A 72,089-nucleotide genomic window follows, 5' to 3' on the forward strand; every position below is an offset into this window, starting at 1 on the left:
ACATGTTATTAGATTGGAACTCTTCTCCTAATCTTCATTTCCAGGACAATTTTATCTAACATACTCCTAGTGTCTCCAAGCATTTGAATACCTCTGGTGCTAGTGATAAGAACTGAATTATCTTACACTCCCGCCTGGTGGCTCACACCTATAATCCTAGCTACTCAGGAGGCAGAGATCTGAGGATCATGGTTCAAAGCCAGCCCAGGCAGGAAAAGTCTGTGAGACTCTTATCTCCAATAAACCACTAGAAAACCAGAAGTGGCACTGTCACTCAAGTGGTAGTGCGCTAGTCTTGAGCTGAAGAGCTGAGGGACAGCGCTCGGGTCCAGAGTTAAGCCCCATGACCGACCAAAAAAAAAAAATTATTTGATTATTTGAAACAAATTATCTCTGCGTTCACAGCTCAGTTCTACCATCCTTTGTGAAAAAATAGTTTCCTACTGGGATTTTCTTTCCATGAGAAATCTGGTGCAGGTAATGTTGCTATGAGAGGAAGGGTGAGTATATCTAATTTGGAGATGCATTTACAAAGCCAGTGTATCTCTAAAGCTAAACTGCATCGTCCAACCTATGTTTGTAAGTCATACATTAGATTTTTGCCTGCCTTCAGGTGATATATTTCCTCTGTCTTTACTTCCTCTAAATTTCCCAAATTGATCAGAAAATGGATAGAAAAGAAAGGTATAATTCTCACATTTACAGAATATACATAATTTGTCGTTCATTACTGAAATATTTTGCATAAGTTATCAAATTTCCTTCCGACACAACTTCTGAGGCAAACACTGATATTAGCAGTGTTTAGTAGATAAGAATACCAAGACACAGAGAGGTTAAGTAACCAGCTCAAGGTCTCACAACTTAGAAATGACAGAGCTTCGATTCATCTCCAGGCCTTTGTCACTTCAAAGCCTGGGCTTCCAAACATCCTGCATAAGGCCCTTCTTCCTGGAGGGCACAAAGTTGAATGGATGCTGATGATGATTTCCCCCCGCCCAAAAAGGAAATGCCATGTTTCCCAGTATCCAACTTAGCTTGACTTCTTCCTAAGAAAACTGCAAGATATACAGCTCAATCAAACAATACACACCATAGTTCACAACAGCTTTGCTCAGTACACCAACTTAAATGCTATGAATTGTCCAACTCACTTATAACTTGCTTCTCACATTAACACAGCCTAGACTTGTTTACAAAACCAAAACTGCTTTCAAAAGATTTCACCTCTTAAAATACAGTCCCCTCAAAATCCTTTTGTCTCCACCGGTATGGAACTCTCCTCACTTAACCAGAAACTGCCTAACAGGTAATCACAAAAATGGATGCCTACGGCTGACAATTAAGAGGTCAGACTTTCATCTTATTTAGCCAGTTTTATTTTACTTTCGATTCCACAACTTCCCTGTTTTCTTCCCCTCCAAGCAGTGGGCCATATATTTTCTGCTTCACCAAGGATTTAATAGGTGGTCACAATTCTCCAGCTGGGCATCCTACAAAGCAACACTCCATGACAAATTTCAGCCATTTTTGACCCTCAGCTTTCCTTCGAGAGCCGTATCAGGTATATTGATAAGACCTCATATTACCATCTCAGAAGTATAACAAGGTTAAGATGATTGCTGTCTCAGCAACATGCTAAGCTTTTGATTCATGCTTTTATAAACAACAAGGCAGATTACCACAATTTGTGGCTGGCATCCCTCCCAGAATGCTTGGTGCTTTGACTTGATTCTATAGAAGACTCAGCCATCAAGGTATTCAACAACTAATACAGAAATGCTTTCACAGGCCACATCAGTGCCACAAACACGCTGGAATATAGAACTGGCTTGAAAAATTGTAAGTACAGGTCTATCCTGCTTTTAACCCTCTAAAATACAGAGAACCCTTTCTTCTTAAAATGAAGATGGCATTTATAATTCTGGGACAGAACTGGCTATGGCTCAAGGAGTCTAAGCAACTTTAAGAGAATGTCACACTTCACTTGAACTATAGCTCTAGTAGAAATCTGAGGGAAATCTCTCTCTTGGAGAACCTAATGGGCTTATTACCAATTCCTGCTTGCTCATACACTAACTATATCGTGTCAGAAGACACATTCATTTTAAAGTGATATATATATATATATATAATTTTATAGTCTACATAAATGCATTAGAGGATCTCCAATCACACAATGCCCCAGTATCTTAAGTCTCATTGGAAAGTATTTGTGCTTCTTATAACTTGATAAAGCCTCTTACTATTTCCCATTCTAGTACTACCTGTTATCATTATATAGTGACATCCTCTCAAAATTCATATGCTGGAAGCTAATACCCAATGTGACGGCCTTGAGAAGTGAGGCCTTGGTGAACTAAGTAAGTCAGAAGAACATTACTGCCATGCGTGGGATAAGAATCCTTATAAAGTGAACTCTCTCGCCCTCTACCATATAAGGATACAGAAATAGGGCACCATCTCTAAGAAGAGAAGATCTCACCAGACACACTAAGTTTGCTGGTGTCTTCACCTCCAACTTCCTAGCCTTCAGAACTCTAGACAATAAAATTTCAATATGTTTAAGTTAATATATTTAAGGTATTTTGTAGTAGCAAAGGACTAAGATAATATCACAGTATGCTCCAGGAACCAACCACCTCAAAAATGACCTAGGATATCTTTAAAAAGAGATATCAGGGCTCTCCTTCTAGATCACTAACAAGCTTCCTAGGCCATTATAATATAGACTAAAAATTGGGAACAATTGTAGTAGACACTATCAGCCATAGGTGTGGATATTGCTAAGTTGTTTTGCTAACTTTGAGTGCTATCTGCCCCAGGTAGATGAAAGGTTGCCATGATTTCTATGCACATTATGTGAATAAATCAGTTGATGGATCTTTACAGGGACTTAAGACTCACCAATGCAAGATAGTTTGTCTATTTGCTCCTGTGATCTGCTCAGCACATCAGACATGATGGAGAAGAGCTGTGAGCTGTAACAGAAACAAAACCAGATTCCCAGTTAAATCAGAATTTCAGATTAAAACAAATAATTGTGACAGTATTGACAAATCTAGTCCCAAACCATATACTCCTAAGATGATCCAGTATCTTCTGCTGGCCCATGCTCCTTCTCAACCACAAAGGGAGCAGAAATATGTCTGTGGACATATTTTATGTGTCAGAGTTCTATTACTTTAATCATTGACTTAGCACTGTCACTATTATCAACATTCCCCATATGCACATGCATGCCCATGTGCTCACTTTTACACACACCTATGCATAAACATGTGCATGTACACGCATTCTACTTGTGATCCAGAGACAGGATTGACACAATGTAGCTTTGAGGTTAAGAAGCAGATGGCATTCACAGCAAGTGCTCAAATTCCATCTCTGCTATTCATATTTTCTATGTGAAACTGGCAATCTACTCAAGGTCTTTGTACCTGAGTTTCCCCATTTGCAAAATGTTGACTAAAAATTTCTACTTTATCACTTGCTGTAAGGATTAAATATTTTGAACACAACCATTCACTCACAACAGTGCCTGATCATGGAGACCTTCTATGTATATTGGTTATTATTATTATAGTGATCAATGTTACCATTACCATTTTCTCAAATGCAAATGATTTCTTCATTACTAGTAATTTGATTGTCCAGGAATTAATTTCCCAAGGTATTTCTCTCTCCTAGATCTGAAAAGGCCTACAAAATCCCCAATTTTCTACTTACTAGGGCATGGGGGGAATAGCTAAATGATGGCTTCAATAAATTAATTTCTAACTTCTGCAAGTATCTAATGTATTCATGTCATTGTAATTTTTGTACTTTATTTTTATTTTAATAAGCATATATTAACAATGCAAGGCTGCTTCATTATAATTCCACACATTTGAACAAGTTCACCTCTATTTTAACATTTCCACTCCTACTCCTACTCTCTTCCTTCTCCCATTTTCAACTGTATTTGTAGGTTTCTTGATACTGACTTCATTCATATATGTATATAAAATATTATATAGTGTGCATATATAATACATAATGATATATGTACATACATACATATATTACTTTGATTCTCTTCTTTTGATATGATCCTCTTCTCCTTCCATATCTTTTCCTATCCCCCACATTCTATTTCTGATCACTGTCTCCCTTTTACATTTATGTTCCAATATTATATTTATCACCATTATCAAAACCATAGTCATCAGTTTAGAGCTAGGTTTCACAAATGAGCAGGAACATTCTGTATTTGGATCATGAGGGAATACTCTGAAAATACTCAGTCCATAGTCCAAAATAAAAAAGAAATTATAGACCAATCTCTTTAATGAACATAGATGATAATTTCTTGCTTGCCCAGGTCCTGGTGTTTGAATCAAGGGCCTGGATCCTGTCCCTGAGCTTTGTCTTCTCAAAGCAAAAATTCTACCACTTGAGCCATGTTCTGCCTCCAGCTTTTTGTTAGTTACTTGGAGAGAGTCTCATGGACTTTCCTGACTATACTGGTTTCAAACAGTGATCCTCAAATGTCAGCCTCCCAAGTAACTAGGATTACAGGCATGAGCTATCAGAGCCCCACTGATATTTTTAATTAGTATAGAGAAACAGTCAAGAGTTCGTATTTTGGTAATAGTCCTTTGACTAAAAAAGCTTGTCATTGAAAATAGTCTAGAGATCAAAATACAAAACAAAATACTTTAAATGTCTCATTTAAATACACAGAATCAAAATGTATCCTTGCTTTAAAAAGGATGAGTTTCTCGCTTTCACTACCAATATATACTTTTCAAAGGAATATTAATTACTCTTCCTAATTGTCTCTTACTATATTTCCCAATGCCTTTGTCCCAGAACAAATTCAGCATTATGTACATAGAGTATAAATGTGGCATGGGTTTTGTATATTGATTCATCTACTTATAAAGATTATGTGTCCTTTTATATGAAGAAATGAAGATTACAACAAATAACTGGTCATGGAATAGTCTATGGAAGGAATTAGAAAAAGGGGGGAAATATATCAAATGTCATTTGTTGAAAAATTCTGTAAAGATTGTCTCATGGTTTTATTTTTTATTGTTTTGTTTCTGCAATACTGAGGATTGAACTTGACCTTGTGCTAACTAGACCGACTCCTAGACCCAATCCTCCAGCACTTTTTTGCCTTGGCTATTTTCAATGTAGTAGTATGGTTTTTTTGCTTGGGCTGGTCTGGGATAAAAAAAAAATCCTCCTACTTGCTTTTCATTGTGTTGCTAGGGATGACAGGTACCACCTCTCAAAGCCTGAAATGGGGTCCCATTTCTATACTCAGGGTGGCCTGAAGCTGCAATTCCCAACCTTTGCTTCTCCAGAAGCCATGCCTAGCTTTGCAAAGATTAACTTAATTCCTTGGTACTGTTAAAACAAAATTCCTAAACCTGAGTATTTTTTAGATAATAGAAATGTTATTTCTCATAACTCTAGAGGCTGGAAATCTAAGCTCAAGGCCCTGGCAGTTCCATTATCTGTGCCTTTTACTCTGTGTCCTCAGATGATATAAGAGTAAAATTCATGATGCCTCTCAAGCCTTTTCACAGTAACCCTAACGCCATCCATGAAGTCTCTACCCCATGACTTGATTACTCCCTAAAATCTCAGGTCTTAACATTACTATATTGATCACTACGTTCTAATGCATAAATTTTGGAGGCCACATACCACAACCACAAGAAGCCAGAACGAGGATATGATGTGCAGGAAACTCTTTTGTGTAAAGTGCAAACAGCATACTGATATTTAAATAGAAACCCACAAAGGGTAACAGAATGAGTCCTGCAGATACCTAAAGACAAAAGTCAGCAACACAAATACCTAAGCATAGGAACATACCCGGAGTACTCAGCCAAGATGAAAGCTATCAGTATGACTAGAATGAAGAGAATCTGTGTCCAAGAGGAGCTAGATTACAGACGTTGTAAATAATTGTATTTATATTTTATTTATTCAACAACTGAAATGTGAAGCTACTAGTGGTTTTACGGTTGGTTGGTTCGTTGGTTTTTGTTGGCTGAGCACTGTCCCTGAGCTTTTGTGCTCCAGGCTAGTGCATAACCACTTTGAACCACAGCTCTACTTTCAGTTTTTGGTGGTTAATTGGAGGTAAGAGTCTCATGGACTTTTCTGCCTGGGCTGGCTTCAAACCATAATCCTCAGATCTCAACCTCCTGAGTAGCTAGGATTACAGGGATGAGCCAGCAGTGCCTATTTTATTAGAGGGTTTTGAACAGAAGAAAAAGAGTACCTGGCTTATCTTTCAGGGGACTGCACTTGTTTCTTAAGTAGAATGGCCATGCTGGGGCAGGAAAATAAATACAAGGAGACATATACGGAGTAATGACAGCAATCCACAGAGATAACATCATGGACATTATTAGATGATGTTGGAATAATTACTGGTAATAAAAAGTAGTCACATTCACAATATATTTTGAAGGTAACAAAGAATGTGATATATGCCACCCAACAATCTAAGCATGTACATAAGAGTAGTAACACAAAACAAATGGAATCATATTTGAATTTTTCTTAAAGTTTGAATCCACTGTAATATCCACAGATATCTGACTGAAGTTCTGGGGATGTTGTGAGGCCAGACTGGAAAAGTTGTCAAGAAAGAGGAAGCCATTGTTGGGGAGGAGGGAGAGCTGGGTAAATGAAAGAAAATGAAAGTAGATAAGGAAGTGTATTTTTGTCAAATATACTATGTACTTTTACTCTTCTCGATTTAATTCTGAAATAATACTGTATTCCTGTAAATGTCTTGTGAGAACAAAATACTAATTTGTGTGCACCACCTCAAACTGTACAAAAGTCAAATGGTACTATTTCCCAGCTCTGGGTCACAGTGAATCAAAAACCCATGTGTGCCTCTAACCCACACCACTGGTGAGCAACCTCCATGCACACACTTGCAGCATATGCTTGAGTGTTCAAGAAACTTTGGTTGAATTGAACTCTATGTCATCGGATTAATAATTTCAAAAGTATGGAAGAAATACCAGTGTTTAAGGAAAAATTCATGTAGGAAAAATTCATGTAGCTGCTGGGTGTTCTACTATACAATATCACCATTTTAGTAGCATTTACTTAGTTAATTTGTTTACATTTCTGCTTAAGTCCTTGTTCAATTGATGACATTTAAGACTACTGAAAACCAAAAATTGTTTGCAACGTTATTTTGATTTATTTTTGCAAAATAAATGTGTGTGGTAGCATTTTAAAATGATACTGTGGGACATTTACCTCCTTGGCATTCACTACAAGTGACATTTATAAAATATGATAAGATTATAGAGTGATGACTGTTCTACAAAACAAATGGCTAAGAGTCCTCTTACAGTCAGACGTGAATGACAGGAAGTAAAAACATCAATTCCAAATGAGAAGCCTGGTTTTCCAGGTTCCTGAGGAAGATGGCTGCTGGGGAGATGGGGGCAAGAAATGACTGGGAACAAAAGCACATAAGAATATCAGTCTGGCTCAGATATTTGGCCTCCTGAGACTATCCAAGGACATTGCTAGAACCTCCTTAAACCTAGGAAAATATCAGGATTCATTTAAAATCCAAAGACATCTGTTCATTTGTTGGGTTTTTTCCCCATCTCTCTTAAAAGATTCTTCTTGTTAAAACAAATCAAACAAAGCAAACACAATCAAATTCAGACACTAAATAACTTCTAAAAACCCTAGATTAAATCAAGCCATCTAGAGCATCTGCTGAGGGCCATTTGGCACCCACATTCCAGAATTATCTACCAGGTTGCCATTACTGATTCTGCAGTTCTGCTATAAAACTAGAGTGAAAATTCCATGACTTGCTGAGCTGCTTAGAAATCTAAGTCTCCCTGGATGTGCTACCACCATTCTGCTGGGACGTTTGCCAGTGTCTCCTACAGTTATTCCAGGGGACAAAACTGAGCTACAAGGAAAAGTGTCAGTTACACTGAGAGAGAAGGTGGAGGTAAGCTTCTCTTGGTCCTTTCTGAAAAAAACTAAGTTCAATGGTGACCATGAAGTGCAAAATTACACATTTTTTATCAGTGTCTGAGTCATTATATTTATATTTTACTTCTTAAATTGGTTTTAAACAACAGCATCAACAACAAAAACCCACACATAGCACTGGGACACTTTCATGGAAAAAGAACATTTTCATTTCATGGTTGAAATTTTTCTGTCACAGAGAAGGCAGTGACATAGTTGACAAGGTTCCATTTTCTCCTCTTCTGCTACAAGTGCAGACGTGCATGTCCACATGCCTTATAACCACACATGAATATTCAGCAACCATAAAATCAAGCTGTAAAGGCGGCTTCTGGTCTGAATAATATTTATTGCAATTGTCTCTTAGGTAGACAGCCAATCTGACTTTACTAGCTGCTGGAAAAGCACTGGCCTAATAACTAAAAAAATCCTATGTGATTTTTAGCTTAGATACTACTTTCTCAGTGTACAAATGATGTCATTACTGTCTGTTTTGTCTGAGTTAAAAAGTACATAGAATTTTAAATCAAATCAGGATCTTAAATTTAAGAATCCAACAACAGCTGGGCACCAGTAGCTCACACCTGTAATCCTAGCTACTCAGGAAGATGAAATCTGAAGATCAGGATTCAAAGACAGCCTAGGCTGAAAAAGTCTGTGAGACTCTTAGTTCCAATTAACGATCAGAAAACTAGACATAGACCTGTGGCTCAAAGTGGTAGAGACCTATCCTCAAGCAAAGAAGTTCAGGGATAGTGCCTAGGGCCTGAATACAAACCTCACAACTGACCAAAACAAGAATCCAACAACTTAGGAAGTTGATAATAGAATGATGGTTAGTTGAGAGAGGTGTGGGGAACAGAAGAGATGGAAGGACAGGAAAAGGTTTATTTTTGTTCACTAACTTACAGCTATATAGAAGTACCAAGTTCTGGCATGTTATTACCCAGTAGAGTGACTATAAATGACAGTAATGAACTGTTAACTTTGAAAATCTGAGAAGTATATTAAAAGTTTCACAATAAATGAATAATGTTTTAAAGATAGATACATTTAACCTGATTTGATCATTAGATAATATAGAACTGTATCAAACTATTACACAGATGTGTTCAGTTTTTTTAGGTTTTGGGGTTTCAGCTAAAACTTAGAATCAGGACAGGATTCCAGGTCCACCTCTTTTTATTTGAGAAATATAAAGGAAGGCAAATATTTTCAGTATCTCAATTTATTTATCTAAAAATAGAAAATCTCTCTCTAAAGTAAAATCAAACGGCAATCTACAGGAAAGCATTACCAAAACTGTAAGGTATCATTTAAACATTAGAGATAGAAGCATATATATTTTTCAACCGGCACAGTGTATAAAAGAAAATCCAGCTTGGTAAGCTGAATGAGGTAAAGAAAATAAAAAGAGGAAAATGGAGAGAAATGTCTAGAACAGTAAGGAATGTAGGGGTGGCAGCACAAGGCAGCTACTGAGTAGTAAAAAGGATATCTAGAGTCAAGAAGAAGGAATACCCTAAGCCAAAGAAACAGGACACTAGAGTCAGGCAGAGGGAACACCCAGAGTCAGGCAGAGGGGACACCCAGAGTCAGGCAGAGGGAACACCCAGAGTCAGGCAGAGGGAACACACAGAGTCAGGCAGAGGGAACACACAGAGTCACGCAGAGGGAACACACAGAGTCACGCAGAGGGAACACCCAGAGTCAGGCAGAGGGAACACCCAGAGTAACGAAGAGGGAACACACAGAGTCAGGCAGAGGGAACACCCAGAGTCAGGCAGCGGGAACACCCAGAGTCAGGCAGAGGGAACACCCAGAGTCACGCAGAGGGAACACCCAGAGTTACACAGAGGGAACACTCAGAGTCAGGCAGAGGGAACACCCAGAGTCAGGCAGAGGGAACACCCAGAGTCACGCAGAGGGAAAACCCAGAGTCAGGCAGAGGGAACACCTAGAGTCATGCAGAGGGAACACCCAGAGTCAGGCAGAGGGAACACCCAGAGTCAGGCAGAGGGAACACCCAGAGTCACACAGAGGGAACACCCAGAGTCAGGCAGAGGGAACACCCAGAGTAACGAAGAGGAAACACCCAGAGTCAGGCAGATGGAACACCCAGAGTCACGAAGAGGGAACACCCAGAATCACGCAGAGGGAACACCCAGAGTTACGTTGAGGGAACACCCAGAGTCAGGCAGAGGGAACACCCAGAGTCAGGCAGAGGGAACACTCAGAGTCACGCAGAGGGAACACTCAGAGTCACGCAGAGGGAACACCCAGAGTCAGTCACGCAGAGGGAACACCCAGAGTCAGTCACGCAGAGGGAACACCCAGAGTCAGTAACGTAGAGGGAACACCCAGAGTCAGGCAGAGGGAACACCCAGATTCACATAGAGGGAAAACCCAGAGTCATGCAGAGGGAACACCCAGAGTCACGCAGAGGGAACACCCAGAGTCACGCAGAGGGAACACCCAGAGTCACGCAGAGGGAACACCCAGAGTCACGCAGAGGGAACACCCAGAGTCAGGCAGAAGGAACACCCTGAGTCACGAAGAGGGAACACCCAGAGTCAGGCAGAGGGAACACCCGGAGTCAAGCAGAGGGAACACCCAGAGTAACGAAGAGGGAACACCCAGAGTCAGGCAGATGGAACACCCAGAGTCAGGCAGAGGGAATCCCCAGAGTCACGCAGAGGGAAGAGAAGAAAGAAGAAAGCCATGCCAAGCAAGCTATGCTTCTTGTTTCTATGACTATGAGTCATAACCTAAACTATGCCAAAATATTTCTTGTCACAAATTCCCAATTAGCTGCTGCTAAGTCTATTCTGAAACTCAGAGGCCCTTTTCTCTTATCCACTCCTTGAACAATAGATTTTTCTCTTTGGTTAATAAAGGAACTCAATTGAAGCTCAACTAATTTGGGTAATACAAATTTATATGAAATAGAAAACGTCATACTGGAAGTAATATCTATCTGGAAGAAAATAATATATTGGCAAATTTGGATTCCCTCATTCTTTGAGCAAATGTGCAATGAAATCAAGCTCTGATTGCCATATAGTTAGTACTCACTGCGCAAAAATAAAATAAGCATTGCTCCTAGTTGCTTGCAACTTAGCCTAGGTAAATAAACAAAATGTAAGTAATGTAAGAGATTAACTAATGTATTTGCATGCTGTGGAGGCAGAGAGAAATGACTGCCCTGGCAGAATGTTGGAAAGGAGTCATGGAGAAAATATTTGAGGCAGTTGTGAAGGAGCAGGGACTTGAGGAAAAGGAAAGGTCGGTTGTCCAGAAATAAAAGCCATGAACAAAGTCACACAAATCCAAAAGTTGACTAGCTGGTGGCTCAGTGTAACTAAAGCATGAAATGTCCAGCCAGTACAAGATTGATTAAGGAAATGATTTAATGGCCTTGTATGTTTGGATCTTTGAGTGAAGAAAATAAATGAAGAGAATGCTTTCATAAGAAGAGAACATGGTCAGAATGCTAGCTCTACAAGAATGACACCAGTAGAATTCAACCTGGACATACAGCACACAAAAACAGGGATGGTGAGAAAAAATAAAACATTACTTAAGATAATTTTAGGATACAAGTTCTACAAGCTTTGCCTGACTGAGCTTAGAAAATAGAGGAAGTTACTCAGTGAATCTCAGGTTTCTAACTTTGAAAACAGTAATGGTATCAAGGTTTAGAAGAAGAAATTATCTAGATATCGCCTGAGTTATTACTCGAATATTTCAAGCGGCAGCAAAATAAATAAATTTGGAGACCAGGAGAGATTACTATGAGAGAGAAAGAGAGAGATTCAAATTTGAGGATAGAGTTCTAGTTAAAGATATGTAAATAATGTAATATCCTTACCTAGCACATAGTATAAAACAATCTATAAATCAATGAATTGGGTTATAGAGTAAATTCAGGCTTAAATACCTAGGTAGAGTGCCTGTCATCCTGATTTGTAATCAAGTAGTGTCTTCTGGGTGTCCTAAAGCGCCTTTATATCTGCATACTTAGCTTGGTAAGTGATCCGTGGCAAAATCTCATGGAGAACTCAAAACAAATTATATAGCACCTCATCCTTTAACAACAGATAATGTCTAGTTTTCAATTAATATTCATTCAATAAATGAAGGAAGTAAGAAAGACAAAAAGAGGGAGGAAGGCAGAGAGGGAAACAGAAAGAAAAGAGAATGTGGGAATTAGGAAAGTTCAATACTAAATGGGAAAATTGACTGGGGCAGAGAGATTTTACTTGGAATAAAAAGAAAACAGAAGTTACAAATTCATAGGGCATGGGCCAACACTGATAATAATAAATGTTGAAATAAAGAAATAAAAGAGACAAATCTTTAAGAAAAATTCCACATTATTTATGCATACATAAAAAATTCATATGACATCCAGAGATTTAAAGAGACAGTGCCTCTAAGATAAAGGGAAAGAATAGGATTAATTATGTTGTAAACACACACACACACACACATATATATATATATTTATCCTGGACTATACTACTTGCTGCATATAATAGAAAGTAAAAAGGGAAAAACAGTATTTTTGCAGCAGAAAACTATGACAACCACCTTAACCAAATGACCAGTCTTCATATCAGCAGAATGCCACTCTGGTCTCAGACTCCCCTGACATAATGTCATTGACTATGATCTTGTCATAAGAAAAACATCAGACAAATTGAAACTGAGGGGCATTCTACAGAATAACAAATCAGTACTCCACAAAATGTCAAGGCCATGAAAAGCAAAGACTGAGAAACTGTTACGTACATGGAAGACTAAGGGGATGCCGTGACAAAATGCACTGTGGTAGTCGACATTGAATCCCAGGCCAAAAAGTAATGATAAAAACCAGGAATTTTCAAATACACTCAGGATTAGTTAATAGCAAAGTGACAATGTTGATTTGTTAATTTTGACAGCTGTTTCATGGCCAGATGTAAACATTGGATAAGTAACCATAATGATGAGCTATACCTTGATTTCCTGTTCAGAGACCCCATTTTGAAATGCAATTCACATTTACAGGTACAGAGGCAGGTTCTTAGACACACTTTTGGAGCTGGAGCTGCTATTTAAGCTATGGTAGGGGTAAAATGGGAAAGCTCTGTAATTCCTCTGTCACAAGAAAGTTATTCCAGAATAAAATGCTCATTCATAAATGAGAAAAGACAGTGCTTAAGTGAAAGCAGTATAATGCAGGTATAACATTAGGTATTAACAGAGACAGTACCTCTGTGACCAAGAGAAAGAAAGGACAAATAGGATTAATTATGTTCCAGGCACATAGACAGAATGTTAATGTTGTTTATAGCAGATGAGATGGACTGGAACTTTAAAAGTCAAAAGGAAAAAAGGTTGAAGAGATAGATCAAAATCTCTGAGGGAAGGAAAGATATAGTTTTAGAAATTGAAAAAGAAGAATCAAACGTCCTTAGGGTCTGTCCAAGGTCATAAAATGTGAGTAAGCAATGGTCCCAAACCAGTTAGATCATTCACCATAAAACTCTTAGCAGCTGGAGCGCAGTGACAGAAACAAAGTGCAGTGTGAGTGTTCCAAAGAGACAGCTACCTAAGACACAGTGACCAAGAAATATGCTGGTGAAAATCAACTAAGTTCTTGACCCAGAGATGAGGAAGCAAGCGTGCAGAGAAGACAGTCAGCGAGTGCAGTCCTTTCCAAACCTGTCTGTGCCGACTGAGCACCTGAGTATTTTGTGAAATGGCAGACCAGGAGAGGATTGAGAGGATGCTACATTTCCAGCCAGCTTTCCAGTGAGGCCAGTGCCCTTACTGCTGATCCTCAGAACTAATTGTGAGCAGTAAGAGGCTAAAGAACATAGATATTAAAAAAAAGAACATAGATATTTAAAAAAGAACACAAATATTGCAAAGACAAATGTGATATAATAAGGGCACAGAAGCTGCGTGTCAGTGGTTTACAACTGCATTCCTATTCGGGAGACTAAGAAGGCAGGATCACAGTTCAAGACCATCTGACGCAGAAACATTTGCAAAGCATCTTTTCAACTCATAGCTGGGTACAGCAGCACATGCCTATCATACTAAACTACATGGGAGGTTGAGATTAGGAGGATTGCAGTCCCAGGCTAGCTTGGACAGAATAGGCCTTAAGTCTCCATCTGCATGGAGGGAAACTGGATGCACAGTGGGGTGGAAGTCTAAAATAAGTGGATCATAGTTGAGATGTATACCTGAACATGAAGCATGGCATGAGCTCAAAAGCAACCAGCAAAAATTTAGGGCTAGGAGCATGGATTCATGGTAGATCCCCACCCTAGCAAGCATGAGTCCCTGAGTTCAAACCCCAGTACCACCTAAATAAATGAATGAGTTAATACACAGGAAGGTAGGAAGAAAACAATATCTTGGGAATCCTAGAATCAGATTTTGAGACAGATTAAGGAGTCAACATTCATTGAGTAAAATAAGGAAAAAGTGGCAGAAGTCATCTGGAGGTCATGGAAAGACATTGGAGGGTTTGATGGGTGATTCCTATAAACATGTGAGCTACAACAGGTTGAGCACAGAGGAAAATAGCACATCAAGTTCCTTATTCTTTATACCTACCAACTATGAAAGGTGATATAACTGACGGAGTCTAATAGCAGATGAATTTGTGTTCAACTGGAAACTATAAAAGGTACTTAAAGCATATGACTCACACTGGAGACACAGCGAAGTAGGAGAATATGTAATGTGGGGGGAAGCTTTTCACATTAGCCTCGCTAACTATTCCCAGTTACTAATACCTTCCAAATATCCAAAGGTTGTCAAGCAATCTGAGGGTGCCATGTGAAAGTCTGGAAGGATGTCAACACAGGGTGTTAGGAGTGGAGATGGTGGGGGCCAAAAGTGGATTGCATCTTACTGGAATTTACCCTGAGAATGAAGACTAGGGAAACTTGAAAGAGAGAGAGAGACAGACAGAGAGACAGAGACAGAGAGAGACAGAGAGACAAAGAGAGACAGAGAGGGAGAAAGAGAGAGAAACAGAGAGAGAAAGAGAGTTGAGAGCCAGAGTTGGAGGTAGTCAATATCAAATCAGGTTGCCTATAAGCCTCAGACCTATAAATCCTAACATCAAGAGACTGAGATCTGAGGATTGCAGGTGGAAGCCAGCCCAATCAGAAAAGTCTGTGAGACTCTTGTTTTCAAGTGACCAGCAAAAATCCAGAAGTGCAAGGGTGGCTCAAATACTAGAGCACCAGTCTTAAGTAAAAAAGCTAAACAAGAATGACAGGTCCTTTGATTAAGCCCCAGTACCAGTACACACACACACACACACACACACACACACACACACAAATAAATGTGAAGTTGAAAAATAAATACAACTATACATGATTTTTAAATGCATAAAATAAAGTCAATATCATTCCATAATGCATGAGAAATTGATACTTCTCTCTGAAATATACTATTTCCAAATGTGCAAATGTCTGTAAACAAGAAAGTCAGAGTGTTTTTTTGACTGATAATCTCTCCATGCTAAGGAAGATGGTATCTGTACAGTGGCAATGGATTGAGGGCTTTGCAACCTATAATTATCAGATTTATTTCAAGTTCTGATATGTAAAAAGGTGGCTTTGATACCTCCTACAGTGGGATGCTGTGCCTTAGGTGCTTATCATAGACCTGGGGTGCTGTAGCTTGGGGCCCTGCAGTGGCTGACAAGAAAGCTAACACTGGATATAATCCAGTAGGGCGGATTAGAGATGAAATTTTGGAAGTTCTCCTGCATTCTAATTAGCTGATAGTCATGACAGATGTAAGCCTCAGACATTGACATTGTCACTTCTGGCAAGGACAAAAGTCATCTAATTTATATTAATATGAGAAAAGTTGAAATCAGCCCATTTAGGATGAGAGACTCTAGGCAACCTTTCATTAGCTCTCCTGGCTGGTAAATGAAATGATACAAGGTTATAAAAGACACATCATTTATTCTATAAATTACAGAGACTGAAAATCATTTTATGGTAAATCACCTCTTTTATCAGCAAATATATCTCTGGATTAGAACAAAAACTGGAATATTTTATTAACATCTTAAAAATCATACTCTTGTCATTTTTAGAGCCAGTTATGTTATTGCCCTTGCTCATGAATTACCATTAACACTGGTGGAGAGTTGTGAAATCTGGAGATATAAGTGAAGATAATCAGGTCCTCAAAAATATACTTTGTTAATATTTTACTCCCCATATTTAGTAACGTTTTATTGTAACATAGTATTGTAAGTATATAGTACCTATGTAAAATACTTCTTATATATACATTTATTTTTTGGGTCCGGTCGTGGGGCCTGAACTCTGGGCCTGGGCGCTGTTCCTCAGCTCTTCAGCTCAAGGCTAGCGCTCTACCACTTGAGCCACAGCGCCACTTCCGGCTTTTTCTTTTTGCTTATGTGGTATTGAGGAATTGAACCCAGGGCCTCAGGCATGCAAGGCAAGCGCTCTACCACTGAGCCACCTTCCCAGCCCAAATACTTCTTATATGTTAAATAAAGGTATTTTGCTTCAATCTATAAAGTTTATTACAAGTACATTAATAGTTTTAAACTCCTTTACCTAATCTCTTTTAATTTTATCATACCCCTGACTGTAGTGGTTTAAAGACTTAATATCAAATTTTAAGTTTAATCAAAGTAAATCTTACAGCCTTTTCCTACTTAAATGGCAGTGCTGTTATCTAGTTCATGAGTTATTATAGTGAAAGTTTCTAGAAGACTGGAGGCCTAGAGGGCTCTCATGTAGTAGAGATCTTGCACACAAAATCCTAAATTCCATCCTCAGTACTCACAAAAGTAATACAATAAGAAAAGGAGGAAGAGGTTTCAATGGCAAGGAAATCATTGCTATCTTGTAGCAAAAAAACATCCAAAATGGAAATTTATGGCAGAAGATACAGTAATCAAAAGATAACCAGCAAGGTAGTTTGTAATTAAATGAGAGAAAATAATTTTTATGGCTAAGCATTCAAACCATTTTTCTCAAACACTTTAGAATTACCAGCAAATATTTTGCCTTTAGAAAATCCCAATTTGGGTAGGGGTAACATTGATCAAGGAGCATTATGCTCATAAACTAATACATTAAGTTGAAATCCCTTTATACAAATACAAAGGTATATACTAATAAAAACTAAAAATCCTAATCTACTCTAGGGTAAATTTTTAACTATGGTTTCACTTTGTCAATGAGCCATTTCTTTTAGTATTTGGCACATAGTCAGAATCTAGCAAACTATTAGATAAACAAGTCAACCAGGAAAGAAAATGTAAAATTTATAATATTTCTCGGGACTTTCTTTTTCATCTGAATATATGACACAACTTAGATTAAATGATGATCCTACATTAAATCTAAGTTTAACCAAGGTTTGTTAACCAGACACAAATACATTCAACTAAATCCTGCCAAATTTCTTTAAAAGTAATAACGTTCTCTACATTTATTACTTGTTATATCAACACTAGTATCTACAGAAAAAAATTAGAACCAATTTTATCAGTAATGTTGTCTTGGATGTATGCCTTCCTCTCATTTTTCATTATTACCTCATTTTTTACAGAAACTATTTGCAAGAATCTGAAGCACACCATTAGTATCCTGTATCTATTGATGGCTGAACTCAACTGCAATATTTCCATCCTTGAGGCCAAATTTCCTCTTTAATCTTTCAGTGTTCTCACAGGACACAGACCTTGTCCTTGATAATCTCCTTCAAATATAACAATATTATGTTCTAAGTCAATCATCACAAAAATCTGTTTCTTTTAAAGTTTAACTCCTTTTACATTTTACATGACTTTTAATATTCCTATTACTGCAAACAAAACAAAGGATAGAAATTAAATTATGAAAAAATCCTTATAGAATGGGAATAGTGGCTTGAGACCGCAATCTTGGCTACTTTGGCAGTAGAGATAATTGAGAGATAGTTATTTAGGGTCAGCCTGGGGAACAAGTTCCTGAGACCCCATTTCAACCAATGGCTGGGTGTAGTGGTGTCACAGCTATATAGTGAAAGCACAAATATGAAAATTGTGGTTCCAGATCAGCAGAGAATAAAGCAAAGCCCTATCTCAAAAAATAACATGTAAAAAGATTAGTGGAGTTGCTCAAGTGATCAAGCATCTGCCTGGCAAGTGCAGGTCTCCAAATTCTAACCCCAGTGTTTAAAAAGAAATCTGATAGTTCAACTAAGTGATATCTCTACTTGCTGGTTTTTTTCCCACCCACTTGTCCTCAAGGGTTAAGTTGGGGTAACTGTACTTTTTTTTATTTCTTTACCTACCAGAGGAATTTACAAAAGTAAATTTCAATGAACAACTGAAATAAGGCTAACTATATTTTTTCTATAATACATATTAGGAAGCCTGAAAAATATCCAGTGAGCATCTTATTATTATTCACAGTATTGTCAATTAAACTCAGAGCCTATTGATTGCTAAGCTGATGCTCTACCACTTGAGCCATGCCTCCGCTCTGCTTTTTATTTTTGAGATAGGGTCTCATGAACTTTCTTCTCAGACTGGCCTGAAACCATGATCCTTCCAGTCTCAGTCTCAAGTAGCTGAGGCATTAGGTATGAGCCCCAGTGCCCACCTATATTACTATTTTCATCAATTAAAAAAACATAGGAAATAAACCTCTAAAGAGGCTGAAGAGGGAAAAAAATGATAATGACAGAACCTAGAAACCAGATTACTGAAAGGAGTTCAAGGAAAGAAGTTGAAATATTCAGAAGGTAATAAAAGTAATGATTACCACAAAAGCCACAAATACACTATGGTACTCAGCAGTTGATAGCTATACCCACATAGAATTAATATTATCTTATATGTTCTTTATTGAAAAAAAAGAAGAGTACTTCCTTTAGGCTTTACCTCTTCTATTAAATACCCCTCTGTACACTATTTTTACAATAAAAATGTATTTAAAAAATAAATAAGTGATGAAGTACTTGTAAATTGAATTAACTTAATAACTACTTATTTGTATGGTCATTCATCAGAAATAAAACATACTAATTGGTAAAAGAATGTAATTGACTTTTAGAGGATTTCACTCTTTATGATCCCAATAATAATGTTCTCTGTAAGGAAAATCCATAATGTTCAAATCAAGTATTTTATAAGATTTTATGATGTTGCAGTCTCCTTCCTATTGTGACTATCATTTTTATCTGTTCTTCATATTCCAGGCATGTTCTTAGGAGTCAAAAACAATATTACCAAAGCCAGTGAATAAGTAGATGCTGTGCAATTTGCTATTTTTGTGTTGTCTATTTTACTCTAAAGGGAGCCAGGGATACATGGACGGTGAGTTGCCCAGGACAAAGACTGGGCCTTGATTCACTGTGAAATCCCACTACAAGGTACTAAGAATAGTATGCCAATTAGGTCAGAAATGCCTTGGCAATTAGTGCACTAATTGCCTGTGTCTTCAGGGGTATCTTGTGTATCTTCCCTAAGTCATTATTCAGTATTTAAGGAACAGTATATTTATAAAAAATGGATAACAAACTTAATACAAGGAACATTATATTCATATAACATGATATGAACAATGAAAACAATTTGGAATGTCATAAGCAATTATAACACAGACATGTAGTATCTTTCCACAATCTCAAATTTTATTTATTTTTTTGGTGGTTAAATGGAGATAAAAGGCTTATGGACATTCGTGTCCAAGGTAGCTTTGAACTGCAATTCTCAGATTTTAGCCTCCTTAGTAGATGGTTACAATCATGAGGCATGTTTACCTGGCTCAAAATGTAATGAGTAACAGCAAATTTACAAACTACATCAATTTCATTGGCATTAATTCACCAAATACTCTTGATGCATGATAGCCTGAGTTGTTGAAAACGCAAGCTTTGTAATCCAAATCTTAACTACTAATATTAATCCAAATATCACACATTACACTTCACAATAATATAAAGGTTACAGGATTGCTAAGCAAAACTTATATGACTGTTGCATATTGACAGTCAGAATGCAAAACACCATTAGCAGTTAACTCCAACACTCACAGTATTCAGCTTCCACCTTTAAGGTCAAGAAACAAATACCTAAGCCTTTTCATCTATTGGGTCTGATTTCTAGGCAGGAAAAAGGAGGGGAAGTGGCAGGTGATGGTGAAAAAATATGCATACTGGCTCCCTGTCCACTCTTGTATTTTTTCAAGAAGTGCCACACATAGACTCTCATTTGTGTCTAACTGGCCATGTTATCTGCAAGGAATTCTGAGAAATGAAGTCTTTTGTCTTGTAGATAGTTACCTGTAATAAAATAGCAATTCATTTCTGAAGAAAAACAGAAAAGGCACTGAGTTAGGGAGTATTCTGTGTATAAAATGCTTTCCTCCCTTAACAGAAAAAAAATATAGTATTTCAATGATTACTATAGCTTTCTTTGAGATTGTATACTGTATCTAGATTTATGATTACTCAAAACAACATAGTATCAGCATTATCTTACTCTAGAATAATTAAACAAATTTTAAACAGCAGAGAAAGACAGCGCATTAAATTATCTACATTTTCCTGCAAGGATGTTGGGCATTGTTCTTTAAGCTATTAAAGGAGTTTGGAAAACTCCCACCATTTTCCCCTCTGGGGGCAAGCATAGATATTTATTTAAGGGTGTGATACACTAAACTTTTTCATCAACTCACAAGATGTGAACCTTTCCCAGAGAACAAAACAGCAAACTCCTATTGTCTTTCATTTCCAAGTACCAGAGGGGAATTGCTTTTAATAAATACTTTTACACCGCACTTCACTCGAATTGCTATCATGTGAAAACAGGCCTGAGGAGAATAACACATTGCCAAATTTCTTCCAGTGAGTACAAAATAATACTGTGGTTTCTGGCAGAGAAATAAAGTGGAAATCTGATTACCTTGTTTTATTCAGTGTGGAGATAATGTTTGAACACATTTAAATGCATAATTCAACATATTTTTACTATGGCCCTAGATGATGATCTAACCTAACCTTGTAAAATGAGAACGGCATTTAGAACTTAACAACTAAAAAGAAAGTTGATGGAATTACATTTTATTTTATTTTCTGCAGAGCTAAGCAAATCTGTTTATTTCATTCTTAATGCTAACAACCACCATAAATTTGAGGGAACTAACCCTATGCAGAGAAGGCCATACATACTAATAAAGCTGAACAACTGTCTCCTTGCTATAGTTGGACACATTCAACAAGGGAGTAAAAAATAAATAAAATGTGGAGATCATTTCCATGGGTCAAATTACAGTAAGTGACTTACAGTCAAAATAGATTTATGGTAACTTACTATATAATTATACAAAATACACAATAAATGCAAATAGCTACTTTCGAAACAAATATAGAATGGTTTTAGGAAAATGCAGTTGAGAAAAAGTTCACGAAGTCACTAGTAAGATATTAGGTATTCTTCAGTACTGTAGAAAAGCAATATTATCTTAGACTGGAAAACAATTATAATTGCCATAACTTTAAAATAATAATTTTGAAAAATAAGTTCTGCTATTTTAGGTATTTCACTTACCTTATTGGCAACAAGTATAAGCTGTCCTATTAACTGTTTTCAATTCCAACATTACCATTCAGCATTGGACAGAGCAGATGATGCCTTACCAGTAAGTTTCCAGAATCCCAGGGACCAGGGACATCAATGAAATGCTATGAATGCTATGCATGCGAAGAGGCAACTCATTTCACCAGCCATTTAAAAATATATTTTATTATCTTTAAATAGTTGCACAAAGGGGTTTCAACATAACAGGAGCACAGTGCATCTTGATCAGTGTCACCTCTTCCATCATTTTATTATCTTTAAATAGTTGCACAAAGGGCTTTCAACATAACAGGAGCACAGTGCATCTTGATCAGTGTCACCTCTTCCATCACTCGCCCCACCATCATATTACACTCTGTCATTGGAATCAAGCTAACCAGTTCCATTTTTTTAATAGAGGAAAAATGAGTATAATGAATGTATTTACCTACCATTCATCTCTCTATTGATTCACTTCTTCCCCTTAAAATCCACCGCCTTCAAAGAAGACTTGCTTCAGCTTCAATTAACTGTCAATTAATTATTCAAATGAGTTACACTATTAGAATTCTCCCTTGCATATACCATATGTTAGTCAGTTTGATTGTGTATGAAAGATATGGCCCTATATGTGTTTTCATATACATTTATATTTCATGTATTCCCACATACAAGAGAAAACATGCAACTCTTTGTCTCTCTAAACCTGATTTTTTCCAAGTCTAACCATTTCCTTACAAATAAAAAGTTACAATATCATTCTTCCTAATAAAACCCCATTGTAGATAAATAGGTAGGTAGATAGGTAGATAGATAGATGATAGACAGACAGACAGACAGACAGACAGACAGACAGACAGACAGACAGATAGATAGATAGATAGATAGATAGATAGATAGATAGATAGATAGATAGATAGATAGATAGATAGATAGATAGATAGATAGATGCATAGTAGATAGGTGGTAGGGCACTGGGCTCACCGGCCTTATTTGTCACTTTGACTTTGTTACTTATGGCCTTGGAAACACACTTCTCACAAAACATGAGAGGCATAGAAATTGATAGTTTAAGAGGCCTAAATGGTCCCTCTACTTTCACTTCTTTACCTGAATGATATTTTAGCAAGGAAACTCTTTCATAAGGGTATGAATTATAAACTAATATAATGGCATAGAAGAACTAAATTCAGCTTTACTAGAATTGAACATTAATAGGTTATGGGTGACAGGACATATTTGCATTGAATGCCAAGCTTCTCCTCACTTTCTTCTAATCCTAAGTGAAATAGATGTCTTTAGCATTTTCAGCTTTTGAGTACCAGAACCTTTCTTTTGTTGTTTATATTATTTCCTTCGGCTTATAGTGTCGATTTAACAGTATTTATCAATTTAAATGTCTTTGAAATGTCTCTAGCACCACAGTGGCTGTAGGTTTCCATGTGAATTCACTTAATTCCAACTTGTAATCTATGTAACTGTCTGCCTTAATTACTACTGCTTCCATTGTTTCTACTATCCTGCTACCACTACTTTTCATATTGTTTCTACCTCTTGTCTCTTTTTTTCCTCCTGTCTCTTTATAATTATGTAAACTAGAACGGAATTGCAGGAGTAGTTGGAGATGCTTATGTCTGGTAGGAAAATTCCTTGCTTATTTAATCTGCTATGTTTGGTGCTTGGAAGGGTTTGGCTTCCAGGAGATCAGGGACTTCATCGGACAACCCACATAGAAGGTACATGAGCTTCTTTCCCTTGGTAGTGTTAAGAGAACCAAGATCTAAGAGGCCATAACTTCTTTTCAACCTCTAGGATAATGAGTGTGTCCCCCCATGGTTATCCCTTGTCCTTATGTTAGAAGGTCATTTTCTCACTAGTTCTTCCATCCTTTTATGGAAGTTTCTCACTTTATTTTTAATAATTTCAGCACTATTTAGAGAATTTCATACTAAACCCTCTGGACCATCCTGTAGCCTCTCTTGATCTTGTGGTTCTCTTCATTTTCTTATCACACACAAATAAGCAAAACTCTTGGAAATTTGGGGCCTTAAGGTTTCAAACATACACAAACCTCAAGGTGCAGAACAACCTATTGTCCCAGATCTTTTCTCAGCATTTCCATCCTTCTCTTCTCTATAAATATTATTCTCTCACATTGAGTATGGAAGACATCAAACACAATGCTTAAGTCGAATGGTTTCATTTGCTACAGTCCTTGAAAACTGCCTTTTATAGTGTGTTTGGCTGTTTTGTTGTAACAAAAGAAAGCATATAAAAGATACAAGAGATTGTTATATAGATTAAATAATTTATAAAGAATAGCATTTCATTTGGCTCATTGTTCTGGAAGCTTAATTGGGGGTTAAGTTTTCTATTAATAAACTTTTGGAGGGCCTCCTGAAATGATAGCATGTAGCAGTTCTTGCAAGACCACATATCTGTGAATAAATCAGGATAAAATTGATTTAATGACCTGTCTTATATCTCAATATACTAGAGCCTATTTGGACTCATGTATACCCTATATCTGCAAGAATTGAGAATTTTTAAAGATTTAAAATTATAATAAGATCTATTACAACTTACAGAAATAGAAATGCAGCAAGCCACTAAATATAAAAAAGCACCTTTAATGTCTTTTACAGTAAGATGCTAATTAAATATCAGATTAATTTTTAACCATGAAAACATTCAATAATGTGAAACACTTCATTACGCTTGTTAGAAAAAATAATCTTTTAGGAAGGTGATACGAAATAATTGTCTACAAGTTGTGAGAATTCTACTCATTTAGTTTATTCAGCTAAAAATGGGATAATAGTAATTCGAACTTAAAATGTGTGATACAAAAGAAGTTAGCATTTTCCAATTAATTAGAATTGCACCTAACACAAAGTTCTAAATTAAGTGTCACCAGTTTTTCTGAGTTCTGGTAGTTCACACGTATAATACTAGCTACTCAGGAGGCTGAGATCTAAGGAATGAGGCTTGAAGCCTGGACAGACAATTCCTCAAGATTCTTATTGCTAACTATCCAGCAAAAACTAGAAGTGGAGTCATGGCCCAAGTGGTAAGGTGCTAGCCATGAGTAAAAAGGCTAAGAGAGACTATGAGAACCTGAGTTCAAGACCAAATACCAGCACAAAAATGAATTGTATGTACTATCAATATGTAAACTAAGCAGATATTTGACTTAACTCTTCACTTAGAACTTGTCCTAGAATTTGATGAAAGGAATGAACAGTAGAGCCCTCTGAAGTCATTTTTTTTGGGGGGGTCTGGTCATGGGGCCTGAACTCTGGGCCTGGGCGCTATCCCTCAGCTCTTCAGCTCAAAGCTAGTGCTCTACCACTTGAGCCACAGCACCACTTCTAGCTTTTTTCTTTTTGCTTATGTGGTGCTGAGGAATCGAACCCAGGGCCTCAGGCATGCAAGGCAAGGGCTCTACCACTGAGCCACCTTCCCAGCTCTGAATTCACTTTTTGAACCATCATAATATGCTGCCTGTTATTATTTCTGTCTTCCCTGTTTTTGACAGTATAAGCCATGCTGCAATGGGAAGCCTTTAATGGTATCCTTAGCTACCCCAGCTGCAGCAGCCAGCAACAATACCATGTCCACAGATGTGAGCTCATGTACTTTTTCTGGATATCAGTTCTAGCCTTTCCAGCTTTCTCCAGACAGCAGTGACAAGATACTGACACTGCTCTTTTCAAATTCCAGACCTCCAAGGTTGGAAGCTTTAAAGACCAGTTATTTGATGCCATTATGATTTGTGCTAATTGTTACACAGTAGCTAGATAAGACAATAGATAAGTGGAATCACATGTACATATTTTCCCCTGATCTGAACATTTTATTTGCTCTAAACCAATGGCAATGTCTTAGTATAACATATGTAAAATCTGAGTGCCTGCAGGGAAAATGGAGTTAACAAAGACTACAGTTATGAGCTGAGTAAGATCTGTATCTCCTAATTATATCGCATTATATATCTAATTGTATCTATCTAATAGATATCTATGGATAGATTATGTTATAAATATATAGATATATAGATATAGACATTTTATCTTGCTGTCCTCTTCTAATTATATCATATTACATTTAATTATATCTATTTCCTAATTATATCTATGTAATTATTAAACCTTTAATAATTAATTTAACAAATTAAATCTATCATAATCAACAAAGCTTTATGGGTGACAGTGATAGATCCATCACAAAGTGAGTAAATTCTCCTTGGTGTTCAAAATGCAAGTTTGAGGTTGCAAAAGGGGATTGAACTATTAACAAAAGAAATTAAGAAAGATGAAAGAAAGCAAGATGATTCATATCTTATGTAGGGCCTGAACATTATAAGGACATAGTAAACACTGTGTATTCTAGAAAAATCGAACAATACTCATATAAACAATTTGAAACTCAGAGTAACAGTGTCCAGAGGTATTATATCATTCTGGAAATTAAGTGAACATGAAAAATAAATAGCTCATGTATACCACAAGAAATGTTCCTCCTTCGGAGAGGATCACAAAGATGCAATACTTATGTGTCTTGGATCATATAAAAAAATTATCAAAATGAACTCCAGAAAATGGGAACAAGGTTTATTTTTTAATTTGTGGCAGTATTTTTTCCTTTTGTCTTGTTTGTTTTTCTTAATCTGTCTTTGGGAGGGCCAAGGGAGTCACAGACATGGTGGGACAAAGGGTGAACCAATGCAGCAGTGATACTCACTACACACCATGTTGAAAATGAAGTACACAATTTATGGTTCTTATGGGATGGGGAAATTGGGAAAGAATGAGGGAAGGGATGACATTGTTCAAAATGAAATGTACACTTTATCAGAAGTAGGTAACTATAACTTCTCTATGTATCACCGTTGCAATAAAAGTAAAGAAATTTTTGGAAAAAAAGAAATGTTCCTCCATGTAGATGTTGTATTGTGTTGTGTTTGTCTATGTTTATGCTGATTCATGAAGAACTTCTTCTAGGAACCCAAGTGCACAAATGAACAATGTATGGGTCTTTGTATGTATGTATTGTTTTCTTGCATTCCCTCTTGCAGCCATTGAAAATGCTAAGAAGCATGAGTGAGACATTTGCAATAATAGTAATGGCTTCTGGAGTGTGAGAGAGAGCAGGATTGGGGAAACAGGCTGTGTGAAGACTGGGGAAACTACACTTCTTGTTTTTGTAAGAAGAACATAATGCTTATACAGTGTATATTAAAAGCCAATTTTCAATAAATGAATCTAACTAAAGCACAGGATTTCTAACTTCCCTTCTTGGCTCTCAGGCAGTTACCACTGTAGTTTGTTTACTTCTGGCAAATTTTCTTTGAAAACGCCAATACTAGGTAGTAAGTCATAAGTATTCATTTTCAACATGGAATGGTCATAAAATGGCAAACTCTTTCATTTTTCCCTTATATTATTTAGTTCTACAGATTTTCAGGTCCTAAAAACAAGGTAAACTTTTCTTCTGAGTTTATGTGCCTTTGACATATTTTAAGCATGTGGCAGTCATTTGTAAAGGAGGTGTCTAAAAGTGGACATCAAAACTGTGTTTGTGATAATCATTTTTCTTCTCCCTCTATCTCAGAGCAATCCCAGGAAATGCTCTTTCATGACCAAAGCAAATCGACACCGGGAAAAATGCACTATTTTCAGTTAACTCTGCTACCAGCAAGTGCCAAATGCATTTGAAGACAGAATGTTTCACACTAGAGAAAGTTAAGTACAGCACTAAAAGGCAGCCATGAGATTATCAAGACAATCTACACAAAGAAACGGGTGGGCAGACTGTACGTGTTTATTTAGGGCAAAACGACGAACCATGCATAGAACTTAGCTTTATATATCTCACAACATGCCCTGGAGAATAACTAAGACTCAAAAAAGACAGAAGGAAATATGTATGGCTCTCAACTGTCAAAACAGGCAGTTGGGGCAACTATATTAATCATGATTTAGAAGCATGTAACATATTCTCTTTCAATGGTTTTCCACCCTTCCACCACCACCCTCCCCCGCAACAGGAAGGAAGAGAGTTCCTTGGGATGGCAGGGGGAAAACAAAGGAGGAGGCAATACTGCTCAATAGGAAACGTACTCATTACCTTGCTCATGTAACTGTAACCCCTCTGTACAGCATTTTTACAATTAAAAAATACACTAAAAACCCCAGAAAATTTATAGTTGAACAACCTTTTTGTGTTAAAGAAAATAGATACCACTGCATTACTATCTCAGTGGATACAAATTTTTGGTGATGGATGTTGTGAATCTATAGGAAGTAAGGGGTATAAACACAAACTCACAGAGTAGCTTATGCTTGAGAGAAAATGGTAATGATGAGCTCTTCCTTTCTGCTTTTCCCACCTGAATTAAGATCAACTAAATCAGTACTAGGAAGTCACCATCTTCATTATTTGAAGGGAAAGTGAAGGAAGGGAAACATCTATTTGACCACTGTTTTAGGGTGGCAAAGTAATTATGACTCTAAAAAGTGACCTCTCATTTGCCATGACAACTTGTCCCTGTTCATATGTTGTGAGAGTACTATTTTTTTTACTAGAGTTTGGTAAGAAAATATTGAACTTTCATTTACTTTACTCCAGAAATGCGAAAAGGAATTGAGCTTTACTAATATTTAGTGGTGAAAGAACCCTGATTCCTGCCTGCCCCACCAGTGCCACATGCCCCATGTGCTATGTAGAGGACACACAGGAAGGGGCAGGATTTCTCCAACTCCCACTTTTCGTTGATTCCTTAGCTCTCAACAGATGACACTGAATTTTAGATTGACCTATTTAACAACACAGAGTTACACAGTTTTTTCATGCTAACGCTTGAACCCAGGGCCTTATACAACGTACTATTTTTACATCAAACTAAAGCTTCTCTAAATGATCAAAGAGCCCTACAGAAATCTCAGCAAAGAAATCCAGATTGAAGATAAAATTAACAATGTGTGTTTAAGCAAGAAAAAAATGGCAAAGTAAACACTTCTATTATTAGTATGAGTTCATGGTCTTGTAAATAAATGTAATGATCTAAAGAGTCACTGGTGGCCCTATGTCAGTTTTTCAAATATGAAATTGTCAAAAGTTTCTATCCAGCTGGGTATGTGGCTTAGTGGTAGAGTGCCAGCCTAGCATGCATGAATCCCTGGGTTCAATTCCTCAGTACCACATAAACAAAAAAAAGTCTGAAGTGGCACTTGTAGCTCAAGTAGTAGAGTGCTATCCTTGAGCAAAAGAAGCTCAGTACCCAGGTCCTGAGTTCAAGTTCCAGGGCTGGCATAAAAAGAGTTTCTATCTACTTTTTCTAGGGAATTAACTTATTCCTAATTGTATAATATTCCTTGAGATAGTAGAAGAGCTGGCTTGTGGTTGAGCCTGGGCACAATTTAACAAATAAATCTGTTAAATGTGTATATTTTTAAATATGCCATGCTGCTTAAAGAAAAGAAAAAAACAGAACAAGGACGAAGAGAAAACAGATTAAAAAAAGAGCATTTTAATATGTGGTTGATTTGCTCTGAAATGCAGACTAAACTCACTTTCTAAAAAGAAACATTAATTCAAACACACACGCATTAAAAACATTTTTTACACTCCCTTATTTTGCCCATCTACCTCCAGCGCCATTTCCTTGTAGTGATTAAGGAACTTATGATGATACACTAGATTTCAAGTGAAAATAAATCATTAAATGCAAACATTTGATTTTATGTTTTGCTTCTATCTTCTCTTGGGAGAAATATGCATACTATCTGAAAATGGAAATGGAAAAGATTCTTTAGTATATTCATGTATCCTAACAAGGGAAACTTTGCTTCCCTCTGTTCTTCTTCCTGTTCTATCACGGGAAGAGGTATCAGAAATCAACATGACAGCCTCCTCATTTCACATAGGGAAAACTCAGCCATCCCAAGACGGAGCTACATGAGCAGATTCACAGATCCTTAACCATACCAGCCAGGATCACTTCCTGACGTATGGACTAATCATTCTCCAACCTAAGGGGACTCAAGCAAAGGCACCCTGACATCCTTAGCAAGCATTTTACTCAATAGTTAATTCACATACAATGGCTTTCCTCAAAGGACTGCCAGCAAGGGAAGTGAAGAGGAGAGGAGGGGAAGAGGAGGGAGAGAAAGGGAGAAAAGTAGAGAGGAAGGAAGGGAGGGAGGGAGAAAGAGATGGAGGGAGCTAGGAAGTACAGAAGGAAAGAAGGAATATAGAACAGCTTTATAAAGTAAGGCTGCCTTTGAATGAGGTTTTTAGTGATGGTACACAATTGACTCATTTACCAGGAATGCAGAACATTTGCAAAGGTATTCTCTGGGAAATGCTGGAAGATATTGAAATGTGTTTATGACAGTTTTATCCAGTACAAATCGTGTAGAGTACTCCATTTGTACTTAATATACTAAAGGAAACTAGATTTTCCTTGACTAGGGTGACCCAGTGACTTTGTACGGAGAGCAGGAAAAAAAATCTATATCTTCTCTAGTAAGAACTATTTTTTTGTCTTCAAAATACATTTGATATTTGTGAAGAAAAGAATAAAAACAATGTATTTTCCAAGAACTGAGTTAGCATTAAATATTTGATTACATAAAATACTTGCCAATTCTTCACCAACTCAAGTTAACTTTACAAAAACATATTTCCGATTTACTAAGCCTGAGAAGCAGCATCATATACAAAAATCTCTGTAGCTGATATAAAACACCCTTTCAACAATATCACATATTAAAATTTTAAAAGTTTAAAATTAAAATTTAAAGTTTAAAATTAAAATTTTAAAGTTTGAGCAAATAGGGGTTCAGGAACTAGACAGCATTAAATTGCAAGTAGTTTCAAGCTCTGAGGAAGAGCTAGAAGGGAAGGATTTGATGTGGTCAGTGTGAAGAAAAAAATTGATTATTTTTTAATTTAATTTATTATAAAGGTGATGTACAAAGGGGATACAGTTAAAATTTGGTTACTTAAAGTTTGACCAGCTGCCTTATTTGAATTATCCTAATAGAAAAATCCCTGAAAATATATCAATGATCAGTTGGGCATTTAGTATTGGAAAATCTTATATTTCATATCATGTATGTAAGAACATAGGATGTTTGAGCCATTAGGGCCCACTGGCCTCTACTCAAGCTACTTTATCCTCCTTGGCACACATTTATTTACGACACAGTGTCTCATAATTTGGCAAGTAGAATGCTTATGTAATGCATTGTGTTTTATCTGTTTGATGTGGATCAATCATCTACTTACTTAAATGAATTTTCCAGTTTGCCATCACAGTTACAAAGGTGGTTTTTAAATATCTCAGTCAGATTACTTCAAGTCTTACTTAACCAAATCTGAGTTTGAAACAGATTTTTTTTCCAGTAGTCAAGAATAACAAAATTTTCATAGGCATCCAATGAAGAAAGTATTTTCTCTTATAGGTAAATCTATCACAGAAGTTGTCTTAATATTGACATGGTCAACTGTCAATTAATAATTAAGCTAAATCTCCCATTATACTTCTGATCACATTCAAAATTCCTAACAAGTCCTCTTGTTCTCTAAATGCCTTCAAAATGTTACATGTAAGAATAAACTTAACCTACTAATAATCAATTTATAAAGACTGACTTATGGGAGGGAGGAAAAAGCGTTAATAAAAATGCTTCCTACTGATGGCCTAGACTGGATTCTATGCTTTGTCCTACATTCAGCAATTAGATTCCTAGACTCAAGAGAAACATGGGGAAACTGAGATCAATAGAGTATAAAAAGGAGAAATAAAGAGAGGAAAAACCTACCCGAGAAAAACTAGAGTTACTTCACCATTTTGAGATTGGGGTCAGATTTGTAAGTCACAGACCAAAATTTAAAAAAAAAAAAATCTAAGCTCAACAGTAGCTGTGTGATCTTTTAAATGACTTCTATAAATGTCAGTTCCCCAACTCTAAAATGGGGTAATAATTCCTACCAAGGGACCGATATGCTTTAATTAGATGGGTATATAAAGTTTGTAAAATATGTTTCCTCTCTTCCTCTTCCTTTCCCCATGTATGCTTTAGAGAAGGAAAGAGGAAAGTGGGAGGCAGTTGCAAATCAGTTACTGAGCTTTCTTACAAGTATGGATGTCTTGAAAAAAATCTGTAGTAATTTTCAGGGAAAGATAGTTGTTATTCCATGAATATGAACTCAATATATCTCTCATTTTCTATCATTTCACTATGCTTATAGAAAATGTTGATATCAACATATAATATATAACATATTATGCATCCTTAGGAAATATACAAAGACAAGAGTAACTTGGGGTTTTTTTGTTATACTTGGAACTAGGAAAAATAAAAAGAAATATAAAACATAGTTTATGCACTACAGGAGTTAAAAATTAATTACAGGTTCAACTCAAGTGCAAAGTTTTAGAACCATAAAAAATTAAACAACAGCTCAAGATATAATAGGAAAGATGTCATGAGGCAGTTCATGATTAATTTCCAAATGAATTGTGCTGATAATTGTTATGTGACTTTAGAAGGGAAAGAAATTGGCCCTGCATTCACAGAGAGGAATGGCTGAAGTATATTTTAGAAACTGGGTTCCATGTGTAGAAATCAACCTGCAGGCACACTGAATAGGAAAATTCTTCATGGTTTTGTTGAGGGGGGAGTGTTTTGTTTTGTTTCATTTTTAAAGTAAGTTGACATCATTAAATATAGGGAGAATAATGCTTGTTGTCCAAGGAAAGCCTATCCAGACTAAATTGGTTATCTTGGGAATTTGAAGGAAGGACAAAAAAGAAAACCCAATTACAGTCCTCCTCTTCATTAGTTCATTGCCTTGTGCAGGAAACCTTGATTCTGTCTGGACATGTCTAACATTGAAATATATTCTCTGCCTTTCCTGCTGTCAAAAATTCTTGCTAACAACAACTTGAAAGAGACTTACCACTTCTTGATTCCCCTCTCATAATTAAAACCATCAGGGTAAACCCCAGCAGGTAGTCTTCTTCCTCCTCCTAGGTGATTTATCACTTTAGATCTTGCTTCACAGACTGACCACTTCATAATAAAGTGAACAGGCAGGCAATTAAATCCTCAGCTCTGGAAGAACCCAAGGTGACTAAATGCCACAAACAGGTCTGAGACATTTTGAGAACCAGGCAAAGGAATAAACAGATAACCTAGATTGGATTACAGCATGTACCCTGACCACAAAGCAGTAAACATAAAAGATTTGTTCACAGCTTCTGTCTTTCTGCTTAATGACACTATATTGGTAGAACAGTGAAATATTCTAATTTAAATATTCAGAAGCCCAGGATGGTTTGTTCTTCAAAACATTTTATTTATCATGTAAACATATGTCTGTCCTTGTGGGATTTAATTGATATTTCCTGCCACAAGTTGCTTTAAAACTTAATTTATTGGGGCTGGGAAGGTGGCTCAGTGGTAGAGCGCTTGCCTTGCCTGCTTGAGACCCTGGGTTCGATTCCTCAGCACCACATAAGCAAAAAAAAAAAAAGAAAAGAAAAGAAAAACTTATTTTATTCACTGAAAACACCAAACATTCTTTTTTTTGTTTTTGCGTCCAGTCATGGGGCTTGAACTCTGGGCCTGGGTGCTGTCCCTCAGCTCTTCAGCTCAAGGCTAGCACTCTACCACTTGAGCCACAGCACCACTTCCGGCATTTTTCTTTTTGCTTATGTGGTGCTGAGGAATTGAACCCAGGGCCTCATGCATGCAAGGCAAGCGCTCTACCACTGAGCCACCTTCTCAGCCTCTGAAAACACCAAACATTCTGTGAACCAGTTTGCATATGCAAAAGATTCTTTTCATACACTATTTCAGACATGGTTCTACTAACATGCTAATTTATACCTTTACTGAGTAATTCAGCACATTTAAGTGTATGTGTGTGTGTGTGTCTGTGTGTCTGTGTGTGTGTGTGAGAGAGAGAGAGGGGGGGGGGGGGGGGGGGGGGGGGGGGGGGGGGGGGGGGGGGTTCTGAGGCTTGAACACAGGGCCTGGGCACTGTCTCTGAGTGTTTTTGCTCAAAGCTAGCACTCTACCACTTGAGCCACAGCTCCACATCCAATATTTTGGTGATTAATTGGAGTCTCCAAGACCATCCTGCCTGCACTGGCTTTGAACCCTGGTCCTCAGATCTCAGGCTCCTGAGTAGTGGCATTATAGACGTGAGCCATCAAATATTTAATAGCATTGAGTCTCTGGACTTTCCTTCTGATTTTTCATCAGCATGCAAGAAAATCACTCATATCCATGAGCTGTTAGAAGCAATGATTTGGGTAGAAGTGAAAGAGGGAATTAGCTAGGACCCAAAGACTCTGGGCAGCATCTTGGTCTACAGGCAAAACAGTTGCAAAAGAGACTGTTTCAGAACATCTGCCTCTGCATCTCCCTATCCCTTTCTCACCTGGATAACTTCTCCATGGCCTTGGAGAGAGGATCACCAGAAGGGATTGGTTAGTTGTGGGACCTAACCAATAAAGTGTTACCTTCCAAAACAACCAATCAGAGCACAGCCCCTGGTCTGTGTAAGAACTCCTGGACTCCACTGGGACAGTGATACAGAGGGACACACAGAGATAGAAAGAGTCACCTGGGAACAGCTGCCTTTGAGCTATACACTTCTCTTCTGGATAAAATTATTCACTCGCCCTCCACTTTTGGAACTTCATTGGTTGAATTCCTGAAACAAGAATCGGAGGGGAAGGCAGCAGCCCTGGCGATGAGGCTGCAACACCAGTAGGTGTTACTCTGCTGCTGAGCAGCAATACTAAGCTGCTCTTGCCTGCTATAAGGATAAAACCCTAGATGTCTGTACTGGCTGCTGAGACAAAAAAAAAAAAAAGCTGTGTAGGCTCTGCTCACCTTGAGCAACAACAGAAATTCTGCATCTGAAGGAGAGGAGATAAATATTTTCTGGCAGACAAGAATCACCAAATCATATATGCTGTTTCCATACACATCTCAGATATCCAAGATGTACAAGCTTGGTTTTCCAAATTAATGATTTTTTAAAACATAGGAAACCTTTCTAAATAAATTTATTTTGAAGGTGATATACAGAGGGGTTACAGTTACATAAGTAAGGTAATGAGTACATGTCTTTTTGAACAGTGTCATGTCTTCCCTTACAATTTTTCCCTATTTTTCCCTCCTAATCCCCTTCCCCCAGAAGTTGTGTAGTTCATTTTCAAGAGTCCAGTGAGTATCACTGGTTCATCCCTTGCCCTCCATTTCTGCCCTTAATCCTGTCCAAATTGGATAAACTTACCTCTGAGACAAAAGGTACAGAAATTAAAAACAGTGACAAGAGGAGAAAAACAGGAAAAAAATCACAAAAAATAAAATAAAAAGCCTCTTATTTCCATTTCTTGGAGTTCACTTCTGTAAGCATCATTCTATATGATCATGTGGTAACAAATTGGAAAATCTGGAAGAAATGGAAGAATTCCTAGAGAATACTGATATAACCAAACTAAATCAAGAAGATTTAAACCTACTACAATAACAAGTAATAAAATTAAAATGGCAATTAAAGACCTCCCATCCAAGAAAATCCCAGAAACAAATGGATTTAGTGCCAAATTCTATGAGGCCTTCAAAGGGAACTCACTCTGATACTCCTCAAACTTTTCAATGAAATTGAAAGGGAAAAATCATAACTAAATTCATTCTAGTATAATCCTTCCCAAAAGCAGATAGGGACTCATCAAAGAAGAGAACCATAGACCCATCTCTGATGAAAAACTTCTCAATAAAATTCTAGCCAACCAAAAACTCATATAATATGATCAAAAAGGATTCATTCCAGGGTTACAAAGCTGGCTCAAAATACATAAATCAATTAATATAATTCAACACATCAAGAGAAGCAAGGACAAGAATCGCATGATCATCTCAATAGATGCCGAAAAAGCATTTGACAAGATCCAAGCACTCCTTCATGATAAAAGCTCCAGAGAAGCTAGGGATCCATGGATCATTCCTCAATATAATAAAGGTTGTATATGACAACCTACAGCCAGCATTATACTTAATGGTGAAAAGTGAAAACCATTTCCTCTAAAATCAGGAATGATACAAGGATGTCCACTTTCCCCACTCCTCTTCAATTAGTATTGGAATTCCAAGCCAGAGCAATAAGGCAAGAGACAAACATAAAGGGGATCCAAATAGGGAAAGAAGAAGTAAAACTCTCCCTCTTGGCAGATGACATGATCCTGTATTTACAGAATCCCATAGATTCCTCCCATGGGACACCTTTTATGTAAACACTGACTTACAAGTGTGTGTGTGTGTGTGTGTGTGTGTGTGTGTGTGTGTGTGTGTGTGTGTGTGTACCAGCTGTAGATCTTGAACTCAGGGCCTGGGTTCTATCCCTGAGCTTTTTCACTAAAGGCTGGCGTTCTGTTACTTTAGCCAAACCTACACTTGTGGCTTTTTACTAGTTAATTGGAGATAAGAGTCTCATGGACTTTCCCCCCGGGCTGGCTTTGAATGGCAATTCTTGGATCTCAGCCTCCTGAGTAGCTAGGATTACAGTCGTGAGTCACTAGCACTCAGATCACTTCGTTTCTTAACCTTCCATTATTTATGATTAAATGACTAAATGAATTGACATCTAGGCTTCACTTTCAACTTTTTTAGGAACAAGTATTTTTTTACCCAAATATGGTATTCTATAGTGTTTAAGTCACTTTACCCATTCTTTAAGAGAAAGATGGGAATTTATTTTGACCAAACCAAAGTAGTTTACAACTTAGTCATGTTTAAAGTTAGTTTTGATGCTTCCTGCTAAGTAAATTCTATTAGTGTCCCCATTTTTAGCGTTTCAAGGATGAATGCCAATTGCTCACTAATATGGGGTTCTAATCAGACTGCAACCTTTGGCAAATTGTTCAATTTTGTAGATAGATAGAGAGGGGGAAAATATGGAGACAAAAATAACTTTAGTTACTTTATCTATTTAATGTATTTTCCACCTAAATATAGAGAAATAAATACTAGTAATAAAGTTATTTTGAACTTTTTAATTTTTATTTTATGGTCAAGGTGATATACACAGTGGTTACAGTTGTATACTGAAGGTAATGAGCACATTTCTTGCGGAACATTGTTACCCCCTCCTTCATTTTTCTCCCACTTTCCCTCCCCCACTCCCCAAAGTTGTAAAGTTCATTTCCAACATACTGTCTTGTGAGTATCACTGTTGCACTGGTTCACCCTTAAGAGCATGTAAGACAGTTTTGTAAGCACTAATAGAGAAAGGAACCAATTAGTCTTCTATAGTCCAGTCCTAAAACTAGTACACTACTGAAAGAAAAGCCTTTTGCTGGGCAAATTTAACAATACCTCTTCCCAGAACCTCATCTGAGCAGGAAACAAAACAGAGTCACAGAGTCCACAAAGCTAAATGGAAGTTGGCACGAAATTGCTCTGGAGTCCATGTGCTCATTTAGGCAGAGCTCTGACTCTCCAGCTCCTGGTTCCTTGCAAGCCCAGTGGACACGTTCACTACAGAATCAAACTGAATGCCGAAATGCAGAACCAGGTCTCAGAAGAGTAGGGAATTTCATGGTGTGGCTTTCTGCTCTGCTGTGAACCCTTCTATTTTCTTCACTGGTTATTCACTTTTCAGCTCTACCTTCTAACCCCTATACACCACTGAAATGGCCTTGTTGATCTCACCCATAACTTCCTAATAGCCAATTAGTATTCCCATATTTAGGCCTTATTTTAATAGTCTCTTCCATTTTCAAGAACATGTGGCATGGTGGTTACTCCTTCCCCAACACCAGTTCCAAATCCATCTAGGTTATATTATTATCAACTATTTTATACATAATTATATCAGTTCTCGTTGTATCTCCAGCAGTTCTTTCCCCATTTCTTTTCTGGAACTCTTCTTCTCTGCTTACTCCTAAAACATCTAATATCCCCTCCAGACGGGGCAGTTGTTTTCTTTCAGCACTTAAATGATAGCTTATCATTAATAAAAATTCATAGTGGGTTCAAGGACTTAAGGGGATAGGGGAAAAGAGAGACTGTTTGATGGATAAAAAGTTTCAGATTTGTAGAATGGAAAGTTCTGGAGATGGTTCACAGCAATATGTGCATACTTACCACTGCTGAACTGTACCTTAAAAATTGGTTAAATCAGAAGACTTTATGATGTGTTTTAAGCACAATAAGTAGGCAGATACCACTGTTTGATAAAGATCCTAAACCAAAAATTTAAAATAATTTTGATAAAAACAATCAGAAAACTCAACAAAGACTTACTTAAACAATAAGAGATATGTTGTATAGCAGGTTACCAGAAGTTTTGAGAAAAGTCAACTACAGAGTTAGCTAATCATGACTCCAAGGATCAAAGGTCAGTTCACAGGATTATACTTAGTATTGGCTACCTGGAAAACTTTCTGATAGGTTAGAGAAGTCTCTGACCCCAGAAAAGCCTTAAAAAGTACTTAAATAATAAAGATCGAAGATATTCAACATGTAACATAATGGCTTTCATGGTGTGGTTTCTCTCTATCTCAGACTTACCCCTTACATCTTTTTTTTCTTCTTTTTTTATTTTAAATACATTTTTATTTTAAAAATAGTGTATAGAGGGGTTACAGTTACATGAGTAAGGTAATGAGTACATCTCCTATCGAGCCCTTACATCTATGTTCCACAAAAAGTAAGCTACTTTGCAGTTAATCAAGCATGAATATTATATATATATATGTATATGTATAAATCAATACTTCTTTCTAGTGTAGTATATGCTCCGTAATTTAGTTAGAACACATCAATACATCTTTCAATTCCAGGTTGCATATCACTTTCTCTATAAGCCTTCATTTATGAGACTAGAATTTATCTGTAGATATTTTTATACTTTTGATAAATTCAATTCCAGCATATATGCTAGTTTATTTCTCCACCAAACTGTGAGCTGCCTAAGAAAAAGAATAGTGCCTTAATTTTTGGGTGTCCAAATCTCCTAGAAGAGAACCAAATGTAAATGGGTGTCAATTCTATCCATGACAGAATTTTTTTAAAGGAACCATTTAAAAATATATACATCCTTGGCTAATTTATAATGTTCTATCATAGAGATAACCACAAATTGAACACTATTCTTTTAGGTATTTCTCTTACATAATTTTGACAGCAATGGTTCTCAAATTCTAGTGTGCACCAGACTCTTACCCATGAAGCTTCTTAAAAATAAAAAAAAAAAAGCCTCAGGCCCATCCCAGACCTACTGGGCCACTGTCTCCAGGACTGAGACTCTGATGTTGGCTTTTTAAAATACACTGCCCAGGTAAGCCTGATGTACCATAGCCCAATACCTGCTTCTCTTGAGATTTAGCAAAAATCACTTTCATTCCAAGATAAGGACCAAATACAATTTTTTACTTGTCTCTCCCTTGTGACCTCCGACACAAAAGTCTGTTACTACAAAGGACAACAAAGGACAATCCATTCAGTCACTGCTGACACACTTCCCCTGCAGATGGAGAAGCTATGTAAAAGCACTCAAAGGTGAAGAATAAAAGGAGCCGCAGTCTTGGAAGTCATTTGGACAGTTCCAGTTGAAAAACCAAAGCAGAAAATTAACATCCCCAGTGCCAAGAAACTTTTTTTTCCACTTTTCTTCGGGGCATAAATAATTTATAAATCAAATAGAATTGTTCTGGGCCTAGTGATTTTGCATAATGGCTTTTAGCACAGCATTATGCTTACATTCCGTGTTTCCCTTATTTCCACAGAGCACTGACCATACTATTCCCCAAAGACCCCATCAGCGTTCCCAGCCCACACCTGGCCCTGGCCCAGGCCAATGAGCTGCGGAAAAACAAAAATAAGGTAAGGTAATAAATCAGAAAGGGTTCAAAAGCTAAATCTGGCCAGCAACTTGAGCAGTTAAGCCATCCCATTTTCTATTTGGTCAAAGTGAAGAGGTATTATAAACTCCTGAGACTCCATCAAGGACAGTTAATCAAGACAATTGCTGCTTCTTTGCTACTACTTGCTCTTTACAAAATGGATTCAGCATCACTGCTTACTTGCTCCTGAGCCTAAGTGCTCATCTTACTACCAAGTTTGTCTTCACACTTTTACTTATGCACTGCTCACTTGGGCTATCCATGTAGGTAATTCACTTCCATTTCTACCCAGCAAAAGCACTGCAGAGCTGATTGCCCACTACTGCCACTGTCTTCTAGGATCTATTAGCACCTTCATCAACCTTCCAGCCACTGGCCAAGCACAATAGAGGTGGTAAATCTGACCCATTTCTGACTTTCACAGGATTTCTCTAATAGGAACCTTTGCTCAGGGCTGAGACTTATCCAAAATCTAGTGGGATATTTTTCTATCCAATCTTCCTTTCTCTCTTTTCAATCACAGATATCAGATCTACCTGACTAATCCTGCTCTATTGCTTGTCAGCCTTCTCAGGTATTTATACTTAACAAATTTCTTATATATTGTATTGAATTTTGGACACCTAAAGGCATGGTATTTGCTGAGTTAAAGATTATTACAAATTATTTGCCACTCTTCATAAAAATGTAAAGAAACTGTAAGCCATTTTCCAACCATCCACATCAGGATTCCAGAAATACGAATGAAATCCTGGGAACATCTAGACCAGTTGATCTGCCAGCTTGATGTCACTAAGTCATCTCAACCAACACCATGAGGATCAGAAGCATCACCCTGATTCCTGACACACAATTTAAGAAGAAATCAAATGGTGCTTGTTTCAACTATCAATTTTTGAGGTAATTTCTAATAATAGATGTCTAGAATCAATGCCATTTTCTTTTCCTATCAATTCTTCATAATTTTTTCAGAAAAGAAAAGCTTTTCAGAAACTATTGAAAGAGTATTTTTTTCATACTCACTTAAACTAAAACTTTTAATATATAAAATCTAACCTGACCAGGCGCCGGTGGCTCACGCCTGTAATCCTAGCTACTCAGGAGGCTGAGATCTGAGAATCACCTTTCAAAGTCAGCCCAAGCAGGAAAGTCCATGAGACTCTGATCTCCGATAAACCACCAGAAAACCAGAAGTGGCACTATAGATCAAGTGGTAGAGCGCTAACCTTGAGCTGAAGATCTGGGGGACAGCGCCCAGGCCCAGAGTTCAAGCCCCATGACAGACAAAAACAAACAAAGAAAAAACGAACCTGTTGGACTAAATGAAAATTTATTTGTAATTCCAGGTACCCAATAAAAACACCCTTCAGGGGAACAACAGAATGGTAAGATAAAGAACCAATGCAACAGCAATATACTCACGACAATATGCTAGAAATTACCTGTACAACTTGGGGGTGGGGAGAAAAAGTAAAATGAGGGAAGGGGTAACAAGTTCAACAAGAAATGTACTTATTACCGTAGTTATGTAACTGTGACTCCACTGTACATTACTTTCACAATAAAAAAGATTTAAATAACAATAAAAAACACCCATCAGTAGTTCCCCCACATATGGATTTTTTTTTGGGGGGAGTCCAGTCGTGGGGCCTGAGCTCTGGGCCTGGATGTTGTCCTTCAGCTCTTCAGCTCAAGGCTAGCGCTCTACCACTTGAGCCACAGCGCCATTTCTGGCTTTTTTCTTTTTGCTTATGTGGTGCTGAGGTATTGAACCCAGGGCCTCATGCATGCAAGGCAAGTGCTCTACCACTGAGCCACCTTCCCAGCCCCATATATGGATTTTTAATTTATTAGTCCACTTTCAATCTTAACCTTAGAGAAACCAACTCAATATTCTCCCAGTTAGTATGCAATTCTGCAAATTTTAATGCTGAACAAAGGTAGGGTTGTTGTGGTGGTAAGCATTTGAAAAGTTGGGGTTGTTAAAAAGAGCATGCTGCTACAGGCAGATTTGAAACGGAACACTGATTTTATTTTGATCAATAAATCTAGATAACACAAGGCATTACCATTCTCAAACATTGCAGTTTTGGCTTCATTTTAACTGAATGTGTCTTCTGGAATCCTGCTTTATTCCATAAAACAGAATGACAATTTTTTTCACAGCCAGACAAGTTAGACCTATCTGAAATCAATCTTTCAGCATGGCCAATACATAGTAAATTATAAGGCACTGTGTATACTAAAGCAAGTGTCATAGTTAATTTTAACAATTTTTTAAAAACATGTCAGGGTTTTGATAATACCAGAGATGAAAAATTTTTATGCAGCCTGCCAGATCAGCACAGTTTTCAATTTGAGATTATAGGCCATTGACTAACATGTCATCAAGTTCACATAGTATTTATGGTTGATACGCTCATGAAATTAAAAGCATTCAATCTTAGGCAAGACACAGATGTGAATGGATGAAAAGCAACCTAAAAATACCTTGGTTTTAGTAAATATATGCCTTTAATAGATGCTTTGATTCCTTTTCCAAGGAACCTAACACCTGCTATGAAGTCGCAGGCCCATGGAAAGCTTCATATTCTCATCCTTTAGAGAAATCCTATCATTCAATCCATTTGCATGCCCTTCTCTTTAAGCTAATTGATCCCAGAAAAAAAGATTGCATAATTTTACCTGTTCACTGTATCTTTGAAAACACTTTTTCCTTCCCTATATTGCAAAACTTTGCTGTTTTAAAGTATAAATCATCTCCATGGATTCATACATTATTTATATTAGAAAATAATTATAAATGTCTAGCAAAGAATAGATGGTTTTATTTTTGCAAGCGAGGGATATGGGATGAGACTGTGCAGCTGAATTCTATAGCTTATCTTTCTTGTTTGACTGACACACCATGCCTGTTCATTAGTAACTTAGTAGCTTTTACTTTACCCCCTAATTTTTTGCCATTATAGTGTTTGTCTGGTAATCAAGCTTTGAAGTTGATTTAAAAAAGCTGGATTTGAAATGCATAAATTTGCAGATGTACTTCCACATTACCCCATCTATTACGTCACTTTCTGGACCTCTAGCTTTCAAATTTGCCATCTCCTGGCAAATACCATTTTCTAGTTTATAATTCAAATATGGACTTCTAAGTCAGTGCTCAATTTCCATCTCCTATGGCATACCTTTGATTTGCATAGTTCTCTTTACAGACCAAAACTAACCCAATTTACTGAAGATCAAAAATATTCATGTTAACTTAAAGCCAGCATTTTACAGATGTAGTTGAGTCCAAGATCATTTTACTAGGTCATCTGTAGCTGCCAAAAGAGGAATAAAGCCTTATTTATAACGTTCAGAAGGAGCCAATAAAACAAAAAGTGTGTTTTTTGAGATGAATAAGAAAATTGAGGGCTGGGAAGGTGGCTCAGTGATAGAGCGCTTGCCTTGCATGCCTGAGGCCCTGGGTTTAATTCCTCAGCACCACATAAGCAAAAAGAAAAAAGCCGGAAGTGATGCTGTGGCTCAAGTGGTAGAGCGCTAGCCTTGTGGTGAAGAGTGCCCAAGCCCGGAGTTCAGGCCCCACGACAGGACCCCAAAAAAATTGATGTTGATGTTCAACATTCCTAGCCATAAAGAAAATGTATATAAAAAACAGTATTTGAAAAACTCATTCCATGAAGATATTACTGCCCCAATACCAATACTTTCTCCTTCACAGAAGAAAGCCTGGGTATACCTACCTATATTTGAAGATGTATATGACATTTGCTGACTCATGTATAAGATGTGAAGGATGAATGAAACTGGTCAAGAATGACTCCATACCGGTACATGCCGGTAATACCAGCTACAATGTAGGTGAAGCCTGGGAAGATTAATGTTTGGGCAAAAAGTTAGTGTGACCTCCATCTTAACTTATAAGCCAGGCATGTCAATGCGCTCTAGGATCCCAGATATGTGGGGGGCATAGATAGGAGGTTTGTAGACCAAGGCCCACATCTGGCAAAAGCACAAGACCTTATCTGAAAAGTAAAACATATAATATACACAAGCAATGGTTCCAAGGGGTCTTTTCTGTAAACAAAAAAATTGTGCAAAGATGTTTCAATTCAACACATGAAAGATTTATGCTTATTTATGTTTCTATCAGTTAAAAACTATATGGATGGAACTGCAAGTAACAAAGATGGTGATATAAGACAGAAAAAAAAGCAAGCACTGGGAAGAACTGACAAGTTTCAGCTCCAAGTATATTAAAAGTGAGATTCTTCTTATACAGCAGATTACTGTATGGAGTAGACAGTTGAATATACAAATCTATAGTTCAGATAAGTCAAAGCAGAATTTATGATTTGGAGCAAAGTAATGAAATACAGAGGGGGATTCTGTGTTTTCAAGCAGATCCTGCCACCCTGGCAGTGGTCACAAAGATTGCTTTTTCTCCTCATTTCCAGAAGGAGGAGGAGGTTTGGCACCATTAGCTTCCCTTCCTACGCCTTTTCTCAGAGGACTCAAACCACAAACACCAGTTTGTGTGGTTTCTATGAGGGAGAGGGTACTACATATAAAAACAAATGAAACCAGATACTTACTATAAAAGGATTTGAGATAAGAATGAAAAAGAAACAAAAGGAAAAGAGAACGAGAAAAACACATTTACAACAAAGGTGAGTAGTCCTTAAATGAAGTGATTTATGTATTTGGCAGTGGCCAGCTCTATTATGAAGTCTATGAGTTGTGGCTACCTTCATTATATCTAAAAGCTCTGGCGGCCCAGAACCAGCACCTGTTATCAGTATTTGTTCAATATATTTAAAATATTATCAAAAAATGTATATACAAGATGCCGGACTCTGGAATCAAATACAGTAACAACAGGGTTGTACCATGGGGGAAGAAAATACAAAGAGGGCTAGGAAGGTGGCTCAGTGGTAGAGCACTTGCCTTGCATGCCTGAGGCCCTGAGTTCAATTCCTCAGCACCACATAAGCAAAGAGAAAAAAGCCAGAAGTGGTGCTGTGGCTCAAGTGGTAGAGCGCTAGCCTTGAGCTGAAGAGCTGAGGGACAGCGCCCAGGTCCACCAAAAAAAAAAAAAAAAGAAATACAAAGAAACAAAAAAAATCACATAGTACATTATAAGTACATTAAAAAGAACAACAAGAAAGATAAAATTTCTTGTGTCCCTATCTTGGGGTTCACTTTGCTTATTATCAGGTTGTATGGTCATATGTACATAGCTTTTGACCTCTTCTGCTTGTCCTAGGCATATATTAGTTATTGCAGATGAGGAAAACCATGGGACCTATGTTTCTTTGGGCCTGGCTTACTTCACTTAATATAATTTTTTCCAAGCCTTTCCATTTCCTAACAAATGGGGCAATGTCATTCTTTCTGATGGAGGCATAGAATTCCATTGTGTATATATACCACATTTTCTTGATCCATTCATCTACTGAGGGGCATCTGGGTTGTTCCATATCTTAGGTATGATAAATAATGCTTTGATGAACATAGTTGTGCTTTAGTATGGCCTTGTTTGTGATCATTTGAGTAAATGCCCAAAAGTGGGATTACTGGGTCATAGGGGAGCTCTATGTGGAATCTTTTGAGGAATCTCAATACTGCTTTCCAAAGTGGTTGAACAAGTTTGCATTCCTACCAACAATGCAGTAGGGTTCCCTTTTAGCCGCATCCCCTCCAGCAACTGTTATTATTAGATTTCTTGATCATAGCCCTGCTAAAGGGGATGAGGTAGAACCTCAATGTTGTTTTGATTTGCATTTCTGTTATGACCAGAGAAGTTGAGCATTTCTTCATGTTTCTATTGGCCATTCTTATTTCCTCTTCAGAGAAGTCTCTCTTTAAGTCTTTAGCCCATTTGTTAACTGAGTGGTTGTTTGAGGATTTGTTGTTGGGGAATTTAATTTTTTGAGTTCCAGGTATATTTTAGGTATAAGACCCTTGTCCATTACATGGCTAGTGAAGATCTTCTCCCAACCCATGGGCTTTCTATTGATCTTGCTAGCTATGTCCTTTGCCATGTAGAAGCTCTGCAGTTTCATGCAGTGCCATTTGTCCAACCTTTCTTTGATTTGTTGTGTTTCTGGGTCTTTATGAAGAAAATTTTGGCCTGTGCCAAGGAGCCCTAGCGTTTCTCCTATTCCTTCCTGTAATGTTTTCAGTGTCTGTGTTGACTTCAAGGTCTTTGATTCATTTGGAGTTGATTCTGGTACAGGGAAGGTAAATAACAAAATGCTGAAATAAGGATATAGAATGATCCAATGACCCATTGTAACAATGATATGTATAAGACAGTATGTTGAAAACAAACTTTACAACTTTGAGGTAGGGGAAAAATAATGGAGGGGGGAGGGGACGAAAGGGATGGTGGGGAAAAATAAAGGAGGGGGTAACAATGCTCAATAGGAAATGGACTCATTACCTTGCTCATGTAACTGTAACCCTCTGTAAAGCTTCTTTACAATAATATATAAAGAGAAAAAAATGAATCTAAACAAAGATACTAAAGATAGCAACTTCAGCTGAGTATCTGTATATTAATCATTAAAAATAGGGATGTGATATTTAGGAGAGCATTTAAAATAAAAATGAAACATTTTGAGGCAAAAACAAATCATCCATGTGATTTTCTTTTGTTTCTTTGTATGTTCTTCCCCCATGGTATAACCCCTGATTTCACTGTATTTGATTCCAGTACCCTGTATCTTGTATATACATTTTTCTAATTTGGGGAGGGGAAGGGAAATAACAAAATGCTGAAATAAGGATGCAGGTTGACCCATTGTAACAATTAGATGTACAAGACACTATGTTGAAAATGAACTTTACAACTTGGCGGGGGAGGGAGGAGTTGGGGAGGTGAACAGTGAAGGGATGGTAGGGGAAAAACTACACTCAATAGGAAAATTACTCATTACCTTACTCATGTAATTGTAACCCCTCTGTACAGTATTTTCACTATAAAATATGAATGCAAAAAATAAAAAAGTATTATCAAGAAAAAAGAAATAGAATCACTGTTATAATCTAGGGATCTGGTAGACATAACACATGGTAGATAACATGGCTTGTCACTGTGCTTCTTGCTGCCACAGTGACTCAGGCTCCTGCTTAAAGCCGTCTCAGAATGCCCTGGCTGCCTGCTCAACTAATGAAAAGAGCCAGTGGGTGCATCAAGCAATCAGCGAAAGGCACCCCAGGGGAAGAGACAAGAGACAGAAGACGAGGCTGCACTATAATAACAACCCTCCCAGAGACCACTGCTGGACTCCTCCTCGGGGCCCCTTTCTTCAGGGTCTCATAACTTTCCTTTTGCTGTTTGTCTTTCCCTTTCAAGTCAACTTGCTCTATCTGCTTTTTTAAATAAAAAACAAACAAATAACTAATAGGCAAACAAATAAATTTGGGAATTCCTAAGTCTAAATTTTTAAAAATTATTTTTCTCAAATTGCTTTCCTGTATTATATTATAAATACAGATTAATAATAATAATAATAATGCACTCTGGGAGCGTGGAGAAAAGCTTTCTTCAGGACAAAATCAGAACCACAAGGTTGAGGTATAGCTAATTTGTATGAATTAAAAGGTCTTCATTAGGTCCATAGTGAATACATTTTTATATCTTCCCACAATTACACTGATACAGTCCCTAGTGCCGCAGGGGCCGTGGCCACTTCCGTCACCATTCTCGGCTGTCAGCCTGGATTACCTCACAAGTCTCTGCTACCATTTCTCTCACTTCATTTCTAAACAGCTTTTATTTCAGTCAATATCTGTACAACAAATAAAATAATCTTCTAGAACACATTCTAATCCTATCAATCCCTGATGAAGGATATACCTTAGTCTGCTACTATATAAATTTCTTTTATTTTTTAATACGTTCATAAGATTCTATCTTGGTCTCTAATTCGAATCTCCCAAATGTGCTGTACCACAAAAATTCAATTTTGCTTATGCTCCATTTTTTTTCGTAAAGTCTCCCTATGGCTTATAATGCACCCTACTGTTTGTCTATAACATCTGAGGTAATTAGTTCCAGCCTCTAAAGGTGCTGAACTCCACATGTTGCCATGGAAGCCACTCAAGACAGAGGCATTTCATGACCTGTGTGTCAGGAAACCAGTTCTCATGCATGACCATGGGAAAACTTTTCTTTGCCCTTCCTCTCTGACCTTTGCAAAAACACAAAGATTGGATACAATAGTCACTCAGTTTTTATCATTCTAACAACCAAGAGATTTGGGGTGCCAATGGCTCACCTCTAAACTTAGCTACTCAGGAGGCTGAGATCTGAGGATTGTGGTTCAAAGCCAGCTCAGGCAGAAAATTTGGTGAGACTCTTATCTCCTATAAACTACTAAGGAAAATCCAGAAGTGGTGCTGTGTTCTTTGTGCTGAGGACCAAGAGACCCAGGGACAGTGCCCAGGCACTGAGTTCAAGACCGGAAAGGGGAAAAAAAAACTTGTGTAATGACTGAAGAGGCTCTTACTTCTCCTAGAGAAGAATGCATTCAGGATTGAAATTGAATAGCATTAGATTATAAGATGGTGAATCTATAAGAAATATACATTGGAAGCAACCTAGTAAACTTAGATGCTACAATAGTTAAAAGATACATAAATTCGCAATTTATTATTCTAGAGATTTTTATTTGCTTCTTATTTTTGTCATTTGTGCAGTGTTTTGGCTTTTGCTTACAATCTAATAACACTGTCTACCTTTGACTGATGTGTCTGCATTTCACACTCTCTAATGTCTCCAGAAAATTCCAATTGCTTTGAATCTATCTGCGTCTGGCCACCATAAAGATAAAGCTGTGATGAAATTTCTAAAAATAAGTTAAATTATCTCTGAAGCCAAAAAACAATAATCATAATGGTAAAGATTTTTACATCTGTTAAAAAAAAAGGTACAAACTCCTGCAGATTCTTCCCATCCTGGTATTTTCTCCTTCCGAGCTTGGCTCATGGTCTCAGCCACGGAAATTGCCCTGTAACTCCCCATCAGTTTAAATCCATTCTTCAGACTCAAACCCATTTCAGCAGCTCTCCTCTCCCATCACTTGTTTATTCTTCATGGATCAGGGGCTGGGCTTGGCTTGGCTATCCTCACTGCCCACTTAGGAACTCTGTCTTCAGCTTTCATGTCTTCATCAAATCAGTGTGTTCAGAGCTCTTTGGAAAACCCTCACAGATAATCTGCCTCCAACTCTTCAATCCTCATCCCAATATTCTATGCCAAATTTTGATTATGTGCTGGCTTGTTCATGAAAATGGCAGGTATAGTAAAGTAAAAACATGTTGATAACAATATGGAGCATGTATGAAAGGAAAGAAAACTTATTTATTTAAGTTCAAATTTATAGAGCTATTGAATAGTATGGAAAAGTTAAAAATAAGTAAGTAAAAATGCTTCTGCACTGCAGCGTTAGCTCTCTGATGAGTTAATACAACTGCAAGTTAAATCTGTCAAAATACAGGAAGATCCATGTAGTTTTGCTGATTGCTAAGTAGTGAACTGAGAGATCAGTTCAGCTTAACAGCCTTGTTGCAAAGTTGCCCTGGGGAAAGAATAAAATTTTTGAGAAGCAGTAAGTGGTAATTAAGGCACAGAATCTATGTCCACACAGACAGCCCAGGCTCAAACCTTCTACCAACAACCAATACAGATATCTTAAGCAAGATACTCCTTATCTCTATACCTAAGATCCAACAATTAAACAGTGATAAAAATGGCTCCTATCTGGCACAGGCCGAAATTTTCTTAATAAAGACCCAGAAACACAACAAATCAAAGAAAGGTTGGACAAATGGCATTGCATGAAACTGCAGAGTTTCTGCATTGCAAAGGACATAGCTATCAAGATCAATAGAAAGCCCACGGATTGGGAGAAGATCTTCACTAGCCATGTAATGGACAAGGGTCTCATACCTAAAATATACCTGGAACTCAAAAAATTAAAACCCCCAACAACAAATCCTCAAAGAAACAACTGCCCAATAAATAAGTGGGCTAAAGACTTAAAGAGAAACTTCTCCGAAGAGGAAAGAAGGATGGCCATTAGACACATGAAAAAATGCTCAACCTCTCTAGCCATAAAAGAAATGCAAATCAAAACATCATTGAGATACCACCTCACCCCAGTTAGAATGGCTATCCTCAAGAACTTTAATAACAACAGATGCTGGAGGGGATATGGACAGAAGGGAAACTTACTGCATTGTTGGTGGGAGTGTAAACTTTTTCAACCACTTTGGAAAGTAGTATGGAGGTTCCTCAAAAGATTCCACATAGAGCTCCCCTATGACTCAGCAATCCCACTTTTGGGCATTTACCCAAATGATCACAAACAAGACCATACTAAAGCTACCAGCACAACTATGTTTATTGCAGCATTATTTACCATAGCTAAGATATGGAACCAACCCAGATGCCCCTCAGTAGATGAATGGGTCAAGAAAATGTGGTATATATACACAATGGAATTCTATGCCTCCATCAGAAAGAAATGGAAAGACTTGGAAAAAATTATATTAAGTGAAGTAAGCCAGGCCCAAAGAAACATAGGTCCCATGGTTTCCCTTATTTGCAATAACTAGTATATGACAAGCAGAAAAGGTCAAAAGCTATGTATACAAGTGGATTTTTCTTTGTTGCTATTGTTCCTAACATTTTTATAATGTACCATGTGGGGTTTTTTTTTCGCTTTGTATGTTCCTCTCCCACAGTATAACTCCTGTTTTCACTGTATTTGATGTCAGTGTCCTGCATCTGGTATATACACTTCTCTAGCTTGGGGAGGGGAAGGAAAAAGACAAAATGCTTAAATAGGGATACAGGTTGACCCATTGTAACAATGAGATGTACCAGACACTATGTTGAAAAACGAACTTTACAATTTAGGCTGGGGGGGGAGGGGAGGTATAGGTGTGGAGGTGGGAGGGGAGGAGAAAACAAAGGAAGAGGTAACAATGCTTGATAGGAAATGTATGTATGACCTTGCTCATGTAACACTTCTGTAAAGTATTTTTACAATAAAAAAGTATTTTTAAAAAAGAATATGTTACTCTTCTCTCTGCTTCCTTATAGCAATGATTCTGAGAAAGTAGGAATTTATCCTCTCAACACCACATAATTGTCCTTGCTAACAATACCCCCTAGTGACTTACCTGTTATTACATGATGACAATGGGAATGATGAGACTTTAGTCCTGGGTATAAGTGCAAAGTTACCAAGAAGAGGGATACCAGAAGGAATAAGTATTCTAAGCAGAGGGCAGGAGCCAAAGCACTGAGACCTGAATCAGAAATGTCTGATCTATTCAAAGAAAAGTGCCTGAGTGAAGTAAGGTTTACATTATAGCAAAATGCACTTTAATGAATGTTGCAAACATATTCACATTCCAACTGATATTTAGATCACACACACACACACACACCCCTAAAGTCCTCTAGGTTTCTATCATTCAATACTCACAAATCGTAGGTAATCTCTGTTGAAGTTTTATTCCTATGGATTCATTCTGCCTGCCTTTGAATTTCATACTAACAAAACTGTTCAGTATGTAGTCATATGTCTGAATATTAACATCAAGTTCCTAATATTTTCCACCTTCTGTGCCTCAGTGGTACATACTTCCGCTATGAATTTTAGAGCACCTCTACTCTCAGACACTCTGACATATCATATACATGATGGTTTCTAAAGATGTATGCAATCCTTGTTACAAATGAGGGTACTTTCTTAAACATACATTGAGTTACCCCTGCAACACACCTGGCCATTTTCTTCTGTTCTGCACACTCCAGTTACTTACTATCTGATAATGGTAGGATTTGCTCATGCTCCTTCTTTTTCAAGGCAAATCTCACTTTGGAATTACAAAGGCAGGTTCCCCCCACACACACACACAATACAAACACATGGTCTCCACAGCCCACAGATATTAGTGTTTAAGTATCCTATGCTCAATCTCAAGGGAAGTACTGATGCCAGCTGGACAATCAGTTGGCAACTTCCAGCTAGACTGTCAGTGATGGTAATTCAATAGACTCTTTAATGGGAAGGTGGTTCTTTTTTTTATTTGTTGTGTTTTGTTTGTTTTCCTGAGTCTTTTAATGGAACTTGAGCCAAGAATGGATTCACACACTATACCCTTGACTCCATTTTGCCACAGGTAATTCCAATATAAGAAACATAAAAAGAACAAGGGACTTCGATCTCTAAAGGTTTTGAAAACATGCCAAATCATTTGCTTGCTTTATCCTCCTCTGTTTCAAACTGATGTTTTTCTTCAATATAATTATTTGAGAAAAATCATAGTTTTATTGAATAGGACTATTTTAATACAGCAAGGATTGCTCACTTACACAACACTGTATGCTTCATAAAATGCTTTGTGTGAGTTGAGTTTTATGTCAGAGGATGTTGGAATGCACATCATAAGTGATGCCAGACATTGTGGAGAGAAAGAAAAAATAGTCATGCCATTGGAAACAAGAGAAAACCACTATCCCCAGTCCAAAATGAAAGTTGAGTTATCTGCCAGCACAAAGCCTCCTGGAATTAAGGAAGAAAGAATACAATGAAGATGAGGCACGCTCAAGAGCTCAGAGTGGGATTGGGGGAATGAGAAATGAATACAGATTTCCTGGCAAGCAGAAGAAGCTGCACTATGAATGCCTGGAAGCTGGAAACAGCCCATATGGCAAAGGCCTGTGATGGGTGATCCAGGGCAGAAAGACTTACCAGCCAGCCTCCTGTGATCACAAGGCAGATGGACATTTGGAAGAGGGATCACTTGGCTAGATTCTCATTTGTCTGTATATTCTCAGTCTCTACATAAAATACATGGGTGATATGTGTTAGAGTGGGATCATATCAGAATATAATTTATGGTTGCCCTATATTTTGTTCCTCTCCCTTTGCTATGGAAACATAGAGGAGCTCCAGGTTGTCTTCTTCTATCTTCTCATAAGCTCTGCATTCTGAGAGCAAAGAGGTTGAGAACAGAAGGATGTCTCCAGTCTGACTTATGGCCTTCAGAATAGAAAAATCCATGGTCAGCTAAAACTTCAAGAAAACTAAATCTCTGGCTGGCCTGAGTCTTCTAGATTGCTCAAGAAGTTGCCAATCTATGATGGCATGGAAAGACCCAGGCACCTGACCTGAAGAATGAGGATGATAAACATTTCAGGGAGACCATTTTCTTCCCATCTCCAAGTAGTTCCAAGCCTTAACTCCAATAATGAAAACCATCAACAGCCTTCATAAAACAGCCACTAGGCCGGTTACTGGGTAAGGTTGTACAACTGTTTTTTTAGTGCAAAATCCTTTTTGGACCACAGATGAATGGGAAGTATAGGCAAGACCATGTGGATTTTAAATTGATGGTCCCTGAAACATCACTTGTACTCTTTGTCCAGGAGCTATATTTTTTAAAATCCAAGATCAATGGAATCTTTTTGTAGTTCACAACTTATTTTGATCATATTTCACCTTGTATCTTCATCATAAAATCATCAAATGCTTTCCTCTGAATCTCTTCCCCAAAATGAAGCTATAAACCTAGTTAAACTCTACTTTCCTAATTATATTTTTATTTTAAGTAGCTGTACAAAGAAGTTACCATGTAACCAATCAGTTTATGAGTACAATGTTTCTTAATCAATGTCACGCTTTTCATCATTCTTACCCACCCCTCCCAACCCAAACCCTTCCTTAAATTTTTTAATTTAATAGGATATGCATTCTCCCCTTCTGCCACACCACTTCCTCTCTTCATTGTTCACTAATTCACAGAGCTCTCTCCCTCTTGCTCTGCATTCAATCTTTAAAAGTTTCTTTTAAGTTGGAAGAAATGTCTTCCTTCAAATCCCACAGGGCAGTAGTTTTACAACAAAAACCATGAAGCTCTCTCATAAGCTTTCTCATACAAAGGACAGAAGATCCCATTATTTCTTTGAATAGAGGGGAAAAGAAATTTTTTTCAAAAGCTATTACATGATAAAGACTCCATTGTGGGGACAACCAGGAGTCAAACATGTATGGCTTTTCCATTACTGAAATGTGAATTCCACTAAGTCTAAGAACTGCATTCTAGGATTTTCTTTCTTCCACTGAAAAGACAGTGTCATTGTTTTGACTGAATCTCCTGTGCCCGTTCCAGTAACACCCAGTCTAGTCTCTTATTTGTGACTATGAACCACAAAAAAAAAACAAGTGTTCTTCCCATTACAGTAAGTTTAGTAGTCTTTTTCCCTGTCTAAACATGTATCCACGATTGATGGGAATTTTTACAGGAAGGAGTGGCTGTGAGAAAAGTCACGTAATGACAAAGTTATGTTTCAGGTATTGGAGCAGAAGTTCTTTGTCCATCCTACTGAAACAAGTAATACCTGTGTGCTCCAATGTGCTTTACTTACCAAATTTAAAAGTGTGAAAGCTTTCTGACTTTACCCTAGTTTTATGTGAAGTCTCACCAGCTATTGTGGAAGCCATCCCCAAGGCAGGAATCTAGCTTTAAGTAACAGACAGAGAACCACCTGTCACTGAGCACATAAAGTAACTCTGTAATATGTGATCTATTGGACTTGATGACCTCTAAGTTTCCATGGGAAGTGTCTGGATACCCACAAAGCATTCAGAAACACTCAGAAACTGTCTGGCAGATGAGTAAAAGTGCTCCTGATTTACACTGCTTGGTGAATAAATCATTTGATACTTATGGCAAGTGAACCAAAAGGAAATTGAGATAGTCTAGGAAGCAAGGTGAATCAGACAAGAGAGTGGAAAAAAATTATTTTTAAATGAATTTAACTACTGTAATTAGGATTGGCAGTAGAAATTAGCATAAACACACCATCCAAATGGTAATGCAACTAGAACGTTGTTATAAATTCTTAATGCCTCTTTTAAGAATAGAAAATGACAACTCATCAAAGAACAATTCATCAGGGTTCACTGAACACTGACCCAAACAGTTCACTGCTCTGATCTGCAGAACTCATTCCAATTTTGTCAGGAAAAATGCTTAGAGTAGAGAAAAGAGAGTTTTCATATATTAATAGTCTAGATTGGCTGTTTCCACATTTTCTTGGCTGACGAAAATTATTCCATTTTTCAAGAGAATTAGTAAGAAGAAATCCATTATAATAACAGTAATAACAGTAATAACCAATATTAATTAATGTGCCTAGCACCATTCTAAAATATATGTATTAATCTATCAATACCTCACAAGACAAGCCAGAGATAAGTGATATAGTACCTTAAGTTTATGTCACATGAAGAGAGTAATGGTGACATCAAGTATGCGGCAGCGATCAACCAGTTTGTTACACCAGCCCAGATATACTCTGCACCCATTTGTAAGCAGGTGGAATAGAGCTGACCTTCTTGGGAGTGAGTGGGTATGATGGAACATGCCACAGTGTTGCCTTCTACTCTAAGTGAAATCTGCCTGTAGAACATCTCACAAATAGATATCTGGATTCATACCTACAAGATTGTAGCGCTGACTAGAAACAAACACAATCACCCATTCTTCAGGTTAAGCATACAATTTATAATGGCACAATTCTAGGCCTAGGGTTAAGTACAAACAAGACCAGAATAATTGATGCCTTCTGTCTAAATTATTCCAAATAGAATCTGCACTTTCATTCAAGCTTCCATTACTTTTCTTATTTCAAAAAGTGAATTCAAAAAGGCAAAATCCATGATTTTAATTTCCATATGGTACATATCTTACCCTTCATTTATCTCATTAATTTCTATATGAATCTTTAATCACAATAACTCCCTTACTTATACAGAGCCTATTGTCTTTCTGAGACCCTCTGACTCTGAAACCCTTCATCTATCTATAGAACTAAGTATAATGCATTCCCTAAGCCTAGCACCCATCTGCAATCAATGTGATTAGCTAAGTTAGAACAGCAAAAGAATATGACCAAGAAATCATCTACCTTGAGAAACATCAAACATATAACTGTAACTATATACTGTCTTTCACAAAAGACAGCATAATTTTATACAGTCAGAACACAGACCCCCTAATAATAGCAGCAAAGAAACATCCCATAGTTTGAAACTCTTTCCTATAAGTCAACTCAGTAAATGTACATCTAGAGCTTTTGTGTTTCCAATACCAATGAGATCAAGGTACTAGACACAGAACCACACACAGTTCCACTCCTCATTACCGTGTTAATTTTCTTTGTTCATGTATAGGACTTTCTGACTCACTTGCCTTTGGTTATGGATGAACATTTTCATTCTTATCTAGTTGTCCCACAACAGTACAAAAGCTCACTAAATAATCTCAGTAGGGAGAAAGCATCTGACTTTTCAGCCTCAGCCTCAGCTTAAGAAGACTAGAAGTTTAAGAAGACTAGGTGGCCTAGGCCAGGCAAAGAAGTCCGTGAGACTTTTATCTCCAATCAAACACCAAAAAGCTGGAAGTAGAGTTGTAGCTCAAGTTGCAGAGCACTAACCTTGAGTTAAAAAGCCAAGTAAGAGCTACAGGCCATGAGTTCAAGTCCTAGTACTAGCTCAAAGAAGGAGAAAGAAGAGGAGGAAGAGGCTAAAAGATTCTAGAATACACTTAGATTAAAGCTTAATCAACTTTGTTAACAATTTGAGGAACTGAGTAATACCAACCTATAATAATCTTTGCTTTATTGTTTGCATATCATAGAGATTTTTATAACAGAATTAACTGGCTACTCCAGAATAATAAGATAGATCTTCTAGCACAATCATATTTTTTAAATATTTCCTTTGATTTTGAAATCTGAATGTTTCTACTTCCTACCAGAGAAATGGACAGAAAGATGAAATGTATTCATTCAACAGGAAAATAAGAGTTTTAATTCTAAACATCAGTCCTTTACAAGAAATTTGACTTATTAATAATTTTTTAAGTCATAAATAAAACATTATGTTAAAAACGAACTTTATAAGTCAAGGGGAGGGTTAGTTGGGCAGGTGGGGAGGGAAAAGATAGTGGGGGAAAAACAAAGGAGGAGGTAACACTACTCGATAGGAAATGTACTCATTACCTTACTCATGTAACTGTAACCCCTCTGAACACTATTTTTACAATAAAAAAACATAAAAAAGAAAAAAAAGCCATGAATGAAGAATATGCATCAGTTCACAATAACACTAGGTTAGTTTAAGCTTTTGAGAGCCAATTATTTAGATCTGCAACAAAATAACAGCTATCCCTGCTGTGATCAGAAATTATAAAGTATGCTCTTGTAAAATTCCTAGGCTTCACTGATTACCTTTACTTATATTTCATCTTTCCCTTTTCCTAGGTGGTAAAACAAATGCCTGTTTATCCTCCTGATGAATCTTGACTAACACAATATCAGGAGTTCACAAGGGTAAGTTTGGAATTGGTGACAATAGTTGACTAAAATTTTTTTCTAAAAGTTGATAAAATTATTCTACAATTCTAGAATGCACAGAAGCTGTGAGGTTTGGTAGTCATTTACAGACAAACATAAAAACAAAGTACCCATTTTGCCAAGAGAAATGGAAATGTAATTTCCTAAGTAAAAATCTATTTGTGGTGTATTTTACTAGCTTTATGTAATGGAAAGACTGTTAAATATATATATATATATTCTTTTGTTCTTCTCAACAGTTTTTGCATCTTTGTATGTGAAGACAAGATCAGTATAGTATAATAAAAAGTGTCATTCTTGTATGGTAAGTACCACTTCACAAAGCAATGGGCTGAATAAGGCAAAATAAATTCCAAAATCTAAATAGGACAAACGTGTTAAGATGAACAATAACTATATTACTTACTCCATCGATGCCATGGAAACGAACACAAAAACCTTAAAAACCAATTTTGAACTGAAATGTTCTTGAAAGCGATTTGTTTGAAAATCTACTGACATCTAGTGGCCATTTCTGCTCATCACTACTGGACCCTTCAGGACACCTCCATTTTAAAGACATTCTGGAAGATTTGATGGCCATAAGAAATAGGACAAAATAAATTACCACAGCTCATAGAACACATGTTCATTTAACGATTCGAGGTTGACAAAATGAGAAGAGGACAAACGAGAGAGAACACTGCCCTCTACCTTGGCTTCTGTGATACACCTGAGCAGAATTTTTTTAATTTAGGTTAATTTTTTTCCTAACTTCTTGAGGTTGTACTAAAGGTTTGCAATTTAGTATGTCCATTTAAATATCCTATGCTTTTTATTATCTTTAGAAAGTAGTTGTACAGAGGTACTGTCATTTAACAAAGCAGTTTATGTATACAATGTGTCTTTATTAATGTCACCCTTTCAATATTCTCACCCGTCCCCCTGCTGGCTCCCTGCTTCCCTCACTCTCCTCATTTTGTAGGATCTAAGTTGGAATCTTCTCTGTGTTTTCCCTCTCTTCACTTCTTCATTTGTCTACCCTTTCGTCATTTCAGTGGGGATGCTTAAACAGGTCACACTTTGACAAAATAACTGGTACACACTTTGTACATTGTCTACACAGAATGTAAGTAGACAGAAGTTTAATGTTTATCCCGCCTCACCACAAGTGAAACCAAAAGCCTCATCTATAATATCTTTTAGACTTTCTTTTTCGTCTCCTGAAATTAATCCAGTCATACCTGAAAACACTTAAGAGTTTTAATTTATAGCCATGTTAAGAGCCTTGTTCTATTTGTTTACTAAGACACTGCACACTTACATGTATGATTCCTCACCTGCAACATATAGCATACTTTACATGACCAACTTGAACATACAAAGAGTCTTTCCTCCATGAATTGTGACATAACTTAGAACGTATTGGGCTACCTGTCGAGAATAGTTGGAAAAAAGTTTATGATTTCAGTAAAAGTAACAGTCTTATGAACCAATGTGAGGTTCCTGAATTGACCTAACAAAGCTCTACTCAATCCTATAAGTAGTACTACTTAACCCCAGGCACTTTAATTAGGCACAGGAGAACAAAGTCAAGTAAGCGATAACTTAGGATCTTATTCTTAGTATGGTGTATAATGAGATCAGGAAGTATATCCTTGTGTACTGGGTCAAAAATGAGTAGCATGTTCTTTTTATGAAAGCAGGGGAAAAGACTGGATAAAAAAGGAGGAAGAAATTCATTGCGGGGAAAGCTTTTCCTAAACAGATGGCATTGACAGTGACTTTCAATGGGTGGACAGAACAGATTGAAGAATTGCATGCCGCTGGGGAATGGAGGGACTTGGGCTGAAGAAGAGGGGAGTAGCTGTATGCCAATGGCTCACAACTGTAATCCCAGGTACTCGGGAAGCTGAGATCTGAGAATCCTGGTTCAAGGCCAGCCCAGACAAGAAAGTCCAAGACTCATCTTCCATCTCAGCTTAAACACCAAAAAGCCAGAAGTAGAGCTGTGGCTCAAGTGGTAGAGCACTATGTTTGAGCACAAAAGCTCAGGGACAGTGTCCAGGCCTTGAGTTCAAGTCCCAGGGAAAGCACACGTACACACACACATACACACACGCACGCGCACACACACAGCAACAAAACTCCCATTTTACAACTGGTTTCCCTCTTATGTCTCACTAGTCTTATCTTTTCAGAACAACTTGAACTTTCTCATGCTAGGAGCCCAGAATAAAGACTTTTAAACACAATAGTTGGCCATTCTGTCACTTTGTATAATCTCTGCAGACTTACAACCTACTATTTTTGCAACTTCAAGCAGTTCAGGTTCCCAAATCAAGGTGTTTGGTGGCCAATACCTATAGTTTCTGAGCCTGGTAGCTCATTCACAGTCCTTTTTCCTCTACTTCTTGTCAGATGCTTTATTACTAGCTGTTTGACGCTTTCTATATCTTCTAAAAGTGCTTTAGGAATACAGTAGCCCACTTACTAACAATAAATTTGTATGATTTATGATGCTAGTTTACTGTTACCCATTGTAGGCTCTAAAGGCTGGCTCTGAGGCTTCTGAATATTAACAAGACCAAGCCCCTCCTGTTCACAGTTACTCCATGGGAAATCTTAGTTTGAACAATGCTTTCTCCAACGTACAAGGCTTCCTATCACAGGTGCTCAGACTGCTGCATGTATGGAACAGGCTTCAACTTTTTATTTTTATTTTTCATGTATTTCCCAAATTCAAATTCAGTGTCAGTGATTTTTTTCACAAACCAGTCCCGATATCTACTTCAGAATATGTTTTCCAAATGCCTAAAGAAAATCCACTCATAGTAGAGAGTAGGGTGTAGTTACTCCCTCCCTACAAACAGGTAAATGACTTGCTCGCTGGTAAATTCTTTCTTATGTGGCATGGTTACCTTCTTGAGAGAGCACAGGATAAGGTTCTAGGTATTTACTACAGGTCTGTGTATTTCTTCTTTGGCCACTTCTAGCCACCCTAGCCTTAACACATTGGGGCCATATTTTCCACAATACTGAAAAGGGAAAAAAAAGTGAAAGAGCAAGTTTGGGAAGGAAGAGTATAAGCGACGTTTGAAAAGCATTTGAGGGAAATAGAGGCCAATAATTTACTCTAAAACGGAAGCAAATATTCAGAAGACTTCCTAAGCTGCAAGGAGATCCTTTTTTACTTCAAGAGGCATCCCTGATGTCTGCCATATAGAAAATAGAAAACATCTTTCAATAACACTGTATTCTATTTCTTCCCAATTGGCACCAAGCAGCTCCAATGTCAGGACCTGTCATAGATGACAAAGATTAGTATTAGTTTTCCAAGGATTAACATGAAAAAAATAGCTCAAAGCCTTGAAGAGTCTTACTTGGCCAAGAGAAACATAGAATAGATGGAACAAACGGTGATGAGATTTCACATGATAATTTCTCATCCATGAGAACAAATGGATTCCATTTAATCAAATGAATAGTTGTTCTTTCACTCATTTTTCCCCCTTTATTCAGCTTCAAGTGAATACTAATGACTAAGGAGAGATCTGGGAAAAGGACAAGAATATTACCCAAGAATATGAGCTATGTAAACATAAGAGAGGTAAGATATGGGGCCATAAATAAATGGCAAGAAGTTACCCTTGTAAGAAGTATTTTAGCTCCCCCACAGTATAACCCCTGCTTTCACTGTATTTGACGTTGGTATAATTCGTGGAGGGGAAGGGCAAAAACAAATCGTTTAACTAGGGATACAGGTGGACCCATTGCAACAATGAGATGTATAAGTTGTTATGTCGAACAAACGAACTTTACAACTTTGGTTGTGGGGGGGGGATCAGATGGGGGGAAGTGGGAGGAATATGGGAAGGGATGGAAAGGGGAAACAAAGAGGAGGCAACAATGCTTGATAAGAAATGTACTCGTCAAGCGGAAAAGGTCAGATAATGTGATGTCAGGAAAATGAACCCTTAGATATGTATTTTAATGTTTTTTCTTTCATGCATGTGTTTCTAATGCATTTATAAGATTATCTCTTTGTTGCTTTGTATGTCCCTCCCCCACAATATAACCCCTGCTTTCACTATATTTGATGTCAGTATAACTTGTGGAGGAGATGGGGAAAAACCAGTTGTTTAAGGATACAGGTGGATCTGATGCAACAAAGAGAAGTACAAGTTGTCATGTCCAAAACGAGCTTTACAACGTCGGTGCGGGGGGAGGGGGGAGGGGGAGAGGGGGGAAGGAGAAGTATTGGGATGGAGGGGAGGGGGGAGGCTGGGAAGGGATGGGAAGGGTAAACAAAGGAGGAGGCTGCAATGCTTGGTAAGAAATGTACGCATTATCCTGCCCATGCAATTGTAACCCCTCTGTACAGTATGTTCACAAATAAAATAAAATTAAATTAAAAAAAAGAAAGAAAAGAAATGTACTCGTTATCTTGCCCATGTAATTGTAACTCCTCTGTATGGTATTCTCACAATAAAAAATAAATAAAATGAAAATGAATTCCACATCTTGTGGGTGGAGATGGGAAAAACTGGGAAGGGAAGATATGGTTCAAAAAGAATTGTATGCATCACTCAATACCTGATCCAGGGAACTATAACACTCTGTATATCAACTCTACTATAACAATAAAATTTTAAAACAACAAAAAAGAAGTATTTTAGTAAAAGTTCTATTTATGACAGTAGAGAAAAAATAAACAAAACCATTTTTCCAAAACAACATAGGTCCACTTTTACTTTTCTTTGATGAAAGAAAATAGTAAACAGGGACATCTTTCTATCTTCACCATCTTTCCATTTTGACCATCTTTAACAAAGGCATTTTTTAATTTAGTAGTTCACAAATAGATCTGGTTATCCTTTGGCTTTTTTTAGAAGGTCCACATCAAATGCCATAGAGAATGTGACAGCCTTGTTTTATTATGTTATGATTTAGTTATTTTCTGGGACAGTACTGGGGCTTGCATTTAAGCTCACCCCTCACTTGGCCTTTCTCTCAAGACTAGTACTCTACCACTTAAACCACACTTCCACTTTTGTCTTGTTGCTGGTTAACTGGAGATAGGAATCTCAGGGATTGTTGTGTTCAAGATGGCTTCAAACCTCAATCCACAGATCTCAGCCTCCTACGTAGCTAGGATTACGGGCATGAGCTACCAGCATTCAGTTTAAGAGCCTGATTTTAATGATGTTTTAATCCATGGTACTTAGCATTGAAGGCCATATGATGTAGCAATACCAATTCAGACTTGGGAGTTCAGAAATGGTTTCCAACTCTACACCAAACTAAAAAAAGATTTAGCTACCATAATCATTTTCATCTATTTATTTAAAAATTATTTTTATGTCTGCTTTAAACCCTAAAAATCTTTGTTTTCTTGCTATAAAATAATTTCCCTTGCTCCTAATTATCATAACCAGTTAACCGTTCTTTGATAAGAGTGCTTCATGAAAAAACAATAGATAGACAGAATTGCACTACCAATTCTTCATAGTCTCTTCTAAGTTGCAAGTCTCTTCTAATTGCAACCATGGTCATGCTGAGTAACGGAAGATGTAGAACATGTGCTTTGTATTTTATATTTAGACCAGTTAATGTGTCTAAAAGGACTTTGCTCTTTCTAAAGTCTTAATTTTCACATGAATTATAGACACCTTCGGTTAACAGCTGCTCACTGTAATATCTTTCTTGGAACACATAGGTGTGATGGCATTAAGATCCACAAAAAGCACACCAAGAGAAATCTCCTCTCATCCTATTCCAGTCATACAGTATTTCTTCCTGTGGTGAACATTTTCTGAAGAGTCATTAAAACACTATCTTCCCTGCATAACTAATAGCAGCATGGGGTTAAATCAAGTGAATAAATGACTAAATGGAGATCATTTCCTAAAGAATTGTTTGTTCATATTTATCTAAAGCTTGTGAATTGTCTGGTATTTGTCTGACCCATCATCATTTTTTAAAATTATGGCATAAACAACACATGTGCACACTTGCATTCATTTACATATCACACAAAAGAGAAATAGATATGAGGTCTTAAAAACCCTGACTTGGAGCACAAATCTAGAGTTTCTGAAGATGGATTAGATAATTAACTTCAAATGCTAATGGGTCCTCCTGTGTTACAGGGCACAGACCTCACTCTGGCACTGCCAGTCATTTACTCATTCATTTCATCCCTGACAAAAGTTGAAAAAAAATAGCCATAAAGATAGGAATAACTTTATGTCCAAGAAGTTCTGAATTGATGGCAACTGGAGATTGTGTGTGTGTGTGTGTGTGTGTGTGTGTGTGTGTGTGTGTATACATACGTATGTATGTATGTGTGTATATCTCCCCATACTGTGCTAATTTCTAAGAAGAGTGTGTTCTGGAACATATTGCAAAAGGCAGCATCTGTACTAGATGGTTTTCAGTTGTCCTTCAAGATCCCCTTTTCTCCTCTTCCCCACCATGGGTACTGCTCCTATGGAGCAGATCTTACCAACAAGCCTAACTTTCTGTTTTAAGATTGAGTTCAGATGATGGCAGAAAATATGCAGAGAGTACAAGGACACTAAAGACATGGCTCCCCATTTCCTCCTTGAGAGTCAACTCTAGTCATACACTGATGACACCTTGTGTTAGAATAAGGGACCACTGCCAGGCATTATTCCTGTCCCGTAATGGCTCCCAGATGTTGCTAGTCCTAGGGTTCTGACCCATCTCTGATTCCCCTTAATTCTATCCACATTTAAAAAATATTATTGTAAAGGTGATGTATATAAACAGTGTCAGAAGGGAATAAAATAAAACACAATAGAAGAAAAGAAAAACAAAAGGAAAAAAAGGACCTCAAACAGTGTAATTTAAAAAAAAAACTCTTGTTTCTATTTCTTGCATTTCATTTCAATAAGCATCATTTTATATTTATATGTTTTTTTATTTAAAAAAAGTAGAGTACAGAGGGAAAAAAATAGAGTACAGAGGGGTTACAGTATTACATGTGTAAGGTAATGAGTACATTTCCTATTGAGCATTGTTACCACCTCCTTTGTTTTTCCCCTACCATCCCTTTCCTCTCTACCTCCCCACCAAGTTGTACAGTTCATTTTCAACATAGTGTCTTGTACATCTCATTGTTACAATGGGTCAACCTGTATCCATATTTAAGCATTTTGTTTTTTTTACTTCCCCTCCCCAAGCTAGAGAAGTGTATATACAGATGCAGGGCACCAGAATCAAACAGTGAAAACAGGGGTTATACCTTGGGGGAAGAACATACAAGAGAAACAAAAAAATCACATACTGAATTTTAAATTCATTAAAAAAAACAACAGCAAGAAAGAAAAAGCCACTTGTGTCCCTATCTTGGGGTTCATTTCACTTAACATCATCTTATCTGGTCATACATACATAGCTTTTGATCTTTTCTGCTTGTCCTAGACTTATACTAGTTATTGCAAATAAGGGAAACCATGGGACCTGGCTTTGATAAGCATCATTTTATATGATCATATGCACATAGCTGTTGAGCCCTGGTGATCCTCTCCTAAGGATATGCTCCTTTGTTCTCGTTGTGTGAATGTTTAAACTTCTGTTTATTAATCGTGTCCAGGTGTAATCATTTGTCTTTTCTATCCATTGGGTGTACTTATAGATTTATAGGCACATTCTAATGATTACAAATGAAGAAAACCATGCAGCCCTGTCTCTTTGGGTGTAGCCTACTTCATTGAGTACATTTTTTCCCATTTCCTTACCAATGGGGCAATGTCATTCTTGCTGATGGAATCATAAATGTCGTATTTTCTTTATCCACTCATCCATTAAGGGGCATCTGGGTTGACTCAATAGCTTGGCCATGGTAACCAATGCGACAATGAACATGGTCGTGCTGGTGGCTTTAGCGTAGCCTGTTTGTGGTCAATTGCCTATCCACGTTTTCGTAAACAATCTATCCTATATTAAACTGTCCTCACGTTGTGCCATCTGGTTCCTAGGTTGGAAGGGACCACACCTAGGAAGTAAAGATCTCACAATCTGATTCTTTCTGAAACCTCCTCACTAACCTTCCACTGGCTCATATGCTTCAAAATAAATTAAGCTACTTCCCTTATATTTTGCCTCTTCTAAGTAACTCTCTTTGGAATATATAACCCCTATACTCTATTCATCCAGACCTTTCTTGGTCCCCAGGGACCTTCTCAAATCCTACAATCTTATTGAAATTTGTCCTCAACTTTCTGAATATAGACATTGCAAAGCATACTTTTCTATAACATTCAGTGGGATTTTCTGTTCCATTTGCAGATATTTGTCTTTGTCATTGTATATCTTTGCCTTTTTGAATAATGAAAACTGCTAGATGAGAAAGTATTTCTTCTTCCTATATCCCAGAATTATGTTGTGAACTATTTGATATGGATATTTAATAAATAGTGTACTCAGTGATTTTCTGTTGCTGAAAACTCGATACTACCTGTGAGTACACAGTACCAACTCAAATCTCTGGCAATACCATGAAACAGTTGAAATCCTACTGCCTACCATTTTATCTTCTCTCAAATGTTCAATATCTTCATGTCTATCAGGATCAGAAGTTTCATAAGCTCTATAACTTTTCTGATCTATTTCCCAATCAAACTCATCTGACCACACTCCTAGTCTCTCAGTGTTGTTGTTGTTGTTGTTGTTTTCTGCAAATAAAGGATGACTGAGCCTGGTAAATGATTAAATTTCCTCTAGGCATTCACACACAGTGAGACTAAAGGAGGACTATCTTAGGAGAGGAACACAAAGGCACAATGCCTATATGCATCTGATCATACAAAATACTGTTTATCTAAATGAACTCCAGGAAATTTTTTCTTTGTTGCTGTTTTTGTTTTCTTTTCCTTTTCTATTATTTGTTCATTTGTCTATCTTTGGCAATGTAAGGGGAGGCATAGAAATGGAGGGACAAAGGGTAAGCAAATGCAGTAGTGATACTCACTAGACACTATGTTGAAAATTAACTCTACAACTTGTAGATGGGGACAGGAGGAAGAGACCAAGGGAAGAGGTGACACTGTGACACTCATTATCTGATTTATATGACTGTAACAAAAATAAAAATGATGAAATCCCCAGGCCCCAGGCCCTATTTTGAAGCAATATAGTAGACTTATAATGGTATTACAGTAAAGAGAACTGAAGATATTTTAGAATGTATTTTGAGAGAAGCAGGAGTTTCTTATTTTCAAATCGTACTCCATGCTTCTAGCTTCTAATTATTACTAAGATCTTGGCCTGAAACTTGTAAATTATAAATACATTTGGGATAGAATTTTTCCATTTTACAAATGTAATACTTTGCATCTCTCTTGATGTGACTTGGGCCAACTTTGAAAAAAGTCACATTCAATTAAAATATATACCAGAAAGAACACTCTCTTCAAAGTTTGTGCCATCTCATGTTTGATATAAGGGAGCCATCCACTTTCCTCAACTTAATACTATCAATCTGAATACATAAAGTAAGTTCAGAAATAATGCTTTTTTGTCATAAAGATTAATTTTATGTGATTTTTATTAAGCATAGTCATAAGGGTTTATTAAAACGGCATGTACTGATAAGTGGGATTGCTGGGTCATAGGGGAGCTCTATGTGGAGTCTTTTGAGGAACCTCCATACTACTTTCCAAAGTGGTTGAACAAGTTTACACTCCCACCATGAAGTAAGGTTCCCTTCTGTCCACATCCCCTCCAGCATCTGTTGTTGATTTTTGCCATTCAAACTAGGGTGAGGTGGTATCTCAATGTTGTTTTGATTTGCATTTCTTTTATGGCTAGGGAGGTTGAGCATTTCTTCATGTGTCAATTGGCCATCCTTCTTTCCTCTTCAGAGAAGTTTCTCTTTAAGTCTTTAGCCCACTTATTTATTGGGTAGTTGTTTCTTTGAGGATTTGTTGTTGGGGGATTTAATTTTTTGAGTTCCAAGTATATTTTAGATATGAGACCCTTGTCGGTTGTATGGCCAGTGAAGATCTGATAATAATATTAATAAAATACTGTTTTTCTCCAATAATAATCTCCCACTGGTACTAAAAAAGATACGTTGATATTATTTCTAAAGTAGTTATACCTCTTTGAAGAACAGAAAAAAACCTTTCTTTGCTAAAAAAATTATACTCCAATGATCATAATCTATTGCATTTTTATCTAAAGAAAGAAATTATATCTATGGCTTTAAGTAGCTCTACAATGAATAAACTTTATATTAAATGCCATTTCTAACTAATTAGCTTTCCATTGAGTAACTAAACTTCTACTTAATTAATTTTTTATCTTTTAGGGAATAAACTGAACAATTAAGTGATCCAAATTTTGAATAGCTGTATGTGCAAGAAACAGGTTTCGGTTTTATCTTTATTAATTACCAAATTAAGTTATTAAATCATGATTTTTCTCTCCTGAAAGATAAGGACATCAGTAATGTATAAGTCACAGGACTACAAAGAAGTCAATTAGCTACTAAGTGTAAAACTGAAGTGTTAACTAAAAAACCTTTTATAAATGTAACTTGTTAATATTATTCCAGGAGCTTAAAAAGCTTAACAATTCAATGTGATAGCATAGAAGAAAATGAATTTTGGAATTCAGCACCATTTCCCAGTTATACATATTTGGATCATCCAAATGTCAAGATTTTGCCATTGAAATGACTTAAGGACGAATAAGAAAAATGAAGATAATATTGCTTTTCTCAACCACATTGTTTCTACCAAACCAAAAAAAGAACTCTCAAAGCTCAACAATTCACAGAATCATGACGTTTTGTAAGTTTGCCACAAAACTAAAACCACTAGGAAACCAAATGGATTAAATTCCAAATGGTGACAAGATCCTCTGAGGGGAAGCCTACCATGTTTGGCAGAGATGGAACAAAAAGCAACTATAATTAAAGTAGAGAGTAAACCCATATATCAAACTTTAAAAGCTAAAGTTACAGGCTAGAATAATCTGTTAGGATCTATGAACAGTTCAGATCAACCTAAACCTAACTGCTGACCAGTAGGAAGCAGAAAGAGCCCCAACTGAGAAGCACAGTGAGCAGGTAGAGGCTACTGGTCCCTATAGACAGACATTGAATCCTAACAACTTCTCCTTACTCTTTTCTCACATCAAGCAAAAGCCTGAAACTACTGAGGAGAGTAGAGAGACCATCCTGCATCAGAAAGAAGCAAAGATTCACTGGTATGGCAAGGCAGTAAAAAAAAAAAAATGCATCTGCCTCTGGAGAAAGGGAGAACTTCTTCTGGCACCAAGTTCCTGCACCAGTCAAGCCAAGACATTCTACACCAGGGGAAAGACAAGAGACTCCCACCTACTCAAGATCTTCCACATGCAAAAGACAGACTTTAGTTGCCATGAGGAAAATCCCAACCTGAAATCTGAATTCAGAAAACCTGTCTAAGGTAGGGGCTGGTTGAGACAACCAAGATCATGGGAAAAGAGCTCACTCTCTTTGGGAAAGAATCAGGAAGTACTGAAACTGAGAGTACAAAGGTAACGTGGAAAACCCTCAACAACACTTGAGACCCACACTAAGCATACAGCCAAAGCACCCCACTGGGGATCAATTTTAATTCTGTTGTTCTGGTAACAACTACAACTCCACCTCAACTCCTAATTAGACTGACTCACCTAAAACCTCAGCAAGAATTTCAGTGTATGTCACAATAAAATGAAGAGAAGGGATTTTTGCTGCTAATATAAGGGTATTTTGTCACATTTAGGCCTATAACTAGCTACAGAATAATTACCATGAGTTGTTTAGAAGTATTGGTGTTCATTGGAAACTACCAAATACTGAGATTTCTACAGTTATGACAAGTTATTGAGGACCTACTACATATCAGGAACTACACAGTAGGTGTTTCATGGTTTATATGGAGTTTAAATTTTACAATATTCCATACAGTATCCCTCTCATTTTGCAGGATGGACTGTGGGATGGAAACATGAAAGCGAAGTTGCAAAATGATAAACCAGGAAATTGTTTTCTAGAACCTAAAGTCCTAATTTTCCTACTGCATTTCCAACATATTGTACAGTTAAGACATTTGAAATTTTAAACTAATATTAACAACTTAAAATTTTACAACTATACAGTACTTTACACTTTTACATTTTCAAATTGTCCAAGAATAATAGTTCTTGAAATTGCACAACCTTAAAAGGTGTCATTTTTATTCCTCCTCAACTAACACTTCATTTCCAGGTAGTCTCTATCTACATTTTGAAGATCCCATATTAAATCCATCATTTCAATATGAGACATGCACTCCATGTCAATATAAGACGTACTGCTTCCCCAGATAGAAGGCCTGTGCATATGTTCCTAGTGAGCTACAGCAAATCGCACCAGGTACATCGTGTGCTTTCCCGTCATTCTCAGACCCAAGTGTAGGATTTCAGCTCTATAACATGTTGAAAGCCATAATCACCCCACATTCCTGAAGGCTAGAGTGGTTGAAACAAGAGGAATTTGCTTCTCTTGTTTGGCCAAAAGCTAGAAAAGACTTGGCTGCAATGTCAGAGAACAGAAAAGAGATAGGCAAATTTACTCAGAGACTCTGACAAAGCTCTTTGACGAAGATGCAGAGAGAGAGGATCTGATAAAAACCGGCCAAGATTGTTCCTACTGTAGGCTGAATCAGCTGTGTTGAGCAAAAAGGCCAATAAGAAACTAAAGATAATAAATATAATATATAAAATACATAATATATAAAAGTCTGTGTGTACTTTTCAATGCTCCCCGTCATCACCTACTAGTAAATGCTAGCTAATCAATGATGTGAAGTTTCGCCAATTAAATGTTTATCCTTCTACTTTGAGGGAGAATTGAGGATGGAGGATAAATGGGCAGAGATTATAACTTGCACACACATACAACAGCATTGTATATCTGGTAAATAATTTATAAGCAGTGGCAACCACTGAGTTTTTTAAATGGGGTATGTTTTCTTCTCTGACCTTCTTTCCATCATTATAATGATCTCCTGGCTTCCCAGTCTTATTTGCAAAGATTTGATTTACCACAACCCTCCTTACATTCCTAGTCATTCATTTTGCTTTATCACTCCTAAAAGATGGTGAGTTCTTTGACAAAGCTGCAAAGCCTTAATCCTCTTTATGTTCCTTAGTGTGACTCCCACATAGTTGGAATCCCATCAATATTACTTAACTAAATTAATCTCTCTACTGAATTTGGAAAATAAGCAGCCAAGCTACAAGAAGAGAATTGAGAAGCCTTGTTTTGTTTCACACTCTGACTTAGCTAAGATATTATTGATGCTGTGAAGGAAGGTAAATTTAAGGCAAGATTTTCTTCTTAGGAAGGTGCTTCATTATGACTGTATTTGGACTTTCAAAGTTTTCACTAGAGAGTAATGGTCAACCACAGATCTACTGAACTGTATGACAGGATTCCATTTGGCATCATTTATTATATCCAAACATTATTATACACTCTCATTAATTTTGTCACTTCAGCTGTGCGAGATCCAATCTTACAAAATGACTTAGAGGAAAAAGCTGAAATATAATTGGCAGTCCTTCTGGTTTCCCTGTAGACAGACCCATCAGCTGCAAATCTAAAATAACTCATCACCATAAATCAGATCACTCTTCATACCACAAAGAATCAAAAAACTGGTAATTTCTGACTCCCACTGTGTGTTTGGAGGGGTATGAAGGTTCTCTTTATAGCTGACTTTCTTTTCCTTTATCGTCCCTTTTTCTTTTCTTTTCTTTTTTTTTTTTTGAGATAGGGTTACAATATACAGATCAGGCTGCAGTCTGGTCTCTAACTCATAATGCTCCTGTCTTAGCTTAGTGAATTCCTGAGATTACAGGCATGTAAAACCTCACCCAGTCTTTACAGATTACCTTAAAGCCACTAGCTACCATAAATATTTCAGGATGTGAAAATGATTTTAATGCTGAATAAATAATGCTCACAATATTTAAAATTTTTAACTGGCACATAAAATTGTACATAGTTTATGGAGGCCCATGTGATGTTGTGATACATGAATTTTTTTTGTAATATTCAAGTCAAGGTAAGCTTATCTATTACCTCATACACGTATCATTCCTTGGTGGTAGACATTCAAAATCCATTGATTTTTCAGCTTTTTCATTTTTATTTGTTTATATTGTGCCCATCCTAGGGCTTGAACTGAAGGCCTGGGAACTGCCTCTGAGGGTTGTTTTTTTTTTTTTTTTTTCTGTCAGTCATGGGCTTAAACTCTGGGCCTGGGTGCTGACCCTGAGCTCAAGGCTAGTGCTCTACCACTTGAGCCACAGTGCCACTTCTGGTTTTCTGGTGGTTTACTGGAGATAAGATTCTCACAGACTTTCCTGCCCAGGTTGGCTTTGAGCGGTGATCCTCAGATCTCAGCCTCCCCAGTAACTAGGATTACAGGCGTGAGGCACTAGCGCCTGGCTTTCCCTGAGCTTTTTCACTCAAAGCCCTCTACCACTTTATCACTCAACCAACTCTACCACTTGAGTTGCAGTTCTACTTCTGGCTTTTTTCACTGATTAATTAGAGATAAGAGTCTCACAGACATTCCTACCCAGGCTGGCTTCTGACCATGATCCTCAGATCTCAGCCTCCTGAATAGTTAGGATTACAATTGTGAGCCACTAGCACTTGATTATTTTGGACACACGCACACACACACACATATAAAATATTATATATGCTATCTTATATGTATATATTATTGTCTTCTAGAGACGCCCTACTGTACAATGAAACACCAGAACTTCAGTGTTCTGTACTATTAAGGAGATTGAGCCAAGCAGATTATCAGAAAGAACACAGAAGTGCATGAGGTTTGTAGGCAATTCATTTCTTTAGTGTCTTTTTCTATGACATGGTGTTGCTTTTCTTTTCTACTTGTATTCTCCAGCTTTATGTGACCTGTTTGAATGTTGGTTGGGGGAATACTCTGGTGGAGTTACAACTTGGCATTGAGTTTAGATGTCCTAACCAAAGGCTCTGAGATATGAAAGACCATAAAATG

The sequence above is a fragment of the Dipodomys ordii genome, unplaced genomic scaffold, assembly GCF_000151885.1.
Source record: "Dipodomys ordii isolate 6190 unplaced genomic scaffold, Dord_2.0 Scaffold72, whole genome shotgun sequence".
Taxonomy (NCBI): domain Eukaryota; kingdom Metazoa; phylum Chordata; class Mammalia; order Rodentia; family Heteromyidae; genus Dipodomys; species Dipodomys ordii.